Source organism: Lactuca serriola, chromosome 9, assembly GCF_051521515.1.
Source record: "Lactuca serriola cultivar US96UC23 chromosome 9, Lser_US96UC23_V15, whole genome shotgun sequence".
NCBI lineage: Eukaryota > Viridiplantae > Streptophyta > Magnoliopsida > Asterales > Asteraceae > Lactuca > Lactuca serriola.
The window spans coordinates 132,740,518-132,812,606 of NC_136416.1; the positions used below are offsets into that span (position 1 = coordinate 132,740,518).

General features: G+C 39.0%; 1 protein-coding gene across 2 annotated transcripts; it reads right to left on the reverse strand.

Moving 5' to 3' along the window:
- Positions 1 to 29,781: 29,781 nt before the first annotated feature.
- LOC145072069 (phosphoglycerate mutase-like protein 1) lies at positions 29,782 to 36,365 on the reverse strand. Of its 2 annotated transcripts, none has more exons than XM_079018430.1 (10): positions 36,208 to 36,365; positions 34,976 to 35,037; positions 34,758 to 34,865; positions 34,139 to 34,218; positions 33,783 to 33,942; positions 33,455 to 33,529; positions 31,203 to 31,291; positions 30,978 to 31,097; positions 30,221 to 30,265; positions 29,782 to 30,076 (listed from the first exon to the last, which is right to left on the reverse strand). In XM_079018430.1, the coding sequence occupies exons 2-10, from the start codon at positions 35,033 to 35,035 to the stop codon at positions 29,995 to 29,997; spliced, it is 819 nt and encodes a 272-aa protein (XP_078874556.1). In that variant the 5' UTR covers positions 35,036 to 35,037; positions 36,208 to 36,365; the 3' UTR covers positions 29,782 to 29,994. The 2 variants fall into 2 exon arrangements, with proteins under 2 accessions (XP_078874556.1, XP_078874557.1); XM_079018431.1 differs by having other exon boundaries at positions 31,203 to 31,287; positions 33,451 to 33,529.
- Positions 36,366 to 72,089: the final 35,724 nt, after the last annotated feature.

The window sequence follows — 72,089 nt, forward strand, 5'->3', positions numbered from 1 at the left end:
TTGCCTGTATACTTGTTATCTATGTTAGATGAACACTATTATACATGTTTTAAATGATTTAAACTGTATATGTATTTTATATCTACACATATGTTGGGGGTAAAACATGGGTAGATGAAATAGTTGGTTTGTGATGAAATAAAATTATGAGAGGCCTCGATGTTGTTGTTGATCCAGTCATCTAGCAAAGTATATATGATAACCACGGACTATTCTAGACAGTCAAGTGGAATGCTAGCAGGCTCGCAACCTGTAGGTGTTTGTGAACGATGTGTACACTGGTGTACTCTATCCCCCTCATGGTTGCCTTACAGACATTTATTATTGAGGAAACCCCTTAGCAGTAGTGTCCATCCCGATGATAATCCTTAGGCTAGATCCCTTACGATAGGTGTTTTAAGGACATAAAGTGAGGATAATGGGAATGGGTAATTAGTTTATTGTTGGTTGATGAAATTAATAAACTTATTTATTGCGGGTTGAAAACCCTATGTGCTCACCAGGCTCCCAAGCCTGACCCACTCAGTTTTCTCATATACAGGTAGTGGAAAGAGAGCACATGAGTGATGATCTTATGAGAGATCAATGGATTATAGGCTACTAGAATAAATAGATATTATAATGCCTATGTTGTTTATGTTTATGCTTTTGATCTGTATTAACAATGATATCCCAAAGTTTTTAATATAATACATTTCTACGGAAATGCTTTGATAAATTCTTTTTCATATTTTTTTGGGAACAAATTCCGCATTATATTTCTTTAAAAATATACTCTGATTTTCAAATAAAGCATAAACAAATCGGTCTTTTAAGGCCGTGAATTTGGGGATGTCACAGTTGGTATCAGAGCACTAGTTTAAGCGAACTAGGAAATTGTAGGATTTCTAGACTTAAAGTTAGAATGCTAAGTGATGATTGTGAGATGAGTGCCTGCTAAATTTTAGACACGAGCACTAGTTTATTTTAGGAAAGATGCCTAAAATGCTTTTATGTGCTAAATGCTTTGTGTTATAGCTATAACTATAAAGATGCCTTATATTCTATTATTTGTTCGGATCTATGGTCTGTTGCCGACCGAATCTAGAAAGTTTATGTGTTTAAGATTCTAAACGTTTGACTACGATATTAGAACTAGCATGTAAATGTTTTGGAGTAATAAGGAGGATTTAATACGTCTATCGTAGATAAAGTTTTCCTATCTTAATTCTCGTCACTACACACTGAACGTCTGATTTGGTGTATAGACCATCATGGCAAGAACCCGAAGTGGAGTCAAAAATGCCAATGTAAATGACAATCAACAACCTCAACCCCAAGTGATTGAACAAGTACCAGCTGTAGCAACTACACCTGAGCCAATGACGATGGCTGGGGTACAAGCTATGATCCAGATCATGTTGGATCGCCAGATGGAGGAGACAAGGTGTTTACTTCAACAAAATAGGGATGAACCTATGATACCTGTTGAACAGCCTGAGCTAAATGACGGACAATTAGGAGAAGCGAATTACAGTAGGATTGTTAGTCAAGCTGAACCGCCAGTAATTAGGAGGAACAACCAAGATGAAAGAGTCGAGAGGAATGGATGCAAGTATAAGGACCTCACAACTTGCAAGCCATCGACTTTCACTGGGAAAGAAGATCCAATTGGAGTTATGGATTGGATCTCGGAGATGGAGTTGGCTTTCATAACATGTGATTGCAAGGGAAAACTACAAACCACATATGCAGTACGTCGGTTTACAGGTGGCGTTGTTCACTGGTGGAACACTCTGGGGAAGACCATAAGCCCCAACGAGACACTACAACTGACATGGGCAGAGTTCTTAGTATACTTCAAATGCAAGTTCTGCTCGGCCCAAAATCTGCTAGAGTTGGAAAACCAATTCCTGACGTTAAAGAAGGACAACATGTCCATTGATGAATACACCAATGCCTTCACAGACAAAATGGAGTTTGCTTTGTGCATCATCCCAGATGAATTGACAAAAGTCGACAAGTACGCAAAGGGACTTCCATGGGAGTACGTTGTGCCAGTACGTCAGGCACCTACTCTGGAGGCAGTTATCTGGGCTGCTAAGTCTGTTGAGGAGATGATCAAGGGAAGAGCCGCCAACAAGGTTGAAGTTGGTGATAAAAGGAAGTTCGATGGATCTTTAGGGTCCAACAAGAAAAGCAAATTTTCGAAGTCTGATTCGAAGAAGTTTGGAGGAAGAGGAGGTGAAGCAAAATGGTGTGAGAAGTGCAAGAAGAAGCACTTAGGGAAATGTGACGGAGGAGTCACTTGTTTTAAGTGTGGAAAGCCTGGGCACTATGCCAATGAATGCACCCTCGACAAGAAAGTTTGTTATGGGTGTAATGAAGAAGGGCACATCTTGAAAGACTGTCCGAAGAAGAAGGAGGCAGCAAGGCCCAATGTCCCACTGAAACCGAAAGCCAGAGCTTTCCAGATGACACTGGAAGCAGCAAGAGATGAAGCAGATGTCGTTTCAGGTACCTTTCTTATAAATGGATTGCCTGCCAATATATTATTTGATTCAGGAGAAAACTACTCATTTATATCACATAATTTTGCTACAAGCCTAGCATTGCCTATAGATAAACTTAATAATACTATAGTTGTAGAAGTTGCCAGTGGCAAGTTCATACCTGTTAGTAATTGCATTAAAAATATCGTCATCGACTTGAACGGGAATAAATTCCACAAGGAATTACTGTCCATTGAGTTGAATGGTTTCGACATCGTGCTAGGAATGGATTGGCTTAGTACGTACGATGCTGAGATACTATGCAAGAAGAAGATGGTAAGAGTAAACCCATCTGGAAAAGAGTCATTTATGGTGTACGGGGACAAACACAGAGTAAATTCTGGAATCATTTCCTTGCTGAAAGCCAGAAAATGTTTGTCCAAAGGATTCACATCATACTTTGCATTTGCATTTGTGATTGATACTAAGAAGGAGAAGAAGGAGATACAAAGTATACCCGTGGTGTGTGACTATCTAGAAGTCTTTCCCGAAGATCTTTCTAGATTGCCCCCAGATAGACAAGTGGAGTTTCGAATAGACTTGTCGCCAGGATCAACACCAATAGCGAAAGCACCATACCGACTAGCACCGACGGAGATGAAGGATCTTATGACACAACTTCAGGAGTTATTGAACAAATGTTTTATTAGACCTAGTTCATCACCTTGGGAAGCTCCGGTGCTATTTGTAAAGAAGAAGGATGGAAGCATGAGGATGTGTATAGACTACCGAGAGCTGAACAAGGCAACAGTGAAGAACAAGTATCCATTGCCAAGGGTTGACGACCTATTCAACTAGTTGCAAGGTTCGAACTATTTCTCAAAGATCGATCTTAGGTCAGGATATCATTAGTTGAAGATGAGAGAGTCGGATATTGAGAAGACTGCATTCAGAACAAGATATGGACACTACGAGTTCTTAGTTATGTCATTTGGACTGACCAATGCTCCAGCAGCGTTTATGGATTTGATGAATAGGGTTTGTAAACCATTCCTCGATAAATCTGTAATAGTGTTCATAGATGACATTCTAATATACTCAAAGAGTCAGCAGGAGCATGGCAAGCACCTGAGAGAAGTATTAGAAGTTCTGAAGAAGGAGAAGTTGTATGCTAAGTTCTCCAAATGTGATTTCTGGATTCAAGATGTAACAGCCCGGAATTTCAGATATTGTTATAATCATGATTTTGGGTGTTTTAAGAGGGGACTCGGCGAGTTGGAGCCTAGACTCGCCGAGTAGGATCGCAGATCTGGTCGCGGGTTCGCGACTGGACTCGACGAGTCGGGATATGGACTCGGCGAGTCCATGCTGTTTAGTGAAACCCTAACCGTTCAGGTTTGGGACGTATAAAAGGGACTTATTGGCCGTCATTGTTCATTTTAGCCTTCTGAGAGGAACCCTAAATCGATTGTGTGCATCTAGAGCAAGGTTAAAGGCCATTGGTGACTTTGAAGGAGTTGTTGTGCAAGGAAGAGAAGGGCTTGGCTAAAGGAACAGCAAGGGAGTCACATTCTGAGGATTGGGGACACAGAGAGTACATCATCCAGGTAAGAATTCGAGTATACTCTGCTATGGTGATGTGTTTAGAGAATTAGGGTTTATGGAACCCTTTTGTGGCTAGATTGAATGTTACTCTAGTCCCCCAAACGATTGTAACCATGTATTGGGACCTTTGGAGGTCCAGAATGTCCCATGCCTGTGCATTTCGGGAATTGATGAAGGTTTTGGATTGGAATCCTTATGCCTTAGGTCAAAATGTAAATTATGAATCATGGGGTGTATTATGAGCACCGAAATGAGGACCTTACGTGATGAATCAGTTTAGGAAGGCCAGACCTATGAATGGTCGGAGCAGTTCTGACCTTAGAAGGCAGTTTGAGCGGTTGCATGGCATGGACTCGCCGAGTCCGATGAACAGACTCGGCGAGTAGCTTGAAGATTAACTGGGACTCGTCGATTTGTTCTTCAGACTCGGCGAGTTGAGTCGGGGTGGCCCCGCGATTCTTCCAGGAGGAACTCGTCGAGTCAAAAAGGGGATACTCGACGTGTAGAAAGGGAATCTTAAGGAATCGGTGAGCTAAGGGCGAGTGGACTCAGAGTGGTTGAACTCGGCGAGTCTTGGGGTGACTCGGCGAGTTAGGTCGCGGGTTGAGTGAAGTTCTGAGTATGGGGACTCGGCGAGTCATAGGGTTGACTCGGCGAGTAGGGTTAGTCAGGGGTTGATTTTGACCTTGTCTTTGACCAAGGATTGACCAGTGGTTCCAGGGGTATTTTGGTAATTGTTGTTTATTGTTTGAGTTCAGTGCATTGGTGACTGTCCAGAGGTGGAGATCGTATCAGTGATCGGAGCAGCTTGAGCTATCTGTTCAGTCTGCAGTTTCAAGGTGAGTTATCCTCACTATATCGCTAGGGTTTATGGCACCAAGGCCGACCCTTTTATCGGATGGAAATCCGGGTAGTTGTCATTGTTATGATATAGGTCGGAAGGCATTACATGTTATGGGCCGGAAGGCTTTGCTATGTGGACCGGAAGGTCATGGCCTGGAAAGGCGTATGTATGCATTTAGTATGTTGACTGATTCATAGGGTAATGTTATGATAGTGACCGGCTAGACCGGTATCTTGTTAGAGTAATGCTATGATATGTGATCTGTTGATCGATTGTTGTCCATGAACTGCTATATGATTAATTGTTATGTTATATATGCATTTTATGCTTATGGGCCGGAAGGCAATATGTTATGGGCCGGAAGGCAATATGTTGTGTGATGGACCGGAAGGTCGGCGTGGGTAGGACCGGAAGGTTTACCCAGCAGGGACGGAAGTCCCCTGAGACACATGGACCGGAAGGTCAGGGCCTGGAAAGGCGTATATGCGGATAGTATTTTGGGGGTATCTCACTAAGCTTTCGGGCTTACAGTTGTGGTTTTATGTTTCAGGTTCTCAAGAGTCTGTGGCAAGGCAAAGGCGTGATCGTACCGTTCCTCGCGTTGGTGTTTTATGATATGAACCTGGGAATTTACTCTGTTTAATAATGCATTGAAAACCTTTTTGTAACAACGTTAATAAAATGGGTGATTTTGAAAAGTTTTAATTGTTTTGAAATTTTGGATGTTACACAAGAAGTCCAATTTTGGGTCACGTGGTTAACCAAGAGGGAATAATGGTTGACCCAGCAAAGATAGAAGCTGTAATGAAGTGGGAACAACTAAAAAGTCCCACGGAGATTCGAAGCTTTCTGGGATTAGTTGGATATTACCGAAGATTTATCCAAGGCTTTTCTTCGATAGCTACTCCATTAACAGTTTTGACCCATAAAGGAGCCACATATGCATGGAATGAGAAACACGATGAGGCATTCAAGAAGCTAAAGAAGAAATTATGTGAAGCACCAATTCTTTCTCTACCCAATGGAGTTGAAGATTTCGCAGTGTATAGCGATGCGTTGGGAGTCGGGTTAGGATGTGTTCTAACTCAAAGAGAAAAGGTGATAGCATATGCATCTCAACAATTAAAGGAACATGAAAAGAACTACCCCACTCATGATCTAGAGTTGGCAGCGGTAGTTTTTACCTTAAAGATATGGAGGCATTACCTCTATGGCACAAAGTGCAAACTTTTCACTGATCATAAGAGTCTCCAGTATCTCTTTAATCAGAAGGAATTGAACATGAGACAACGAAGTTGGCTAGAGTTACTCAAAGATTTCGATTGTGAGATACTTTACCACCCTGGTAAAGCAAATGTTGTAGCTGATGCTTTAAGTCGAAAAGTAAACTTTGAAAGAAAAAGGCCAAGATCGTTACGAATTGAAGTTGTCTCGACGATTGTAGAAAGTATCAAGAAAACTCAGGAAGAAGCTTTGGAGAAAATGACAGAAAGGAAGAACGTTTAGGCAAAATGTTGGTATTCGGTACAAATAAACAAGGATTGAAGGTATTCCAAGATAGAATTTGGGTACCTAAGATGGGAGGAATAAGGGATCTTCTGATGGAAGAAGCTCACAAAACCATGTACTCGATTCATCCAGGTAGCACTAAAATGTATAGGGATTTGAAACCCTACTACTGGTGGCCGACGATGAAGCTCAATATTGAAAAGTATGTGGCTGAATGTGTAACATGTGCAAGGGTTAACGCACAACATCAGAAAACGTATAGGAGTTTAGAACCTTTACCTATACCCATGGGTAAATGGGAAGATATCACTATGGATTTTGTGACTAAACTGCCCAAAACGAAGAACGGTCACGACATGATTTGGGTAGTCATGGATCATTTCACAAAGAGTGCACACTTCATAGCAGCCAATGAGAAATGGTCTAGTGATAAGCTTGCAAATGCTTACGTGAAGGAAGTGGTAAGACTTCACGGTGTACCATTAACGATTGTATCAGATCGTGATAGTCGTTTCACGTCAAGGTTTTGGAAAAGTCTACAGGAAGAAATGGGTACAAAGTTGTGTTTAAGTACAACTTACCATCCACAGACTGATGGTCAGAGCGAAAAAATGATTCAAACACTGGAAGATATGCTGAGAGCATGTACCCTAGAATTCCAAGGTAACTAGGATGAGCACTTACCTCTGGTTGAGTTTTCCTACAACAACAGTTATCATTCGAGCATTAAGATGGCACCTTATGATGCGTTGTATGGACAGAAGTGTCGTAGGCCATCTTGTTGGCTTAAAGCTGGAGAAAAGCAGTTTATGGGCCCTGAGATAGTCCATCAGACTACTGAAAAGCTGAAAGTGATCAAGGATAGGATGTTAGCAGCTCAGGATCGTCAAAAGAGTTATGCTGACAAGAAAAGACGACCGCTGAAATTTAAAGTTGGAGATTTGGTTTTGCTCAAAGTCTTACCATAGAAGGGACTTATACAATTTGGAAAGAGAGGAAAGTTGAGTCCAAGGTTTATAAGACCATTCAAAATTCTTCAGAGGATTGGGAACCAAGCTTACAAGCTAAAGTTACCAGAAGAACTAGATGGTCTTCATAACAATTTCCATGTATGTTACTTGAGGAAGTTTATGGGTGAAATTCCCGATATAATTCCAATTACAGAGTTAAGGATGGATGAAAATAAGAGGCTAATTGAAGAGCCTGAGGCGATTTTTGACCGTAAGACTAAGAAGTTGCGCCGCAAGATGGTTGAATTAGTGTTTGTGCGCTGGAAACATACGAATGGGCCGAACCTCACCTGGGAAACAGAGAGTGACATGATGAGTCGCTACCCACATCTATTTACTGATGCATGATTCCGAGACGGAATCATCCTAAGGAGGAGAGAATTGTAATGCCCGTGTTTCTAGGCTAAGCATTAATTTAATAGTGTAATAGTTAGGGTCAACACTTATAACCTACTTTGAAATAATAAATAGGAATTATTTGAATATTATGTGATTTTATGTGCCTTATATTTAATTATAAGATATAATAAGTTAAGAATAAAAATAAGCATCAAAAATAAAATAATAGATAGGTCCAATATCTATGAAGAAAGTTGTAGTGGTCGGGACAAGGATTCCGGAGATATAAAGAACGCCGAAATCCGAGTTATAACGAAGAAGATATGACATGTCGAAGTTTCGCGTCAAAACCGGCACGACACTGGGAAACGTAAAAAGTTAGTTTATGATAAACTACTTTTTATCGTTAGGAGTCTAAATGAAAGTTGTAGAGTACGTCTCCACCTATGCATGAATATAAAGAATGTCAAAAACGGAGTTCGTATGCAAAAGTTATGACCCTCCGAAGATACAGTTGTCTAAGAGCATGACACTTGTCAGAAACCCTAAATTGAATGGAGTCACGACGTGAGCCTCTTTTCTCACAACATGAAGAGTCAAAAAGTCACATTTCGAAGCTAGAAGTCTACGAAAACGATAACTCAAAAGCTAACGACGTGAGTAATGAATTCTCACGACGTGAGGAGTCAAACAGACAATATTCAAGCCTAGAACGCAAATGTCGAAGCTACGAGGTGATTCATCCATGGCTCACGACGTGAGCAATGAATTCTCATGACGTGAATGGGCCGAAATCAGCCCATAAATAGCAAGTTCGACCTCATTCACTTCTTACACCAAATCCACCTTCTCTCTCTCTCATTTTCTAAAGTTGTTCCGCGTCCCGAGCCCGACGATCACGAGTCGTTGACCGTTTTTAGATTCTATCTACTCCCGCTACTAAAGTGAGTGCATATTTATTTTCATCTTACGCATAGATATGAAGTATTTTATATAAATTACATGCTATATGTGCATATTATATGTATACTTGTTATCTATGTTAGACGAACACTATTATACATGTTTTAAATGATTTAAATTGTATATGTATTTTATATCTACAAATATGTTAGGGGTAAAACATGGATAGATGAAATAGTTGGTGTGTGATGAAATAAAATTATGAGAGGCCTCGATGTTGTTGTTGATCCAGTCATCTAGCAGAGTATATATGATAACCACGGACTATTCTAGACAGTCAAGTGGAACGCTAGCAGGCCCGCAACCTGTAGGTGTTTGTGAATGATGTGTACATTGGTGTACTCTATCCCTCTCATGGTTGCCTTACAGACATTTATTGTTGAGGAAACCCCTTAGCAGTAGTGTCCATCCCGATGATAATCCTTAGGCTAGATCCCTTACAATAGGTGTTTTAAGGACATAAAGTGAGGATAATGGGAATGGGTAATCAGGTTATTGTTGGTTGATGAAATTAATAAACTTATTTATTGCGGGTTGAAAACCCTATGTGCTCACCAGGCTCCCAAGCCTGACCCACTCAGTTTTCTCATATACAGGTAGTGGAAAGAGAGCACATGAGTGATGATCTGATGAGAGATCAATGGATTATAGGCTACTAGAATAAATAGATATTATAATGCCTATGTTGTTTATGTTTATGCTTTTGATCTGTATTAACAATGATATCCCAAAGTTTTTAATATAATACATTTCTATGGAAATGCTTTGATAAGTTATTTTTCATACTTTTTTGGGAACAAATTCCGCATTATATTTCTTTAAAAATATACTCTGATTTTCAAATAAAGCATAAACAAATCGGTCTTTTCTGGCCGTGAATTTGGGATGTTACAGTTCGTAACCTTTTAAAATTTAAAATGAGTTAAGTGACCAAATGAGTACACAACGAAAAGTTAAGTGGACAAAAATTACATACACCCTATATTAGAACAAGGTGCTAGAACATTACAAAATACGCTTGGGAAAGGTAGTAGAGGGTGTTCTCCTATGTGATGGGTGTTCTCTTAATTTCGGTTCTCCTAATTTCCAAATATTAAAGCTATTTTTTTACACATATCTTGAAAATAATATGATGTGTGTTCTCTTGACTTTGGTTCTCTTGCGGTTCTCGTAGGATATTTCAGGCAATTGTAAGTTATTCTAAAGGCTAAAGTTCTTAAAGTTGTTCTCAACAAGTTGGTGAGGGTTGAGGTATCTTCTAAAACTTTTCTGATTCATCTTATGTTTTATTCAATTGATTTGAAATGTTTTGAACCTTTTAATCGAGAAGATAGATTTGATTTTGGTTGATATATGGTTGTTCAAAATATTTAAAGTCGATATTAATGAAACTCAGTTCAAAAATAAAAAAAAATATATCCTTGGATTAATATATAATGTTTAGTTTTTTGATTGATATGAAATTTGATCATTTTGCTTGTTCCCATAGTTGCTAGTAGTTGGTTTGCATTTGAAAAAAAAAAAAAAAACATCAAACATTTTCTATGGTATTTTCCAAGGTTCTAAAAATATCACCATGGTTTCGTTATGACTCTAAGGCTTGTACTTGATGCTACGTTTTAACAAAATATCACCATAAGTTATATATAAGTTATATATGTATATAAAAATGAAAAATAGTAGAAAATATATATATATATATATATATATATATATATATATATATATATATATATAATTATTAATTATATACAAAATTGACGCCTCAAATCATGTCTTACAAACGATATGGTTCACCACGGCTCGTAAAAGCTTGAAGTTTAATATTGTCGTCAAGTCATACCTAACGTTATTTAAAGCCTTGGTATTTTCAACGTATTTTCCAATAGAGATAATGACTTAAAAGGGTAACATCTTTTTAATTTGCAAGCATTTGGTCAATAAGTTTTTTTCGTCCACATTTACCCCTTCAACTTGTTTAAATATGCATATAAAGTTCTTATGACTGGCTATTATATATTTTTCTCTTTGTACACATTTAGTCTTTAATATATTATTTTGCACATTTAGTCCTTAATAAATTTTTTGTTGCAAAATAAATCCTTGTTTTTGTACACATTTAATACTTATGCCCGTTTTCTTTAGGCTTTTCTCACAACATCCTACGTGGGACAATCATTAACGAGGTGTTCAGAATTGTTGATGCTTACAGCCACCGCGCCCTTCGCTGCTTGGTTTCTTAGGTATTATGGTTTTGTTTAGGTCTTGTGTTCCGAACGTCATAACTTCTTCTTAACATAAAAAAAATTAAAAATTAAAAATAAAAATAAAAAATACGATTTTTATATCCACACATTCATATTTGAGTCTACTACAATTTTCATTTAGATTACTCCCGTTAAAAAATAATATATTTTTAATAACAATTTTATTAAAAAAACCTTCATACATACATTTATAAAGAACACATATATATAGATATCATAAATAAAAATATATTACTTTTTAACGGGAATAATCTAAACAAAAGTTGTTGTAGAATCAAATGAGCGCGTGGATATAAATCCAAAATCGTATGAAGAGGTTATGTTGTTCAGAACACAAAACCTAAGCAAAACCACAAGACCTAAGCAACCAAGCAGATGAGGACACGATGGTTATAAACAACAACATTCTCAACACATCATTAATGATTGTCCCACGTAGAATATCGTGAAAAAAACCAAAGAACCCGGTCATAAGTACCGAATATGTATAAAAACAACAAAAACTTATTTGGCAACAAATGAATATTAAGAACTAAATGTCGAAAAAATATATTAAGGACTATATGTGTACAAAATGAGAAATATATTACCCTTTTAAGTCATTTTTCTAACTTACCTGGAGTAGCGGGTCATAAGGACATAAGGACTGAATGTATAAAGTTGTGAACGGAAGAAAATCTCAGTGACCAAATGTGTACAAATCGAAAATTATATTACCCTTTAAAGTCATTATCCTTTCCAATAGTATAAATAAGGTCATCTCTAAATATTATTAAAAGAGAACATTTAATTCACCAATGAAGCAATCAGAGCCCTTGATTGTGTTTTAATCCCATGTTTTCCACCCTTAGATCAAATTGCTGACATCATCTTCCCCAAATAAAATTCAAACACAATTACATTTAATTATAGAATGTGTGATAATTATAAAATCTTTAAATTCAGTAATTATTTTATCAATTCAAACATATCATTCTATTTATATACATGATATCAGTTTCTCTAATTAATATTGTTCCTAACTTAACTCCCTTATTTATAGATTTTGATTTCCAAATTCAAACCCGTTTATATTTTATTTTTTATTTATTTTTAAAAACTTATTAGACAAACATATCAATAATTAAGTTATTAACCTATAAAATCTAATCTAATCCCATTAAATCAGCAAAATATTTAAGAGTTAAAATTATAGTCAATATTATTGATAACTTATCTCCCGGTATATCCCACATAAAATGAATCAATTTGAGATAATTATTTGGATTTTAAAACTGATTATATAAGAAAGTCAATTAATTTGAAGTTTTAAATTAATATAGTTGATATCTTTCATCTTTTTCCAGATGAATAGCCAAAAATCTCCAAGATGATATCTTAGGATCCCATTTTTTTTAGAAGATAATGATTTCCTTATTCAAAAACACCTTATATATACGATTACACTAAAGTGGTTATTCTTATGATTTTGGATTGAGTCCAAAGATTTACTGTGTTCTTCTTGAGCAATCTTCTTCTCTAATTCTTTTTTCCAAGCTCTTACTTTACTCTATTCTCCTTATTCTTCTTCAATTTCTTGCATTTACTATGTTCTTATTATTTGTTATTATTGTGTTCTTGTTGAGAGGTCATGAAAAAAATTAATCAATCTACTTTAAGCATATTAGTTCCATTCATTTAGTTACAGAAACAAAATTATACCCTTTATATCGATTTTTTAATGTATGACCTATGTTTGTCAAGAGAAAGCCATAAAAGTCGTTTTAATGCATGATGACAAAGCTAGTGAAACGGACCAAAAGGAAGATAAAGAAGTTTTTTATTGTTACTCTTCAACTTGCATGAACAAAGACGTATATGTTGTTTCAAGGTTTTCAATAACTCTTTTATACATATTATTATAATCTTCGATTAAATTTCTAATTTTATATTATTGAATTTGTTTATATCAATGGTTTTAGTTTCAAAATCATCATTATAGTACAAGACTTTACTGGCGTAGTGTCACTTACGTTATTTGATCGTGACACAAAGAAACTTCTAGAAAAAAGCACACAAGAGTTGGTTCAAAAGGTTAATCAGGTTATTGATATTAACTTCATTTACATAAAACTAATTTTTACTTTTTATCTGTCTATTTTTATAATCGTTAATTTTTTTCATTTTTAGGAGGGTAATATGAAGATTTATCCGTCTGCTTTGAAATTACTTTTGGATAAAAAGTTGGCATTCATAATTCAAATTTCTCATTATAATTTGAAGAAGAATGTTGATGGTTATGCAATCTCAAACTTCGATGTTGTAATAAAATCACTGTTGAATTGTAAAAAAAAAAAATTAACATCGAACATGTAACATTCTTTTACGAAACATACTACAAACACTACACTTATTAGATTCGTTTTTTATATTTTAGTTGATCAACTAACATATTTCTATGTACTACAAATATAGGCGTCGTAATCCGATTCGTTTAACATTTTATCAACGAAATTCGGATGTCAAGACACGTTAAATTTAAAGGTTTTAAATATAATATAAGTAAATCTAATATTTTAAATACTTAAAAATATTATTAACTTTTAGATTGACATATGAATTTTTTTCTATATTTAGGATGCAGTTTCGTTTACTGGTGATAACGTCACACCCGCTTCGAATTTTGATAAAAGGATTGCAACAAGTCCACTAACTAAGTGGAAATCCTTTAAAAAAGTGCCTATACATGAAAAATTAAAACACAACTTGGAAGATGTTTACGATGTTGATAATCTGGAAACAATGTCCTCAACCAAACGATCATTAACATCAATGACAGATCGTACTTCTGGAGAAGGCAAGCCAAAACTGTTAATTCCAAATAAAGAAAAATAATATATGATTTTCATGATTTTATATGACTAGTAGGGTGGGTGATTTGAGTACGGTTAATTTCATATTATATTTACATACTATTTGGTTTTTGGGTTTGGTTTTTGATTAGTTTGTTTCATCCTATTCGTTTTTTAGGTTAGAATTTTGATCATTTAAATACATTTTGGGTTTTATGAAATGTTGAATTATTCATCTATTTGTCTTTTTGGTTTAAACTCATATGAATTTAGAATTTTAATCATTTTTTACTCTATTATTCCGTTTGAATGTGAATTTGTCAGCATTGTTAAAATGTTATTCATTACAACTTCAATATAAATATTAGCAAACTACAACTTTTTATGAAATTATAAACTTTATAAATCTTTTAACCGTTCTAAAACAATTATTTATAGTTCCTTGTGAATTTATTGATAAATTTATTAGTAATATTTACCATTAAAATATTATTATTTTTTAGATATTAATGATATCCATAATTTTACTGATTTAAATAATAAAACTCATTACAATAACGCTACAGAGAGGCGAAGACTAAGACTTTCTTTTGGAAAGGGAACTTCCCTAACAAGGGCTTCCGGGCCAGCTTTCACGCACCGACTAATCCCCTGCTCCGAACAGGAGGCTATGACTCATGCCCTGAAGACACTACAGACGAACCTTCATGGCCTTAGAGGCTGAGTAGTACCAGGATTTGAACATAGGTCAATATGTTATACACCATATCTTCCACGTGTCTTACTAAGTCACCACAACCCAAGTGTAAGACATTACATATACAAAATAGAAGATTGAATTCTATGTCTAAAAGAGAAACTTTATTTTATCATCTAAAGCAACAAATATTTTTGATTGTGTTTCACTTATACCTTTTCCATCCTTAGATCAAATTGTTTACGTCATCTTGACCAATGTTTGGTCAAACACGTTGTCCATCAAAGTTTCCGCTCAAACCTTCACCAATTTCTGTTATCCCTAAATTAAAATTCAAATCCTCCCCAAATTTAAAGTCATAATTTATGCACTGACCATCCTATATGTTTGCAAATCAACATGATATATCTTATTAATTATTCTATTTCTTTCTCAGTTTACATCGATGGTACCAAAATTCATCAATGGCAAAACAATCACCTTATATTTAATTCTTATTAATATAGTAAATACTTCCAATTTTGAAGATAATAATCGGTTTCATACATGTCAAATTACAATTGCTCGATTTCCAACCATCTAACTTAGTAACTTTATGCAATTATTCTTAACCTTACCTTTTTCTATAACGTATTTGATTAGATTTGCTATAATTAAGTTTAAATTCCAGAGATTTTTACTTGAAAGTGATGAGCATTAGTTGATGTTTTTATTGAATCTTGAGGATGTTGCAAAACTCAAAATCCCTTAGTGGTAATATCCTACATACTTAATAATTGATTGTTTCGACAAAAATACTTTCCATTAACTTTGATAACAGTTTTTTGAATTAAGCGTATTTTTATGATTATAACTTTGTTTACTCTACTCACTTGTATTTATCACCCTGAAGATGAGAAAATAATAACCATGTCTAAATTGAAAAGTGTCAAAAAGATCTTATTGGTCATACCTTTCTGACATGATCTTCAAATGTTCTTTCTTTTTTATTCGTTTTTGTGTATTTGATTTGTTTCATCAAGAAATACAGTTGTCTATTAATTTTGATAACAAATTTTTTGAATTAAGCATACTTTTATGATTATAAATTTATCCATTTTCTATTGTTAAATCAAGTGTAAATGAATTCGAACAATCGTTAAATTTCATATTCTATAATGTAATTTATGCACTAATTAATCAAATAATAGTACATATCCAAGTGGTCGGATACCTCCAAGACAATAAGCAAGCATGTAAATTATATGCAATCTCACAATATTGTAATTTTTTTACCGGATTTAAATGAACATCTACTTCTTTCACTTGATTTAGATTCTTGATTACCATATAAGGTTGTAATAAAATAAAATTTTAATAAATTGAAAAAATTATTGAGCAAAACCTTAAAATTTTTAAATTTGTTGGAATTTTGGTTATATGCCAAGTTAGGCTTCTTTTTGTGTTGTCATGTTTGTTGATTTGGCTATGTAGGGTTCATTTGAAGTTTCATTTCTCTACAAGAATTTTAATGTTTACATGCAAGTGGAAACAATCAAAACTGGTAAGCATGCTAAATGATTTTTTCACTCACATTAATCAAAACTGTTATTTTAAGTGGTGTGTTATCATGGATGCCATACCGGTTGTCACTATATAGACCTTCTAGCGGCCTATAGAAGAATCCTAGTGGCTTTATAAAGAATTTTGCTACGTTTTCAATGACGTATCACTTTGTCAATATTCTTCTCTATAGTTCTTTATCTTATTTTCGATATAGATATGTGTCACAACAATAAAGCAGAAAGAGGTGTTAGTGACCATTAAAGATGAAAAAACCAACGAGAGCCTCAACTTCATGGAAGAACCTGTAGAGATTATGGACCGAGAGGTCAGATGAACGAAACAAAGCCGCATCCCAATTGTGAAGATTCGCTAGAATGCTAAACGGGGACCGGAGTTCACTTGGGAGCGCGAGGATTAAATGAAACTTCAATATCCTCATCTCTTTGCTTAGTTGTGTTGTAATAACTTAGTTGCTTGAATCCTAAATTTTGGGACAAAATTTCCTCTAACGGGCGGATCATGTGACAACCTGAAATTTATTCCGTCGCTGTAACCCATTTCCGTTAATAAAATTTATTTTATTGAAATTTTCCGTTAACTTTTGGGTTAGACAAATCAATTAATGTTTTTATTTTATTTTTATAAGTGTCGAAACGAAATAAATAAAAACACGTGAAACACCCTCGAATTCATTTGGAAATTTTTTTAGTTTACGACCATTTAATCGGGTACGACCATAAACTCCGTTTAACGTCGGTATTGGGTGGATCCCCACCTGGCCACAAAAACTCGAACCCTATATAAGGGTTGAGTGGCTTTCATTTGAGCCTTTTTCCCACTCCTAAAGCTTTCTCTCTCTACTTTCTCTCTCTCTCTCTCTCTCTCTCTCTACAAGTTGGATTTTGGTAAAGAAACACCTCATTCAAGCTCCAAAATCGTAAGTAATCCTCCCTAGCTTGTTGTTTAACTTGTATCCATGCAAATTCAGGGTTGAATCATCCCAAATACCTCAAAAACTTGAGTTCACGGTTGGGGAACACCTCCCAAAACCGTAAACACCCATAAGTGGGTTTTGAAGCCCCAAAACCCCTCCAAAACACTTCTAATGCTTATCTATGACTTAAAAACTTGCATACATGAAATTAGAACCCCAAAATCATGTCTTTATGGGAGTAAAAATGAGTTTACGGTCCATGAACATTCATGAACCGTAAACACCATAAAGGGTGTTTTGGTGTCCCTAACTCCTTCCTTAGCATGTTTAATGGACTAGAAACTTGTATAAATGAGCTTAGGACCACAAAACACGAAGGAGATGATGTGCTCAAGGGTTTACGGCCGTAAACCCTAGTGTTTACGACCGTAAACTCCCATGGAGTGGTCCAAGGACCGCAAACTCCAAGGGAGTACCCTTTTGAACCCTAATAACTTCTTGAGCCTTTGATTTGACCTTAGAATCCTTCCTAGTGATGCAAGAGACCTTTAAACACACAAAATCACTATTCCCATGAGTTTACGGCCATAAAATCATGGGGAAAGTGGTCTCTCAACCACAAACTCATGTTAGGGAGGTCATTTGAAGTGTAAACTCCATAATGAGGCCATACACTCGTTAGAAGCAACCCCTAGCACTCCTTGCACTTGTAGCAAAGTGTTTTCATGCACTAAATGGTCTTTACTTGCTAAATTGGTGATAAAATGACTAATTAGACACCATCATGTTCCACTACATGTTACATAGGATCCGTGGGCGTGTTCAAGTCCTCACTTGACACCTAGCATCCTACCCGACATTCCATCCACTCCACTCACTAAAGGTGAGTTCATACCCCTTAATTAACCTTTCAAATGTTTTAAATGCTTTTATGGGGGGAATACAAGTTGAATCCAACAAATTATAGTATCAATCACATGTGATTTGTAACTTGCAATCAAAAAGGATTTCCATACATCTAACCGTTTCGCCATCAAAACTGCTTTCAATGATTATCAAATTCATTTTCATGTTAAGTTGTTATAAAAACTATTTCCAAACTCTTTTAAACTTCTTATGTTCCTAAAATATATCTACACCAATATATTTATATAAGTAAGACTTGAAGGACTTAGGTCTGATAGCTCGCCTTATTACATGTTCTTGTTTGATTGGGGTCTTAGGGTATATTGTTATCTGTCCGACTGTCGTTGAATTCTTAGTTATATATTGTATGTATTTGTGTTGGATATGAATGTTTTCACTCCGTTCAATACTTGGGTGTATTCAACATAGACTACAACGTGCTATTTAACTATAATAGGTATAGTTAAGGTTTCCCGCTCTTACTACCATCACTATGACACTTACCATAGTTAGCTCTATTATGAGTCTCTACATGTTAAGTACTATACTAGGAGAATACTATATACTATAAAAAAGAACACTAAATACATAATACTGAGAAGCACACTATACACTAATACAAGAGAACATACTAAAACAAAATGTGATACACTATTCCTCTATACGGCACTTTACTGCGCCTTCGCCGTGTAATCATAGTCTCCTGGAGGGAGAGTGGGCTCTACGCGTATAGATCTATACAGGGCGGACACTACCACATTCCTACTGCTAGCTACAGTCCGAGCCGACTAGGCCCAGGGATGATAACATGTTACCACACTACATGTGACCTAGAGGGTAATTATGCATTCGATCGCCTATCCGCATGGTTACATATAGATTCACATTTGGATCCCTTAATTAAAAAATTAAGAATTAAAGGTAAAGTAGACTCCCCGAGGTGTTTTATATATACTTATCACTACCTAGAGTCTGCAGTTTATTTACCATTCAGTTAGCAGTAACACTGCTAGAATAATACATTATTTTCCCATTTACTTTGTTCAAATGAAGTCCAAACTATATTTTTTTTATAATTGAGAGTCTAATTAGGAAAACTTTTAGACACTCAAAGGATCAAACCTACAAGTAACCAAGTCTTGGCAGAAGACAACTTTTACTGGAAAATATAGGATCTTCTAGAGATTCACACTATTTTCAAACTCGATAACAACTTTCATGTTATACAATTGTAAACACTTTTATACAAGCAATGACACTAAATTCTTATGAACTCACCAGCTTTATGCTGATACTCGTTTTCAAAATAACTTGTATTCTCAGGTCGTCAGTAGACAGGTACAGATGCAGCTTTTGAGAAGACGGAGCACATACAAGACTCCTCTTTATTTTGATTATACTTTTTTTTGTGTCTAACAAACTGTACAGAACACGCTTGTATTACAATTACTATATTAATTCAATGGATGTTGTTGCTTGTTTTTACTATTATGCGTTGTTATGATACTATACATGACGTCCTCCGCCCCAGAACGTATTTCGCCGTTCTCGGTTTTTGGGTGTGACGAATTGGTATCAGAGCAATCTTTATAGTGAATCAAGTATATCAACCCATAAAAGATATACGAACTATAAACACATCGGGATTAAAACACTCTGACCAAGAATATATACTTTTAAATAATAAAATATTTAACTAAATATATATATATATATATATATATATATATATGCACCCATTAATACAAAGGATCAGTATCATACTAGAACAGAACAAAAGTATTAAGATTGTTGAACAGCACAATTAGGTTGTAGAGACATATAGTCAAGTCTGGGTGAATGTAGCCTGATCAACTACATTTTCCTAGGAGTGACTAGCATGTGCCTAAGAATGGTTGTGGTGTTACAACAAGTCTAAAAACTTACCAACACTACCATAAGAACATCTGAACAAGAATACTATAGGAGTATTCTGCATTCTATTAACTACATATGTGAGAACTAAAAGGGTCTTTACTAGTAGGGAAATAGTTGCTAAGTGGATACACCACGGTTACATGTGACTAAGGTGCTATAGACTTAGAATATGTGACCTTTGCTTCATTTCATGTTCTTGTTTGATTGTGGACTTAGAGTTAGGGTCACTTATCCGAAGGTCTATCCTGATTTGGTTACATGTAATTGGTATGCACTATGCAAGTATTGGGTCGGCTAATAACAATCATCTTATAAGTATCCTAGATTAGTACGTCTATTAACCTTTCTTTCCCCATTCTCGCGTAGTTAGCATGGCTGGCTTCCACCATCCCGACAATCCGTACTATCTAAATCAAGGCATTGGAGGATAGCTCGAGGAAGAGTCAAAAGATGATCACCCGATCCCTTTGGACGATCACCGTGCAGAAGGCTTTTCGGATAGCTCAAACTCTGAACCAGAAGTCAACAACCTACCCCCTGTAGCTCTAAACCCCAACCCCTGTCCAGCATTCCAAGGTCCCATTCCCATGTGGGCAACAACCTTGGACCGATGGAGCGATGAACAGGGTCAGCCCTTACCTTTCAACGGAGACCGAAGCTTTTACAACATAAGCGAGGGTGGCTCGGCTGATCGAGCCCTACCCTTCATGGTCCGGAGGATTGCTAGGAACGTCGAGCAAGGTCATGCAACTATCGGCAAAGTTGTAGAAATTGATGCCAACTCTAACCTTAACACTGTCCGTATCCGCCAGCTGGAAGAAGCCATGGATAGGACTAGGAGGACCAATGAGGCTCTACAGCAACAGCTAGCTGCATCTCGAGCCGAAGTTAGGGAACTCCGAGCGCGTCAGAGAAAACAGGAGCGACATCTTCAAGAAGTTGTGCGCCAACTGGCCGATCTTAGGGTTCGCCCAAGGGATACCCGTCGCCAGTAGAAGATGTCAACTTATCTCCCTCTTTTGTTTAAGGAATAACCTTTTCTTTTCTATGCTCGGTAGAGCACTTGTCTGTAAACATTTCTAACTCTGAAAGTACCTTACCTAGACTACTAGACTGCCAACATTTTTCCTTATGGTTTGATGTAAGACCTACTGTTAGGTTAATTTTCCCGAACTCATATTACATCATTAATACCAGTAATATTGGCAGTTACCTACTCTGTTGCTATGACTCTATCTGATGGTTAGACTATGTCGATTTAGTCCATGAAACACTCTCATCATGTTTGCAATTGATTCTTATTATTGTCATCATCTCTATTAAACTTTCTGTAAAATATGCCTCCCCGCAAGCACCCGAACAGAGGCAGACCTATGACTCAAACTCCACCTCCACCACCTCCTCCTCCGCAGTTCGATCCGGTGCTGTTTCAGACAGCTGTAACCGCAACTGTGACGACAGCTATGGCCCAAATGAATTCTGGCGATGCAAGTGGAGCCGGAATGGGCACCAACTCTAGGCATGGTGAAATCCACCCACGTGCACAGGGGTGCACCTATAAGGATTTCATGAGCTGCAAACCATCATTCTTTAATGGAACCGGAGGGATCATTGCACTATCCCAATGGATCGAAAGAACCGAAGCTGTTTTCGAAATGTGCTCGTGCCCCGAGGAAAGCAAAATCAAGTTCGTTGCTGCTACCTTCACTGAAAGGACCCTGACATAGTGGAATGGCCATGTCAATTCACTCTCTTTGGTGATAGCCAACGCCATGGGCTGGGACACACTGAAGGACCTTCTGAGAAGGGGGTATTGTCCTAGGGGTGAAGTCCAGAAGCTTGAGGAGGAGCTCTAGAACCTCAAAATGAAGGGGACCGACGTAGTGGCTTATACGGCCAGGTTCTGCGACCTGGTAGCTATGTGCCCTAACATGATCCCTTCTGAAAGCAATAAAATTGAATGATACATCTGGGGCTTTGTGCTCCTGTATCGAGGGAACGTTCTATCATCACACCCTACAACCTTTGACAACGCCAAGGAATTGGCCCACGGGTTGATTGATCATGAAGTTCCTCCCACTCCGTCAACAACAACAGCAGCTACCACCACACTGACCAAGACATCTGACAACAAGAGGAAGCAGTGGGACCGAAAGAAAGGCAAGTCAACTCAATCTTCCTCTAAGAACCAACAAACTGTGGCTGTCCATGCTGCCACTACTCCTGCTACCCCTGTACCAGCAAAATCCTATGTTGGAAACCTGCCCAAAGTGCCCCTTCCATCATAACGGCCCCTGCCATGAATTGCACTGCACTAATTGCGACCGGAAGGGCCATACTGCCCGATTTTGCAAATCTCAACCCAAACCCATTTCTCAGGTCCCCGGGTCGGGAGTAAGTCAAGCCTGTTATGGTTGTGGTGAGGTAGGGCATTTCAAGAAAAACTGCCCGAAATCTAGGAATGGAGACTACTTGCTATTGGCCACAATGAAGTAGTAGCAGACCCCACAGTAGTCACGGGTACGTTCCTTCTCGATGACTCTTATGCTTGTATCCTATTCAATAGTGGAGCAGCAAGAAGTTTCGTAAACAATAACTTTAAACACTTACTTAAACAAACCCCGCAACTATTAGGAGAAACCTTCGTCGTAGAAATGGCTAATGGAAAGACAGAGAATTCTAACGAAATTTACATAGGTTGTACCCTCACACTAGATAATCATTCATTCCCGATCGACCTTATACCAGTATCGATCAAGAGTTTTGATGTCATCGTGGGCATGGACTGGTTGAGTCTCCATCATGCTGACATCCAGTGTTTCGAAAAAGCAATTCGTTTAAACCTATCACATAATGAAACCTTGATGATCTACGGAGACAAACCTAGTACGAGCCTTCACATCATCTCAGGTATACAAGCCCAGAAGTACTTGCGTAAGGAATATCGTGCATTCCTTGCACACGTCGTCGATACAAGCCAGAAAGCAAAAGACCTAAAAGACTACCCTATAGTATGTGACTTCCCCGACGTCTTTCCAGAGGAACTACCAGGTTTACCTCCCCAACGTCAGGTCGAGTTCAGGATCGACCTAATTCTAGGAGCTACCCCCGTAGCCAAATCGCCCTATCGTCTAGCGCCTGCTGAGATGTAAGAACTGTCCGGTCAACTTAACGAGCTGCTCAGCAAGGGCTTCATAAGACCAAGCTTCTCACCTTGGGGAGCACCGGTCTTGTTCGTAAAGAAGAAAGACAGATCGTTCCGTATGTGCATCGATTATAGAGAACTCAACAAGCTGACGGTCAAAAATTGCTACCCTCTTCCTTGTATAGACGACCTATTCGACCAACTGCAAGGGGTGAGTTACTTTTCCAAGATTGATCTTAGGTCCGGGTATCACCAGTTACGAGTGCTTGAGGAGGATGTCCCGAAAACAGCCTTCCGAACTCGTTACGGACACTACGAGTTCGTCGTGATGCCGTTCGGACTGAGCAATGCACCCACAGTCTTCATGGACTTGATGAACAGAGTGTGTCATCCTTACTTGGATCAGTTCGTCATTGTCTTCATTGATGACATACTTGTCTACTCTCGAAGTAAGGAGGAACATAACGATCATCTACGACGAGTCCTGGAAACCTTACGATCGGAGAAGTTATATGTGAAGTTCTCTAAGTGCGAATTTTGGATCCGAAGAGTCGAATTCTTAGGACACGTGGTTAGCGAGGAAGGAATCCACGTGGACCCATCCAAGATTAAGGCTATTGAGAACTGGTCAGCACCAAAGACGCCTACAGAAATTCGTCAATTTCTAGGCCTCGCTGGCTACTACCGCAGCTTCATTCAGAACTTCTCTCGAATCGTGAAACCCCTTACAACATTGACCCAAAAAGGCGTGGCCTTTGACTAGGGAGAGAAACAGGAGAAGGCATTCCAGACCCTGAAACGAGCCTTATACACCACACCAATATTGTCCCTCCCCGAGGGCATAGAAGATTTTGTGGTATACTGCGATGCATCCAATCAGGGCCTCGGTTGTGTCCTGATGCAACGAGGTAACGTCATCGCCTATGCCTCAAGACAGCTGAAGACACACGAGGTCAACTACACCACACACGATCTCGAATTAGGGGCGGTTGTGTTCGCTTTAAATATTTGGAGACACTACCTGTACGGTACGAAGAGAACGATATACACCGACCACAAAAGCATCCAACACATACTCGACCAGAAGGAGCTTAATATGAGACAACAACGGTGGGTCGAGCTACTTAATGATTACGACTGCGAGATTCGTTATCACCTGGGGAAAGCCAATGTAGTAGCAGACGCCCTAAGTCGAAAGGAATATTCTGGTCGAAGAGTCAAGTCATTAACAATGACTATCCATTCGCATCTATCCGCACAGATTAAGGAGGCTCGGCTCGAAGCTTTGAAACCTGAGAATGTAGTGGGAGAATCCCTATGAGGAATGGATAAGAACCTAGAAGTTAAGGGTGACGGAGCATTATATCTCATGGACCGAATCTGGACACCACGACACGGTGGCTTCAGAGACTTGGTCATGAAGGAAGCACACAACACTCGATATTCCGTTCCCCCAGGTTCAGATAAGATGTATCTGGATCTCAAGAAATCATATTGGTGGCCTAACATGAAAGCAGAGATTGCTACCTTCGTGAGTAAATGCCTTACTTGCGCAAAGGTCAAGGTCAAATACCAGAAGCCATCAGGTCTACTATAGCAACCGGAGATACCTGAATGGAAGTGGGAGCGGATCACTATGGATTTCATAACCAAGCTACCCAAGACAACAGGTGGGCTTGATACCATATGGGTCATCGTCGACAGATTAACCAAGTCCGCGCACTTCCTACCCATCAAGGAAATAGATAAGATGGAGAAACTCACAAGAACATACATTAAGGAGATCGTACAAATGCATGGTGTTCCTATATCTATAATCTCCGATAGAAATAGTAGGTTCACTTTGAGATTTTGGCAATCACTACAAAACGCCTTAGGGACGAGGCTGGACATGAGTACAGCCTACCATCCGCAGACCGACGGACAGAGTGAGAGGACTATCCAAACCGTGGAGGATATGCTGCGAGCCTATGTGATCGACTTTCGTAAGGCGTGGGATACCCACTTACCCTTTGTCGAGCTTTCTTACAACAACAGTTATCACACGAGCATCAAGGCAGCTCCATTCGAAGCCCTCTACGGCCGAAAGTGCAGATCCCCTATGTGCTGGGTTGAGGTGGGTGACACTCAGTTAGCTAAAGGACGAGTTCCTGACAGCGCTATAACGGGTCCGAAAATCATTCGAGAAGCGACCGAGAAAATAGTGCAGATTCGTGAACGATTAAAAACCGCTAGAGATCGACAGAAAAGCTACGTAGACAAACGAAGAAAACCTTTGGAATTCCAGGTGGGAGACCAAGTTCTTTTGAAAGTCTCACGCTGGAAGGGCACGATACGCTTTGGAAAGCGTAGAAAGCTGAATCCAAGATACATAGGGCCTTTCGAGATTATCGCTAGAATCGGCCCCGTAGCTTACAAACTCAATCTACCCCGCGAACTTAGTAACATACACCCTACCTTCCACGTCTTGAACTTGAAAAAGTGCCTATCCGACGAGACTCTCGTTATCCCACTCGACGAGATCAAGATCAACGAGAGCCTCAACTTCATGGAAGAACCTGTAGAGATTATGGACCGAGAGGTCATATGAACGAAACAAAGCCGCATCCTAATTGTGAAAGTTCGCTGGAATGCTAAACGGGGACCGGAGTTCACTTGGGAGCGCGAGGATTAAATGAAACTTAAATATCCTCATCTCTTTGCTTAGTTGTGTTGTAATAACTTAGTTGCTTGAATCCTAAATTTTGGGACAAAATTTCCTCTAGCGGAGGGATGATGTGACAACCTGAAATTTATTCCGTCGCTGTAACCCATTTCCGTTAATAAAATTTATTTTATTGAAATTTTCCGTTAACTTTTGGGTTAGACAAATCAATTAATGTTTTTATTTTATTTTTATAAGTGTCGAACGAAATAAATAAAAACACGTGAAACACCCTCGAATTCATTTGGAAAAGTTTTTAGTTTACGACCATTTAATCGGGTACGACCATAAACTCCGTTTAACGTCGGTATTGGGTGGATCCCCACCTGGCCACAAAAACTCGAACCCTATATAAGGGTTGAGTGGCTTTCATTTGTGCCTTTTTCCCACTCCTAAAGCTTTCTCTCTCTACTCTCTCTCTCTCTCTCTAGAAGTTGGATTTGGTCAAGAAACACCTCATTCAAGCTCCAAAATCGTAAGTAATCCTCCCTAGCTTGTTGTTTAACTTGTATCCATGCAAATTCGGGGTTGAATCATCCCAAATACCTCAAAAACTTGAGTTTACGGTTGGGGAACACCTCCCAAAACCGTAAACACCCATAAGTGGGTTTTGAAGCCCCAAAACCCTTCTAATGCTTATCTATGACTTACAAACTTGCACACATGAAATTAGAACCCCAAAATCATGTCTTTATAGGAGTAAACATGAGTTTACGGTCCATGAACATTCATGAACCATAAACACCAAAACCATAAACACCATAAAGGGTGTTTTGGTGTCCCTAACTCCTTCCTTAGCATGTTTAATGGACTAGAAACTTGTATAAATGAGCTTAGGACCACAAAACACGAAGGAGAGGATGTACTCAAGGGTTTACGGCCGTAAACCCTAGTGTTTACGACCGTAAACTCCCAAGCAGTGGTCCAAGGACCGCAAACTCCAAGGGGGTACCCTTTTGAACCCTAATCACTTCTTGAGCCTTTGATTTGACCTTAGAATCCTTCCTAGTGATGCAAGAGACCTTTAGACACACAAACTCACTATTCCCATGAGTTTACGGCCATAAAATCATGGGGGAAGTGGTCTCTCAACCACAAACTCATGTTAGGGTGGTCATTTGAAGTGTAAACTCCATAGTGAGGCCATACACTCGTTAGAAGCAACCCCTAGCACTCCTTGCACTTGTAGCAAAGTGTTTTCATGCACTAAAGGGTCTTTACTTGCTAAATTGGTGATAAAATGACTAATTAGACACCATCATGTTCCACTACATGTTACATAGGATCCGTGGGCGTGTTCAAGTCCTCACTTGACACCTAGAATCCTACCCGTCATTCCATCCACTCCACTCACTAAAGGTGAGTTCATACCCCTTAATTAACCTTTCAAATGTTTTAAATGCTTTTATGGGGGGGAATACAAGTTGAATCCAACAAATTATAGTATCAATCACATGTGATTTGTAACTTGCAATCAAAAAGGATTTCTATACATCTAACCGTTTTGCCATCAAAACTGCTTTCAATGATTATCAAACTCATTTTCATGTTAAATTGTTATAAAAACTATTTCCAAACTCTTTTAAACTTCTTATGTTCCTAAAATATATCTACACCAATATATTTATATAAGTAAGACTTGAAGGACTTAGGACTGATAGCTCGCCTTATTACATGTTCTTGTTTGATTGGGGTCTTAGGGTATATTGTTATCTGTCCGACTGTCGTTGAATTCTTAGTTATATATTGTATGTATTTGTTTTGGATATGAATGTTTTCACTCCGTTCAATACTTGGGTGTATTCAAGATAGACTACAACGTGCTATTTAACTATAATAGGTATAGTTAAGGTTTCCCGCTCTTACTACCATCACTATGACACTTACCATAGTTAGCTCTATTATGAGTCTCTACATGTTAAGTACTATACTAGGAGAATACTATGTACTATACAAAAGAACACTAAATACATAATACCGAGAAGCACACTATACACTAATACAAGAGAACATACTAAAACAAAATGTGATACACTATTCCTCTATACGACACTTCACTACGCCTTCGCCGTGTAACCATAGTCTCCTGGAAGGAGAGTGGGCTCTACGCGTATAGATCTATACAGGGCGGACACTACCACATCCCGACTGCTAGCTACAGTCCGAGCCGACTAGGCCCAGGGATGATAACATGTTGCCACACTACGTGTGACCTGGAGGGTAATTATGCATTCGATCGCCTATCTGCATGGTTACATATAGATTCACATTCGGATCCCTAAATTAATAAATTAAGAATTAAAGGTAAAGTAGACTCCCCGAGGTGTTTTATATATACTTATCACTACCTAGACTTTACAGTTTATTTACCATTCAGTCAACAGTAACATTGCTGGAATAATACATTATTTTCCCATTTACTTTGTTCAATGAAGTCCAAACTATATTTTTTTATAATTGAGAGTCTAATTGGGAAAACTTTTACACAGTCAAAGGATCAAACCTACAAGTAACCAAGTCTTGGCAGAAGACAACTTTTACTGGAAAATATAGGATCTTCTAGAGATTCACACTATTTTCAAACTCGATAACAACTTTCATGTTATACAATTGTAAACACTTTTATACAAGCAATGACACTAAATTCTTATGAACTCACCAGCTTTATGCTGATACTCGTTTTCAAAATAACTTGTATTCTCAAGTCGTCAGTAGACAGGTACAGATGCAACTTTTGAGAAGACGGAGCACATACAAGACTCCTCTTTATTTTGATTATACTTTTTTTGGTGTCTAACAAACTGTACAGAACACGCTTGTATTACAATTACTATATTAATGCAATGGATGTTGTTGCTTGTTTTTACTATTATGCATTGTTATGATTCTGTACATGACGTCCTCCACCCCAGAACGTATTCCGCCGTTCTCAGTTTTGGGGTGTGACACTCATATCTCAGTAGGTCTTCACAGTTCTCAAAATTTAGCTAGAAGAAGTCATGAATGCACTTCTTGAATCAATCCTCTAAGCCGAATTTCATTTGTTAGTTGGATGTAGTGACCAAAATGCAAGATTTGTGAAAGTTCATTATTATTAATAGTGTTAACCTGTAGCAATTTATGAAATTAATATTATATTTTTGTTCATAACATTGTTTTTGTAATAATTTATTTTATCGGAAGATATGTATATGTGATTGGGTGTAGCCTGAAAAATCATATTTTAATTTTTATAAGGAAAAAATACTTTGAAATCGACCAAATTAAAATGTCTAAATTTGATGTTTATGATTATGACAATTCACTTTATTTGTAATGTTATCGAATTTCTTTATTGAATTTAATGTTGTTGGTACTAACAACTTATTGTTGCTTTTGGTTTTAAATGGCTAATATGAAAAGAACCATATGATCCTCCATAGGGGTTGACATACCTAACAAAATCAATTCATAAAGCTACTACACAACATGTTTTAATCAAGAAATCGCATTATGTTGTGATAAAACAAATATCACATAGATCATTTACTGTATTAAAAACCAAATTGCTCTAATATAAATATTAAATATTTTTATCTAATAAGTTTGGTTCAAAAACTCCAAAAATGAATCTAACATTTTTTTTATTAAAATTCAACCTAAGACATGTATTTAATTTATGTTCCCCGCGTTTAACGTGGGTCATAATCTAGTTTTAATATAACATGTAGTGTTTTTATGTATGCAAGTAAAGTTAGTGGGATGTCTAATAGAATTGAATAGCTTCCTAGATATATTCTGGAATCTTCATTTCCCTCGTTTTCTAAATGGATTGGCAATGATATAACTGGATAGCATTTTGCATAACTGCAAAAAGTTATAGCATCTCATGCTTTATCAGTCTAGTAATAAAAACTACAACTTTTTCTTCTTCAACAAAAGTGGTCATCTAATGAGGGCATTCATGTATTATGCAACCTGTCATGCCTTGTAGCAGGTGGAGGTAAAAAGAATAAATCTTTTCCATCAAAAAAAAAAAAAAAAAAAAAAAAAACTAATTTTCCTAATATATTCTTGAAATTGCCTTTGTGTTGCAATCATAATGAACTAAAACAGAACCATAATCAAGCATTTTATCAAATACAAAACATTGTTCAAGTCTAACATGATACCGAGTATATAGACATAGAGGATAATAGTAACAACTTCACTAGACATCAATCGTATATCTCTTTTGATTTTTCTGTAATCCTTCCTGCCTAGCATCTAATTTTTTTAATTTGCATAAAAAAAATGAAATACCAAATGCAGCCAAGGGGACGGTACTACTAAACAACATCACTAGGGACATCAGTACCGCTAGGAATTTTGCCAGGAAAGTCTGTTTTTGAAGCGTTTGATCCTAACATGCTGCAGAATAGATGGATGATGATCAGTAACACGGTTTCTCAAGATTCAATCATTCTCAACTCAAAAACCTTGTCCAGGATATATATATATATATATATATATATATATATATATATATATATATATATATGCATGCTTGCTTACCTTCTATCAATGATGACCATAGAACGAAGCTCACAGTTGTTGAAGCTGAGTACATCAGAATCACAAACAGACTTGGTTAACCTCTTCAAAACATGTATGATATATCAATCGAGTTACATAAGTTATGGATGGGTGTGGTTGAGACGAATCTAAAAGCTTGTGCTTATTATAAACATATATATGTTTTATCAAGGAAAAGTACTCCCTCACAGGACATAAGTTTTATTATAGATTATTGGTAAAAAGGAAGTTTTTTTTATTCTAGGAACATACTTTCAAAATCAACGTTTAAAAGCGCATATATATATATATATATATATATATATATATATATATATATATATATATATATATATCCTACAAGTTTATTAGCAAATAAGAGGCCTCAATTTCTATTTTTGTAAATTTGTTCCCTAAAAGATATACAAGAAACAGCAACATACTATTATTTATTTGTTTATTACAGAGTGTATCCTACTTTCATTTTTCTCTATTCCAAGATTGTATTTTTTTGTTAGGGCATTTTATTTACCCAATTATAACATTGTACTTTGAAAAAAAAACTTTTTAAAGCAGTAAGTATACTTTGAAAAATCCAGCTACTTGCTTTGTATATTCTTAGTGCAATGGAAGAAATGAAAGTTGGATACTATAATAAACATATGGATGAAAGTATATTCTTGCCTCTAACCTAAAAGAAAAAGAGGTGAATAAAAAATTGTAATTCAAATGGATAGAAGAATAAAGAAGGACTTACTGTTTAGACATTTCCTTCTTCAACGTGGGATGGCAATCATCTCCATATGCAGCAAGTGTATGAAACAAGAAACCACTATGGGTCACTACTGCAATCTCCTTCTCTTCCCGAGTCAACAACCTGCATAAAATATAAAAATATATACATTTGATGTCAAAACATTAAGTTGTGTTTCTTTCTTTTGACTTTATTTTGAAAAAAAAAAGTGTATGATAAAGAAATGACCATTTCATAAACTTCACCCCCCTGGCTGCAACATCCTCATTCTTTTCTCTTGTATCAGGCGTCCACAAAACATCCCCCTCATTTTCTATCTGAATAAAACATCAACATGGATGTAATAAATACTCTGCTACTTTTAGCAAGAAACTGCATAACTAGTTCAGAAAGGATGAGATTGTATGCAAAAAAGACAAACCATTTCTGATTGGAGTAATTTTTATTGCTGTATTTCTTTTATATAGCATCTCACTGTCGTGCCTATTAAAAGTTAAACTTATTATTATTTTGAAAAATCTACCCAATCAGCATTGTACTTTTAAAAATATTTCTTATTAGGACACAAACATTTTTCAAAGTATAATGTTGTGACTGCTATTTTTTGCATTTAACACAAACATTGTACTTTAACATTTTTCAAAGTATAATGTTGTGACTGCTATTTTTTGCATTTAACCCAAACTTTAAGGGCTAAATGCAAGAAAGACAAAACTGCAAATTTGGTCCTTGTGGTTTGCAAAAACCTTTGGATGAGGTCCAAAAAGTTTTCAGCTTGCACCGAAGGTCCAAAATCAAAGTTTTTCATTGTTTTTGGTCCAAAAAAACTTGAAAAGTCGGTTTTACCCTTTTTCATTTCATTTTTCTATTTTCTTTATTTATTTTGGTATTTAAATAATTAAAGAAAATAAAAAAATAAAATCTCTCTCTCTCTCTCTCTCTCTCTCTCTCTCTCTCTCTCTCTCTCTCTCTCTCTCTCTCTCTCTCTCTCTCCTATTACCCTTATTTGTCAGACACTATTGTTCTTTACCTTCTTCATTTTACCGTCACTACCCTTCCTCCAAGAGAAACACCGAATTTCACCATAGTCTTATACCATCAGCATCCTGCAAGCAAATATCGGTCTTCTTACTGTTGTTCTTCACCTTCTTAGAATCATTAGTTCTTAGATCGGATTTAACGGTTTAGGGTTTTATGCTCCCTTAATTTGGTCACTGAGATTGATGAAGCATGAATGATACATGTGTGGATCGCTGGTTACAATAGAAGAGGGATATGAAGGTTCAGGTCAACAATTGAAGTTCATAGGAGTCACCACCAATGCCCTCTAAAATTGTGTTCATCTTTTATCCTCACAATAAAATCGGAGCAAAAATCGTTCCACAGCCCCATTCACCGACCTTCACCACCACTCATTGATTCCGCCATTGTAATCGATGATATTACAACGTTTTTTGAAAGCAGATTGTCACATGGATTGGTAATAGAAGAAGGGTTTTAGAACGAGAAAGAAGGAGAGAGGAGGAAATATTTTGGGATGAATGGGTTTTTATTTATTCTTTGGTTCTTGTCGTTGGTATGTATAGTTTATATGCGATTTCATCCACAACTTTGAACCCTGCAATCTTGTTCCTCAGACTTCTTTGAATTGATGATTGCAGTTACTTCTTCAGGAGAAAAAGCTTGGGGTGGGGATGCACAAGAAATCGATACAGATATATATGTTTTCTGGACTTAATCCTATTGATGAGATTGTTTCCAATAATCGATGTGGGTGCTTTGCGTTGGAATGTGAATATGTGTGTTAGTGTGTTTGGCTTTCAATTTCTTTCTATGGCTTGATTTTGGCTTTTGTTCATCAATTTGGGGATATCTTAAGAAGATGAAGTTCATGAGATTTAAGAAGACGAACAGAGAGAGAGAGAGAGAGAGGGATACTTTTTTTCTTTTTTCTTTATTTTTTATTAAAATAGTATTAGAATAATTATAAAAAATACAAAAAAGAAAATAAAAGGGCATAATCGTCTGTTCAAAAAATTTTGGACCAAAATCGCATAAATGTTTTGATTTTGGACCTTCCATGCAAGCTCGAAACTTTTTGGACTCTATCCAAAGATTTTTGAATACCACGGGAACCAAATTTGTAGTTTTGTCTGCAAGAAATAACAACCTACTTTCCTTTATTTGTGTATCATCCTAATTCCAAACAATTTTATTGCATGTACTTTCCAAAATAAATAAATAATAATCTTTACTTATTTATTAGGGCACTGTAGTTTAAAAGATGTACCAAATCATATTATTGTAGTTTAAATTTTTATTTTTTGTATTGGGGCTTTATACATGGAAAAATCTACCCAATGATTGCAGTGACAATAATGACATTGCTATAATTGGGTAGAACAATGAACAATGTTTAAGTAAGATTCCATAATAAGCAAATCAATGGAAGAAGTTTAAAAGTGGAGGAAGCTACTTGCCAAAGAAAAATCAATTGCTGGGAACATGGGCTTGTATTCACTTATACTTCTCCTCCTGTCACATGGATGAACACCCTGCAGAAAATAATACATTGAAATGAGTTTGTCAATCAAGCCTTCTCATATTTCTAATTTGCTATCATGTAAATGTAAGACATTATAATTCTGGACTTAATAAGAAGATGTTCAAAGTGTTTTTCTCTTTACATTAATTAATGCAGAAAAAGCCACTTAATAGAAGAAAATAGGTCGTTTGAGTAGAGTTTTACATACACATACACATACACATACATGGGTGGTGAAATTTGTGAAAGAATTATTGACATACCAAATGCTCTCGACAAAGCTCAACAGCAATGAATGGAGGAGAATTTAGACTTGAAATTGCAGGCCGGTTGCTTTTGCCTGTATTTTGTGCCATTAGTGGATTCCCATCACCTGAACCTGAACCTTCACCCCCAAAAGCACCAACTGCTGTTTGCATTGTCCTACAACCAGAAAAATCAATCATGGAAATTAGCAGACAGCATTTCTGGTTTACCAATGAAAAATCTATCCAAATTGTTATTTGTTAGAACATTCTACTTTGAAAAATATACTCAGATATAGCTTTGCATTTGGATTTTCCCAACTACAATCAAAGTACAAACTCATACCAATTTGAAAATGACTGGGAAAATGTACCTCAGCAAAGGTGAAACCACAACCAATTCAATACGTTTAGAAAGACCAGATGCATGAACATGCTTCCGAAGATTATCCACCTGTTGTTTCATTTCACATATATATATATATATATATATATATATATATATATGTATGTATATATATATATATATATATATATATATATATATATATGTATGTATGTATGTATGAAAGTTTGAACATGATAGACATTGTGATTTAATCACCTCTTGTTTCACATATATGACTGACTGACATTTCTTGTTTGTTTATTTTTACTTGGGAAAATTGCAAATTATAAGCGTGTTGCTATTATTGGTGCAGTGGAGTTAAAAATACAATTAACCCATATCTGTAAAAAGACAAAAAAAAAAGGGGGGGGGGGGGGGGGGGGGGGGGGGGGGGGGGGAGATCCACCTTCTGACTTGATTAAAAGCCATAAACGATTCAACCCTCGTATAACTGATCATTTTAGCAGGTTTCATCTTTCTTTCAAGTGGATTTGCTTTTGGAAAAGCCAAATTTGTTTTGATAATTACTATAATATTCGAAGAAAATAGGTCCTTTGGAAATAGATGTCAATAAATAAGATTATAAAAAGAAAAAAGTAGTAAACCTGTTGCCAACCAAGAGGGGTAAGCTGTGCATCAAACAGTTGTTCAGATAGGTATGCACTGTGGTCCTTCTCTCCTGCCACATTGTGGATACCCTGAGCATGCCTCACCTAGTAATTACATTAAAACCACAAAAAAGATGAATAGAAATAAAACATATCAGATAAACAACACATAGACCAAGGAGGAGTGGAGGTTAATAAATAGAAATAAAACATACCAGATGAATGGTTTTAGACCTATGCAGAGGATATAGACCTTCACTTGCACAAGACGCCATTTCTGCAATACAATAAAATTACTAGCATAACTTTCTTTCACTTTCACATACTGAAAACTCCTTCTATTATTGACACTATAACATAAAGTAGAGATGGAGCATTTTAAAAAGTTTACATATAGCATGCAAAACAACATTGCATAGATCTGCCCTACACAAATTGATAACAGGGAAATCAGGGTAGGGGTAAATGAACAATGTCTCTTAGTAAGATATGGTTCTATGTAGTGGGAAGAATATTACTGAAATTTTTTACCTGATGTTAGTGACACTCTCAAACTCACTGGAAAAGGGATATAATATTTCCCATGCATAATCAAACTAAACCAATTCTTGTGATTACATGATTTTGAGCATCAAATCAAATAGTTACAGACCTCAAGTTAAAACCCTAAGACCTTAAGACATGCCTGATTACTTTTATACTTCTATCATCCAAGCTTTTTCTGACTCCTTCAGGGAACATTCCCAAAAGGTAGAGTTGCAGTTAACAACTATTCTTTTATTCACAAATCTCCCCACAATCAACAGCAACACCTATCTCTTTCCAAATTCCAATTCAATGGTATGGATATTCTTTATAGCACCTCCCAGAAAAATGGAGTTGCAATTGCAAAGTAGTTATTCATTCTACTGATAAAACTCCACATGACAGAGCACAAAATAGCATTTTAACCAACCAGTCATTAATCAGATCAAACACACAATTTTCAGGTAGAATATACCCACCATATTAAGCATCCATCCAGTTAATTTATATTTTAGACCATTAGGAACAATCATAACACAAAGCATCTACTAGACTACTAGTACTACGATCAAAAACCGAAACTTAACAAATCCACCATTGCAATTCAAGAGTCTAGTTACGACCAAAAAGTATTCAAAGAACGAAAATTTACAAATAACAAAAACATACGTACATAGTGAGATCGCAGATTCAAACTGAAACCAATATTTGAATGTGCGCATTTGTCACGGTAAATATACGTAAAAGCATGACAGACCAATAAAAGCAATCAAAATGAAAAACGAGCAAATTTCAAAAATATTCAGATCAAAAGTTTATACATAACAATCAACATCAACAACAAAATCTTCAAAAATATACGCACGCATACATTTGGAAGCTAATATTGAAAACAATTTATTTACATAAGAGAAGAGTTTACCAGAAAACAGAGAGGATGAAGAACAGAAAAAGAAGAAGAAAGGAACGACGCCGAATTGAGGGTGGTACTGGTGGTGGTGAGAGAAGCACGATACCGAGATTGAAGGGAAGAGGCTGTCGCCGTTTGCGATTTAAATATATAGATTTTACCAATTTTAATTTAAAATTAAAAATTAAAACTATAATTAAATAACAAACACAGGAGATGAGGAGGTGGGCGTTATAAAAGACGGCATTTGGTTCTGCTAGTTGCTGTCGTGCGCCGTGTGCGGACCCGATGAATGGTAACGATGGTAGTACAAGTAAATCAGCGTAACGTCCACCTCTATATTTCTTTTAGGTGGTCGACATAGCGTACGCCATTGGTTTGTCACGTGCACCCAGTCCCTAAAAAAATAAAAGTAGCGTAACGTACAATCAAAATCAACGTGAACCGTCGATTTTAAAATCTGGTAAATGTCGTGTTGCTTATCAAACACGTCTGTCACAAACAAATCACTGCCCGCCAACTCATATGACGTCGTTTGTAACAGGTATATTCTGTTTTTGTCCAATATACCAAATTTCGAGTTCGGTACATTCGGCGTCATGTCCACTGTTAATTCCACTTTTGCTTTTGCTTCTACTCTGCTCTTGCGTGTAAGGGAAAATGACTTGTACACGTAATATTTTTTTTTCATAGTTAAGTAATTTTTTTTATAAGATTTAAACATAATTACGAATTTAGAACCAAAATGGTTGCTTTTATATATATATATATATATATATATATATATATATATATATATATATATATATATATATATATATATATATATATATATATATATAGGGTAAAGTGAATATACCTAACAACCTTATATAAGTTTAGGTACCTAACCACATTATACTACATTGTTTTGTATTATATTTCCATTGCAATCGTCTAAGGTTGTTAAACTTCAACCCTTAATTTGATTTACTTCCAAGATTTTCAAACATTTACCATTATATTCCTCCTACACCATTTGATTTGTAACGGTAGTATATGAAGCCCACTAGGGGTCTCCGATAGAAAGACGTCATTGAAGGAAAATAATAGTGAAAGTCCAAAGATTTTGGAAGCAATCAAGTTATGAGGTTGAATTTTAAGAACTTTGGGTGATTACAATGCAAATACGATAAAAAATTACGTAGTATGATGTAGTTAGGTACCTAAGCTTATATAAGGTTGTTAGGTATATTCATTTTACCCATATATATATATATATATATATATATATATATATATATATATATATAATAAATAAAGATCTTTTGGGCACATGTCACATTCTCATTCATTTTGTCACATGTAATTTTGTGGTAATTTTAAATTAATTTTTATTCCACATGTCATTTTATTGTTTTTCCATTTTATTAAATTCCACATAATATTAAATGTAATAATAAATGCATATCAATTTCATTTATAAACTTTCCTTCTAATTTCAAAATTACCAAGTTAAAGTTTTATTAATTTCTTTTAATTATTTATCTAAATTATTTCTATAAATTTAAAAGAGAAAAAAAACACTTGAATTTTTATAATTCAATATATTTTTTTTAATTTTTCTTATAGATTCAAACTTCTTAAATGTTTAGAATTTTATATTTAATTTTTATTTTAAATAAACTCATGTAATACATGGGTCTCACACCTAGTATATATATATATATATATATATATATATATATATATATATATATATATAGCTAGGTTCAAATGTTTCTAGCAACTATTGTGTGCATCAATGCACCAATAAGAAATTAGGAAAAAATAAATCATTAAATAAATCACTAGGTATAAGACTCATGTATTACATGGGTTCATTTTAAAAAAAATTAAATATGACAATTCTAAACATTTCAATTTTGAAAAAGTTCGAATTTATAAGAAAAATAAAAAAAATATTGAATTATTAAAATTAATTTTTTTCTCTTTTAAATTTGAACAAATAATTTAGGTAAATAAACAAGGGAAACTAATAAAGTTTTAATTTAAAAATGTTGAAATTAGAAGGAAAGTCAATTATTAAAATTGATATGTATTTATTATTATATTTATTGCAATTATTATATTTAAATATTATATGGAGTTTAATTAAATGGAAAAAACCACAAAATGCCATGTGGAAAAATATTAATTGAAAATAACCACAAAATGACATGTGGCCAAATGAATGAGAGTATGACATGTGGCAAAATGATTTTCATTTATTAGAGTAGATTTAAGGATATTATAGTAATCTTTGCATAGTTAATTATGGTAGATCAACAACAATTCCTTATATCACGGAAGAAGCAAAGATAAATATAAAACATTAGCCCTAAATCGATTTCACCGCTTCCCACCACCCCTGTAGATCGATTAAAAACAACGTCGGAGAGGACACCTTCAAAGGACGGTAATACCATTTTTTTTCTTCTTCTCTCTTCCACAACTGCCACTTCCAGATTTGATAAAATAATCAATTGAAGATTAATTGTTTGATTGAAGATTCATATTTTCGCTCAGCCAGAAACCAAAAGACTCGGGTGAAGATCTCTGTCTCGTATTCAACAAGCAGCCATGGCGACTAAAGTTCGGAGGATAATGACCCAACTTATCGTACATATTCTTTCCTTCTCCAAAACCAACTTAGGGGCTGTTTGATAGTTGCTGATTGAGTCAGGTCTGACTGAGTTAGAGGTCTGATTGGGTCTGAAGTCTGACTGAATCTACATCTGATTGAAACAATATTGTTTGATTATGTGTCTGACTGGCTATGCTGAATGATGAAAATTGTCACACCCCCAAACCTGAACGGCGGAAACGTTCGGGGGCGGATGACTTCATGTGGTAACGTAACAAATGAATACATAGTAAAGAAAGCAATACAACCATCATATATATAATTGAAAGTTTACATTTGTCAAAAGTTACATGTTCAAAACCAATTACAATATGATGTCAAAATACGAGATTAAACTGGCGCCGTAGCATCCCTTCATCAAAAGCAAAATGAATACCTGAAATTTACTGATTTCCTGGGACATACAAGTAATTTTGAAAGAGTAGATCAGCATTTAAGCTGGTGAGTTTCATAAGTATTTAAATGACAATGTTTGAATGAAATGAAATGTTTTGTCCTTGTTTGTTTGTGTTTAGAAAATCCTATATTTTCTACTAGTATAATAGTAGCCTTCACTCAAGACCAATGTTTGTTTCTAAAATGTATGTAAGTGTAAAATAACCAATGAGTTTGAAAACCTTGTAAATCAATGCATTTTTAATACCCCTTGTGAGTTTTATAACCATACTATCGACTCGGAATGCCTATACACAACGTTCTTCAGGCGTTGGAATGTTATGACGTTTGTCACCCCAAACGGTGGACTGCAGCTAACAGTCAGGGCGCGGGTTGTCAAGCCCGTATAGATCTATACACAAACACCACGCTCCCCCTCCAAGGGATTCTGGTATATAATACAGGACTTGAAATGTGTACTCGAACGTACATGAAGTTAGTGTCTCACAAAACCATGGTATAAAAACAGATCTACTTGTTAAAATGTTACGTTTGTTCTTGTATACGAAAGTAAACTTCTTGAAATTCATGTTTCTAGTACATAAGAGTTAGAAATTTGTTCGTAAAACCATACCTATTATAGTTTTCTAAAAGTGTGTCTTATTTGTTTAGAAATACCTAGAAAAAGAATCACTTGTTTATGAAAGCATAGATTTTTGGTGTAGAGTCCAAGATAGACAAGAATAATCTAAGAAAAGTTTAGTTTATACATGCATTACAACAAATTTATATTTCAAAAGATAGAATGCCATTTTAACATATGTTATATATACGAAAGTTCCTTAAAGGTTTATAAATCGCATGTGATTTGGATATATAACAGCATATAAAAGAGTTTCTTTATGTAACACACGATAATACTCGTGTGTTTTACTTGTAATCCCCCCCTTGAAAGCATATAAAAGAATTTATAAAATATTTAAAAGGTAAATTAAGGGGTATGAACTCACTTGAAAGTTTGAAGATAGCGAGATGGAAAACCGGGCAGAGTTTCGTCTCGGGAAACGGATTTTCCTCGGGATTCTCGGGAATCTCGGGAGTAAAATCGACCCTCGGGACTTGAGCAAAAAGACCAGAGCTTCGGGTTTGAACGGGCACGGAAAACGAGGCAAGATTGTGAGAGAGAGGAGAGAAATGAGCCCTTTTCTCGGAAGCCCTCGCATCCTATTTATAGGAAGGCTGAACTGCCTCGGTACGCGGGGCGTACGCTCGTACGCAGCGCGTACGCGTACGTCATGCATGACCGAAGCCTCGACTGCCTCGGCTTCGGATGGGACGGGTTGCTGGGGAGGCGGGTCGGATGGGACGGCGGGTCGGACGGGTCGGACGCCTCGGATAGGGCGACGTGGACGATCAGAGGCCAAGTCTCTCGGGTACGCAGGGCGTACAGGGGTACGCAGCGCGTACCTCGGATGAGGACGCTGACTCCTCTTCGGATAAGGTCCGATTTTTGAATTAAATAAATATATAATTTATTTAATAAACTTCAAAAATTCATATCTTCTTCATACGAACTCCGTTTTCGATGGTCTTTATATCCACGCGTAGGTGAGACTACGCTCTACAACTTTCGTTTAGACTCCGTCGGCAAATTCCGAAATTATTTTTTTATTATTTATTTTAAACTCATCGTTTTTAAGGAATTTCTTTGAAAATTCATAACTTCTTTATCTGATGTCGGTTTTTGCCAGACTTTTTACCGTTGGAATACCATTGTCGAGACCTTCGATTCTCGTTTAGGTCATTCTGGCCAAAAGTCACTCGATCTCCGATTCGAGTTTTTAGATGTCTGTTGCTAAGCCGAACTTGGAAAAATCATAACTTCGCTATATGAAGTCGGATTTGGGCGTTCTTTTCACGTACGATCATGGTTCAAAGACATTTAAACATAGAAGGTAATTAAATAGGACTATTTGTACATTTTATTATGAAAGTAAATTTTATTACTCAAAAGTGGTTACAATACTTGACCCTTTTTGGTCATTACAAAGAGTTGAAATATCGGGTTGTCACATCATCCCCCCGTTAGAGAGAATTTCGTCCCGAAATTTAAAGTAGTAAAGATACTAGTGAACATGAAAGAGATGAGGGTACTTTTGTTTCATCTGATCTTCGCATTCCCATGTGAATTCAGGTCCCCGCTTGGCGTTCCAGCGAACCTTCACGATGGGTATGCGACTTTGTTTTGTTTGTTTGACCTCTCGGTCCATGATTTCTACTGGTTCTTCCATAAAGTTGAGGCTCTCGTTGATCTCGATCTCGTCGAGTAGAATAACAAGAGTCTCGTCGGACAGACACTTTTTCAAGTTTGAGACGTGGAAGGTTGGATGGATGTTACTAAGTTCGCGCGGTAGGTTAAGTTTGTAAGCCACAGGGCCGATTCTGGCAAGGATCTCGAAAGGCCCTATGTATCTTGGATTTAGTTTCCCACGCTTTCCAAATCGTATTAAACCCTTCCACGGTGAGACCTTTAATAAGACGTGGTCTCCTACCTGGAATTCCAAAGGTTTCCTCCTTTGGTCAGCGTAGCTTTTCTGTCGGTCTCTAGAGGCTTTCAATCGTTCACGAATCTGAACGATCTTCTCTGTCGTTTCTCGTATGATTTCCGGACCGGTGAGAGTGCTTTCAGGAACTCTTCCTCTAGCTAACTGGGTATCGCCAACTTCAGTCCAGCACAGAGGGGATCTGCACTTTCGACCATAGAGGGCTTCAAACGGAGCAGCCTTTATGCTTGTATGATAACTATTGTTGTATGAAAATTCGACAAGGGGTAAATGAATATCCCATGCCTTTCCAAAGTCAATCACACAGGCTCTCAGCATATCTTCTAAAGTTTGTATTGTTCTCTCACTTTGTCCGTCTGTTTGTGGGTGGTAGGCTGTACTCATGTCTAGCCTAGTTCCCAGGGAACTTTGTAGTGACTGACAGAATCTTGAAGTGAATCTACTATCTCGATCGGAGATAATGGATATCGGAACACCATGCAGTCGCACTACTTCCCTTAAGTAAGTTCTTGTAAGCTTCTCCATTTTGTCAGTCTCCTTGATGGGTAGGAAATGCGCGGATTTGGTCAATCTGTCGACAATGACCCATATGGTATCGAGTCCACTTGTCGTCTTGGGTAACTTGGTTATTAAGTCCATAGTAATCCGCTCCCATTTCCATTCTGGTATCTCTGGTTGTTGTAGTAATCCTGACGGTTTCTGATACTCGACCTTAACCTTAGCGCAAGTAAGACATTTACTCACGAAGGTAGCAATTTCTGCTTTCATGTTAGGCCACCAATACAACTTCTTAAGATCCAGATACATTTTATCTGAACCCGGGTGAACGGAATATCTTGAGTTGTGAGCCTCGGTCATGACTACGTTTCTGAAACCACCATGTTTCGGGGTCCAGATTCGGTCCATGAGATAGTAGGCTCCGCCACCATTGACTTCTAGATTCTTCTCCATTCCTCGCAGGGATTCACCTGCCACATTTTCAGGTTGCAAAGCTTCCATTTGTGCCTCCTTAATTTGTGTGGATAAGTGGGAATGGATAGTCATGGTCAGAGATTTGACCCTCCGACCAGTGTATTCCTTTCGACTGAGGGCGTCAGCTACTACGTTGGCCTTGCCAGGATGATAACGAATTTCGCATTCGTAGTCATTCAGTAACTCAACCCATCGTCGTTGTCGCATGTTGAGTTCCTTTTGATCGAAAATGTGTTGAAGGCTCTTGTGATCGGTGAAAATAGTACTTTTTGTCCCGTATAAGTAGTGCCTCCAGATCTTCAGAGCAAATACCACTGCTCCTAACTCGAGATCGTGTGTCGTATAGTTCACTTCGTGTGTCTTAAGCTGTCGGGAGGCATAAGCGATAACCTTCCCTCTCTGCATAAGAACACAACCAAGTCCTTGATTTGACGCATCGCAATACACTACGAAGTCTTCTATCCCTTCGGGGAGGGATAGTATCAGTGCGGTGCACAAGGCCTGCTTTAGTGTCTGGAATGCCTTCTCTTGTTTCGCTTCCCAGTAAAAGGCCACACCTTTCTGGGTTAATGTAGTAAGAGGTTTCGCAATGCTCGAAAAGTTCTTTATGAATCTGCGATAGTAGCCAGCTAGACCTAGAAATTGACGAATTTCTGTAGGTGTCTTTGGTGCCGACCAGTTCTCAATAGCCTTAATTTTGGAGGGGTCCACGTGTATACCTTTCTCACTAACAACGTGGCCTAAAAATTCGACTCTTCGAATCCAAAATTCGCATTTAGAGAACTTCGCATAGAGTTTCTCCGTTCGCAGTGTTTCTAGGACTTTTCGTAGGTGCTGACTATGCTCTTCCTCACTTCGAGAGTAGATAAGTATATCATCGATAAAGACGATGGCGAACTAATCCAAGTAAGGGCGGCATACCCTATTCATTAGGTCCATAAATACCGCTGGTGCATTGGTTAATCCGAACGGCATCACTACAAATTCGTAGTGTCCATAACGAGTTCGGAAAGCTGTCTTTGGAATGTCCCCCTCTAGAACTCGTAATTGGTGATATCCGGATCGTAGGTCTATCTTTGAGAAGTAGTTCGCTCCTTGAAGTTGATCGAATAGGTCGTCAATGCGGGGTAGAGGATAGCGGTTCTTGACAGTAAGTTTGTTCAGCTCTCTGTAGTCGATGCACATACGGAACGATCCGTCTTTCTTCTTTACAAACAAGACCGGTGCTCCCCAAGGTGAGAAAATTGGTCCTATGAATCCTTTTTGAAGGAGTTCATTAAGTTGACTGGAAAGTTCCTGCATCTCCGCTGGTGCTAGACGGTAAGGCGACTTCGCTACTGGGGTAGCTCCTAGAACTAAGTCGATTCTGAACTCGACTTGGCGTTGCGGTGGTAATCCTGGTAGTTCTTCTGGAAAGATATCGGGGAAGTCGCGTACTACCGAGATGCTCTTGATGTCCTTCAGTTCTTGACTTGTATCAACGATGTGCGCTAGGAATGCTCGACAATCCTTCCGCAAGCACTTTCGAGCTTGGATGCACGAAATGATGCGAAGGTTTGTACTAGATTTGTCGCCGTAGATAACTAAGGTTTCGTTGTTAGGGAGATTAAGACGGACTGCTTTCTCAAAGCACATGATGTCGGCGCGAAGAAGACTCAACCAATCCATGCCGACTATGACGTCGAAACTTTTAATTTGGACCGGCATGAGATTGATTGAGAAAGAATGGCCGTCTAAAGTTAACGTACAGCCCATGTATATGCAATTAGTGTTTTCGGTTTTTCCATTGGCCATCTCTACAGTGAATGATTTTTCTAACTTGCTAGGTTTAGGTTTAAGTAAATGAATAAAGTTTTGACTCACGAAGCTTCTGTCCGCTCCACTATCGAATAATATGCATGCGTATGAATTATCGAGAAGGAACGTACCAGCAACTATAGTTGGGTCAGCTACAGCTTCGTCGTGGCCTATTGCCAAAACTCGTCCCACACCTCTGGTGCCTGCTGCCTTAGGACAGTTCCTCTTGTAGTGGCCCACCTCGCCACAACCGTAGCAAGTCTGCCCTACACCCGCACCGGGAACTTGAGTGATAGGTTTTGCAGGGTCTTTGCAGAAACGGGCTGTGTGTCCCTTCCTGTTGCAGTTGGTGCACTGCATTTTCCGACAAGGTCCATGGTGGTGGTAATTGCATTTGGTACACTTTGGGAGGTTACCTACATAAGGCTTTGTTGGGTAGGTATTTGTAGGAGCTGCAGCAGGTACAGTGGCAGCATTCACTGAAACCAGTTGTTTCTTTGCGGATTCTTGGGAAGACCCACCCTTCCCTTTATTCCACACTCTCTTTCTGCCATTGTTGTTGTTGTTGTTGTTGTTGTTTCCTTTCTGTGGTGCTGGTGCAGAAGTGGTTGAGTTCTGATGACCTCCGTAGTCAATCAGAGATTGTGCCAGTTCTTTAGCACTTTCAAAGGTGTCAGGTTTAGAAGCTAACACGCTTGATCGCATTTGGGGCGTCAGTCCCCAGATGTACCTTTCTATTTTCTTGCTCTCGGGAGCAATCATATCTGGACAAAGGATTGCCAGCTCGCAGAATCTGTTGGTATAAGTAGCGATGTCGGTACCAACCATTCCGAGAGTCCATAGCTCGTGTTCAAGCTTTTGAATCTCTACCCGTGGGCAGTATTCTCTCATCATCATGGCCTTCAGGCTCTCCCAGCTTATGGAGTTTGCCACGATTAGGGTAAGTACTTTAACGTGGCCATTCCACCAAGTTAAAGCTTTATCAAGAAGGGTGAAAGTTGCAAATTTGACTTTGCTGTGCTCGGGACAGGAGCAGATTTCAAAGACTGCCTCCGTCCTTTCAATCCACTGCCTCAGGGCCATTACACCACCAGTTCCATAAAACATCCGGGGCTTGGCATTAGTGAAGTCCTTATAGGTGCATTCTCGAGGTGGTCCATGACTCTCGCCATGGTTGGATAGGTGTGTGCCAGATCCCGAGCCATTAGTACTCGAGTTATTGATCTGTGACATGGCAGCTGCCACCGCTGCGGTGACTGCTGCTTGAAACATAACAGCATCAAATTGAGGTGGTGGAGGTGGTGGTGGTACAGGTGCTTCCTCACCGTTGTTTCGCCTTGGATTCCTACATGGAGGCATCCTTCAACTATAGGTTGAAAAGACAAGGATAAGAATTTCATAGAATAGAAAATGTATGTGTCTCATGAACTAAATCGCTATAGATCAACAACAGATGATAGTATGAGTCTTAAAATAGAAGAATGAAAGTTATTTGTAAGACTGAAGGTATGAAACAAGTATTTGGCTTCCCAAAGACCATTCAAGGTTTGAACGAAATACTTAACATAGTAGTAATAGTGTCACTTATATTAATATAAAAGTTGTTACAACGATCATGAAAATTTGACCCCTATAAGGGTCTCCGGTTACAAAGTTCGAGAAATTTAAAGACTTTTAGCCGAGGTCCTAAACTATAACAAAATTTGAGTCCTTGACAAGCACTACTTGCGTCGTAGGTTGCGCTTGGAGCTTGACTCCGCATCTGATTGCTTCGACTCCATTAGACGCCTATCAAAAGCGGCTTGTTGTTCCCTCAGTTCAGCGAGGGCTGCAATCATTTGCGCTTGAAATGCTTCGGTTTGGAGTTGAGCATTGTCTTGTATCTTGTCCAGCCTACGGATGTCAGAAGTGTGAACCTGCACTTCCACGTTGACATCCCAGAGTCGACTAGCTTGAACTCCAGACTGATAGGACTGATTGGCTAACTTACCCACCATTACCGGGAGTGCTTGATCAGCTGAACCTCCGCCTCGGACATCGTAGAAGTCCCGGCACATGCCGTAGGGAGGGCGTAGGTTTTGCTGTTGGCTCCAATGGTGGAGGTGACTTCCCCAGACGGGAGTCGGTCCTTGAAAGTTCCTTACGAAGACGGGAGGTTGAATGGGTGGTGGATCGATAACTTCCGGCTCTGAGTCGGTACCGAAGTCATCACCCACTTCTATGGGTTCCTCGTCCTCTTCGGGATCATCTTCGATCCATCCTCCGTTGCCTTGGTTGGGAAAGTAGGGGTCGCCAGGGTGGTGAAATCCAGCCATTTGACCGTACGAGAAATAGGGTTATAAGAATGGAATAAAGTTGAAACGTGCAAAACATGTAAGTTAAACTAGTTTAGATAGCAAATACTCCTATAGTATTTAAATTCTTGTGTTTGATTCTAGTAATGGTTTGGTAAGGTTTGACTTGTTGCTTACTACGATCATTCCTCGATATACGTTGGTCCAATCTCGGGCAAATATAGTTGATCACGGTATATTTGTCCAAAATCTGATTACATATATCGAGTCTCAATCGTAGTGTCAACTTGTCTATATACTTGTATAGTTGTATAACATGAAAATAATTTGTGGTATGCATGTAATTGTACTTAAATGAACTATCAATTTAAGTTGAACGCAAAGCTGCTTACGCGTAAAAAGAAAATTTGTTTTGTCAGAGAGTATTAGTCCCTTAAGCATTTATAGTTCGTATATCTTATGTGGTTCGATATACTTAGTTCACTATAAACATTGCTCTGATACCAATCTGTCACACCCCCAAACCTGAACGGCGGAAACGTTCGGGGGCGGATGACTTCATGTGGTAACGTAACAAATGAATACATAGTAAAGAAAGCAATACAACCATCATATATATAATTGAAAGTTTACATTTGTCAAAAGTTACATGTTCAAAACCAATTACAATATGATGTCAAAATACGAGATTAAACTGGCGCCGCAGCATCCCTTCATCAAAAACAAAATGAATACCTGGAATTTACTGATTTCCTGGGACATACAAGTAATTTTGAAAGAGTAGATCAACATTTAAGCTGGTGAGTTTCATAAGTATTTAAATGACAATGTTTGAATGAAATGAAATGTTTTGTCCTTGTTTGTTTGTGTTTAGAAAATCCTATATTTTCTACTAGTATAATAGTAGCCTTCACTCAAGACCAATGTTTGTTTCTAAAATGTATGTAAGTGTAAAATAACCCATGAGTTTGAAAACCTTGTAAATCAATGCATTTTTAATACCCCTTGTGAGTTTTATAACCATACTATCGACTCGGAATGCCTATACACAACGTTCTTCAGGCGTTGGAATGTTATGACGTTTGTCACCCCAAACGGTGGACTGCAGCTAACAGTCAGGGCGCGGGTTGTCAAGCCCGTATAGATCTATACACAAACACCACGCTCCCCCTCCAAGGGATTCTGGTATATAATACAGGACTTGAAAATGTGTACTCGAACGTACATGAAGTTAGTGTCTCACAAAACCATGGTATAAAAACAGATCTACTTGTTAAAATGTTACGTTTGTTCTTGTATACGAAAGTAAACTTCTTGAAATTCATGTTTCTAGTACATAAGAGTTAGAAATTTGTTCGTGAAACCATACCTATTATAGTTTTCTAAAAGTGTGTCTTATTTGTTTAGAAATACCTAGAAAAAGAATCACTTGTTTATGAAAGCATAGATTTTTGGTGTAGAGTCCAAGATAGACAAGAATAATCTAAGAAAAGTTTAGTTTATACATGCATTACAACAAATTTATATTTCAAAAGATAGAATGCCATTTTAACATATGTTATATATACGAAAGTTCCTTAAAGGTTTATAAATCGCATGTGATTTGGATATATAACAGCATATAAAAGAGTTTCTTTATGTAACACACGATAATACTCGTGTGTTTTACTTGTAATCCCCCCCTTGAAAGCATATAAAAGAATTTATAAAATATTTAAAAGGTAAATTAAGGGGTATGAACTCACTTGAAAGTTTGAAGATAGCGAGATGGAAAACCGGGCAGAGTTTCGTCTCGGGAAACGGATTTTCCTCGGGATTCTCGGGAATCTCGGGAGTAAAATCGACCCTCGGGACTTGAGCAAAAAGACCAGAGCTTCGGGTTTGAACGGGCACGGAAAACGAGGCAAGATTGTGAGAGAGAGAAGAGAAATGAGCCCTTTTCTCGGAAGCCCTCGCATCCTATTTATAGGAAGGCTGAACTGCCTCGGTACGCGGGGCGTACGCTCGTACGCAGCGCGTACGCGTACGTCATGCATGACCGAAGCCTCGACTGCCTCGGCTTCGGATGGGACGGGTTGCTGGGGAGGCGGGTCGGATGGGACGGCGGGTCGGACGGGACAGCGGGTCGGACGGGTCGGACGGGTCGGACGCCTCGGATAGGGCGACGTGGACGATCAGAGGCCAAGTCTCTCGGGTACGCAGGGCGTACAGGGGTACGCAGCGCGTACCTCGAATGAGGACGCTGACTCCTCTTCGGATAAGGTCCGATTTTTGAATTAAATAAATATATAATTTATTTAATAAACTTCAAAAATTCATATCTTCTTCATACGAACTCCGTTTTCGATGGTCTTTATATCCACACGTAGGTGAGACTACGCTCTACAACTTTCGTTTAGACTCCGTCGGCAAATTCCGAAATTATTTTTTTATTATTTATTTTAAACTCATCGTTTTTAAGGAATTTCTTTGAAAATTCATAACTTCTTTATCTGATGTCGGTTTTTGCCAGACTTTTTACCGTTGGAATACCATTGTCGAGACCTTCGATTCTCGTTTAGGTCATTCTGGCCAAAAGTCACTCGATCTCCGATTCGAGTTTTTAGATGTCTGTTGCTAAGCCGAACTTGGAAAAATCATAACTTCGCTATATGAAGTCGGATTTGGGCGTTCTTTTCACGTACGATCATGGTTCAAAGACATTTAAACATAGAAGGTAATTAAATAGGACTATTTGTACATTTTATTATGAAAGTAAATTTTATTACTCAAAAGTGGTTACAATACTTGACCCTTTTTGGTCATTACAAAGAGTTGAAATATCGGGTTGTCACATCATCCCCCCGTTAGAGAGAATTTCGTCCCGAAATTTAAAGTAGTAAAGATACTAGTGAACATGAAAGAGATGAGGGTACTTTTGTTTCATCTGATCTTCGCATTCCCATGTGAATTCAGGTCCCCGCTTGGCGTTCCAGCGAACCTTCACGATGGGTATGCGACTTTGTTTTGTTTGTTTGACCTCTCGGTCCATGATTTCTACTGGTTCTTCCATAAAGTTGAGGCTCTCGTTGATCTCGATCTCGTCGAGTAGAATAACAAGAGTCTCGTCGGACAGACACTTTTTCAAGTTTGAGACGTGGAAGGTTGGATGGATGTTACTAAGTTCGCGCGGTAGGTTAAGTTTGTAAGCCACAGGGCCGATTCTGGCAAGGATCTCGAAAGGCCCTATGTATCTTGGATTTAGTTTCCCACGCTTTCCAAATCGTATTAAACCCTTCCACGGTGAGACCTTTAATAAGACGTGGTCTCCTACCTGGAATTCCAAAGGTTTCCTCCTTTGGTCAGCGTAGCTTTTCTGTCGGTCTCTAGAGGCTTTCAATCGTTCACGAATCTGAACGATCTTCTCTGTCGTTTCTCGTATGATTTCCGGACCGGTGAGAGTGCTTTCAGGAACTCTTCCTCTAGCTAACTGGGTATCGCCAACTTCAGTCCAGCACAGAGGGGATCTGCACTTTCGACCATAGAGGGCTTCAAACGGAGCAGCCTTTATGCTTGTATGATAACTATTGTTGTATGAAAATTCGACAAGGGGTAAATGAATATCCCATGCCTTTCCAAAGTCAATCACACAGGCTCTCAGCATATCTTCTAAAGTTTGTATTGTTCTCTCACTTTGTCCGTCTGTTTGTGGGTGGTAGGCTGTACTCATGTCTAGCCTAGTTCCCAGGGAACTTTGTAGTGACTGACAGAATCTTGAAGTGAATCTACTATCTCGATCGGAGATAATGGATATCGGAACACCATGCAGTCGCACTACTTCCCTTAAGTAAGTTCTTGTAAGCTTCTCCATTTTGTCAGTCTCCTTGATGGGTAGGAAATGCGCGGATTTGGTCAATCTGTCGACAATGACCCATATGGTATCGAGTCCACTTGTCGTCTTGGGTAACTTGGTTATTAAGTCCATAGTAATCCGCTCCCATTTCCATTCTGGTATCTCTGGTTGTTGTAGTAATCCTGACGGTTTCTGATACTCGACCTTAACCTTAGCGCAAGTAAGACATTTACTCACGAAGGTAGCAATTTCTGCTTTCATGTTAGGCCACCAGTACAACTTCTTAAGATCCAGATACATTTTATCTGAACCCGGGTGAACGGAATATCTTGAGTTGTGAGCCTCGGTCATGACTACGTTTCTGAAACCACCATGTTTCGGGGTCCAGATTCGGTCCATGAGATAGTAGGCTCCGCCACCATTGACTTCTAGATTCTTCTCCATTCCTCGCAGGGATTCACCTGCCACATTTTCAGGTTGCAAAGCTTCCATTTGTGCCTCCTTAATTTGTGTGGATAAGTGGGAATGGATAGTCATGGTCAGAGATTTGACCCTCCGACCAGTGTATTCCTTTCGACTGAGGGCGTCAGCTACTACGTTGGCCTTGCCAGGATGATAACGAATTTCGCATTCGTAGTCATTCAGTAACTCAACCCATCGTCGTTGTCGCATGTTGAGTTCCTTTTGATCGAAAATGTGTTGAAGGCTCTTGTGATCGGTGAAAATAGTACTTTTTGTCCCGTATAAGTAGTGCCTCCAGATCTTCAGAGCAAATACCACTGCTCCTAACTCGAGATCGTGTGTCGTATAGTTCACTTCGTGTGTCTTAAGCTGTCGGGAGGCATAAGCGATAACCTTCCCTCTCTGCATAAGAACACAACCAAGTCCTTGATTTGACGCATCGCAATACACTACGAAGTCTTCTATCCCTTCGGGGAGGGATAGTATCAGTGCGGTGCACAAGGCCTGCTTTAGTGTCTGGAATGCCTTCTCTTGTTTCGCTTCCCAGTAAAAGGCCACACCTTTCTGGGTTAATGTAGTAAGAGGTTTCGCAATGCTCGAAAAGTTCTTTATGAATCTGCGATAGTAGCCAGCTAGACCTAGAAATTGACGAATTTCTGTAGGTGTCTTTGGTGCCGACCAGTTCTCAATAGCCTTAATTTTGGAGGGGTCCACGTGTATACCTTTCTCGCTAACAACGTGGCCTAAAAATTCGACTCTTCGAATCCAAAATTCGCATTTAGAGAACTTCGCATAGAGTTTCTCCGTTCGCAGTGTTTCTAGGACTTTTCGTAGGTGCTGACTATGCTCTTCCTCACTTCGAGAGTAGATAAGTATATCATCGATAAAGACGATGACGAACTGATCCAAGTAAGGGCGGCATACCCTATTCATTAGGTCCATAAATACCGCTGGTGCATTGGTTAATCCGAACGGCATCACTACAAATTCGTAGTGTCCATAACGAGTTCGGAAAGCTGTCTTTGGAATGTCCCCCTCTAGAACTCGTAATTGGTGATATCCGGATCGTAGGTCTATCTTTGAGAAGTAGTTCGCTCCTTGAAGTTGATCGAATAGGTCGTCAATGCGGGGTAGAGGATAGCGGTTCTTGACAGTAAGTTTGTTCAGCTCTCTGTAGTCGATGCACATACGGAACGATCCGTCTTTCTTCTTTACAAACAAGACCGGTGCTCCCCAAGGTGAGAAAATTGGTCCTATGAATCCTTTTTGAAGGAGTTCATTAAGTTGACTGGAAAGTTCCTGCATCTCCGCTGGTGCTAGACGGTAAGGCGACTTCGCTACTGGGGTAGCTCCTAGAACTAAGTCGATTCTGAACTCGACTTGGCGTTGCGGTGGTAATCCTGGTAGTTCTTCTGGAAAGATATCGGGGAAGTCGCGTACTACCGAGATGCTCTTGATGTCCTTCAGTTCTTGACTTGTATCAACGATGTGCGCTAGGAATGCTCGACAATCCTTCCGCAAGCACTTTCGAGCTTGGATGCACGAAATGATGCGAAGGTTTGTACTAGATTTGTCGCCGTAGATAACTAAGGTTTCGTTGTTAGGGAGATTAAGACGGACTGCTTTCTCAAAGCACATGATGTCGGCGCGAAGAAGACTCAACCAATCCATGCCGACTATGACGTCGAAACTTTTAATTTGGACCGGCATGAGATTGATTGAGAAAGAATGGCCGTCTAAAGTTAACGTACAGCCCATGTATATGCAATTAGTGTTTTCGGTTTTTCCATTGGCCATCTCTACAGTGAATGATTTTTCTAACTTGCTAGGTTTAGGTTTAAGTAAATGAATAAAGTTTTGACTCACGAAGCTTCTGTCCGCTCCACTATCGAATAATATGCATGCGTATGAATTATCGAGAAGGAACGTACCAGCAACTATAGTTGGGTCAGCTACAGCTTCGTCGTGGCCTATTGCCAAAACTCGTCCCACACCTCTGGTGCCTGCTGCCTTAGGACAGTTCCTCTTGTAGTGGCCCACCTCGCCACAACCGTAGCAAGTCTGCCCTACACCCGCACCGGGAACTTGAGTGATAGGTTTTGCAGGGTCTTTGCAGAAACGGGCTGTGTGTCCCTTCCTGTTGCAGTTGGTGCACTGCATTTTCCGACAAGGTCCATGGTGGTGGTAATTGCATTTGGTACACTTTGGGAGGTTACCTACATAAGGCTTTGTTGGGTAGGTATTTGTAGGAGCTGCAGCAGGTACAGTGGCAGCATTCACTGAAACCAGTTGTTTCTTTGCGGATTCTTGGGAAGACCCACCCTTCCCTTTATTCCACACTCTCTTTCTGCCATTGTTGTTGTTGTTGTTGTTGTTGTTTCCTTTCTGTGGTGCTGGTGCAGAAGTGGTTGAGTTCTGATGACCTCCGTAGTCAATCAGAGATTGTGCCAGTTCTTTAGCACTTTCAAAGGTGTCAGGTTTAGAAGCTAACACGCTTGATCGCATTTGGGGCGTCAGTCCCCAGATGTACCTTTCTATTTTCTTGCTCTCGGGAGCAATCATATCTGGACAAAGGATTGCCAGCTCGCAGAATCTGTTGGTATAAGTAGCGATGTCGGTACCAACCATTCCGAGAGTCCATAGCTCGTGTTCAAGCTTTTGAATCTCTACCCGTGGGCAGTATTCTCTCATCATCATGGCCTTCAGGCTCTCCCAGCTTATGGAGTTTGCCACGATTAGGGTAAGTACTTTAACGTGGCCATTCCACCAAGTTAAAGCTTTATCAAGAAGGGTGAAAGTTGCAAATTTGACTTTGCTGTGCTCGGGACAGGAGCAGATTTCAAAGACTGCCTCCGTCCTTTCAATCCACTGCCTCAGGGCCATTACACCACCAGTTCCATAAAACATCCGGGGCTTGGCATTAGTGAAGTCCTTATAGGTGCATTCTCGAGGTGGTCCATGACTCTCGCCATGGTTGGATAGGTGTGTGCCAGATCCCGAGCCATTAGTACTCGAGTTATTGATCTGTGACATGGCAGCTGCCACCGCTGCGGTGACTGCTGCTTGAAACATAACAGCATCAAATTGAGGTGGTGGAGGTGGTGGTGGTACAGGTGCTTCCTCACCGTTGTTTCGCCTTGGATTCCTACATGGAGGCATCCTTCAACTATAGGTTGAAAAGACAAGGATAAGAATTTCATAGAATAGAAAATGTATGTGTCTCATGAACTAAATCGCTATAGATCAACAACAGATGATAGTATGAGTCTTAAAATAGAAGAATGAAAGTTATTTGTAAGACTGAAGGTATGAAACAAGTATTTGGCTTCCCAAAGACCATTCAAGGTTTGAACGAAATACTTAACATAGTAGTAATAGTGTCACTTATATTAATATAAAAGTTGTTACAACGATCATGAAAATTTGACCCCTATAAGGGTCTCCGGTTACAAAGTTCGAGAAATTTAAAGACTTTTAGCCGAGGTCCTAAACTATAACAAAATTTGAGTCCTTGACAAGCACTACTTGCGTCGTAGGTTGCGCTTGGAGCTTGACTCCGCATCTGATTGCTTCGACTCCATTAGACGCCTATCAAAAGCGGCTTGTTGTTCCCTCAGTTCAGCGAGGGCTGCAATCATTTGCGCTTGAAATGCTTCGGTTTGGAGTTGAGCATTGTCTTGTATCTTGTCCAGCCTACGGATGTCAGAAGTGTGAACCTGCACTTCCACGTTGACATCCCAGAGTCGACTAGCTTGAACTCCAGACTGATAGGACTGATTGGCTAACTTACCCACCATTACCGGGAGTGCTTGATCAGCTGAACCTCCGCCTCGGACATCGTAGAAGTCCCGGCACATGCCGTAGGGAGGGCGTAGGTTTTGCTGTTGGCTCCAATGGTGGAGGTGACTTCCCCAGACGGGAGTCGGTCCTTGAAAGTTCCTTACGAAGACGGGAGGTTGAATGGGTGGTGGATCGATAACTTCCGGCTCTGAGTCGGTACCGAAGTCATCACCCACTTCTATGGGTTCCTCGTCCTCTTCGGGATCATCTTCGATCCATCCTCCGTTGCCTTGGTTGGGAAAGTAGGGGTCGCCAGGGTGGTGAAATCCAGCCATTTGACCGTACGAGAAATAGGGTTATAAGAATGGAATAAAGTTGAAACGTGCAAAACATGTAAGTTAAACTAGTTTAGATAGCAAATACTCCTATAGTATTTAAATTCTTGTGTTTGATTCTAGTAATGGTTTGGTAAGGTTTGACTTGTTGCTTACTACGATCATTCCTCGATATACGTTGGTCCAATCTCGGGCAAATATAGTTGATCACGGTATATTTGTCCAAAATCTGATTACATATATCGAGTCTCAATCGTAGTGTCAACTTGTCTATATACTTGTATAGTTGTATAACATGAAAATAATTTGTGGTATGCATGTAATTGTACTTAAATGAACTATCAATTTAAGTTGAACGCAAAGCTGCTTACGCGTAAAAAGAAAATTTGTTTTGTCAGAGAGTATTAGTCCCTTAAGCATTTATAGTTCGTATATCTTATGTGGTTCGATATACTTAGTTCACTATAAACATTGCTCTGATACCAATCTGTCACACCCCCAAACCTGAACGGCGGAAACGTTCGGGGGCGGATGACTTCATGTGGTAACGTAACAAATGAATACATAGTAAAGAAAGCAATACAACCATCATATATATAATTGAAAGTTTACATTTGTCAAAAGTTACATGTTCAAAACCAATTACAATATGATGTCAAAATACGAGATTAAACTGGCGCCGCAGCATCCCTTCATCAAAAACAAAATGAATACCTGGAATTTACTGATTTCCTGGGACATACAAGTAATTTTGAAAGAGTAGATCAACATTTAAGCTGGTGAGTTTCATAAGTATTTAAATGACAATGTTTGAATGAAATGAAATGTTTTGTCCTTGTTTGTTTGTGTTTAGAAAATCCTATATTTTCTACTAGTATAATAGTAGCCTTCACTCAAGACCAATGTTTGTTTCTAAAATGTATGTAAGTGTAAAATAACCCATGAGTTTGAAAACCTTGTAAATCAATGCATTTTTAATACCCCTTGTGAGTTTTATAACCATACTATCGACTCGGAATGCCTATACACAACGTTCTTCAGGCGTTGGAATGTTATGACGTTTGTCACCCCAAACGGTGGACTGCAGCTAACAGTCAGGGCGCGGGTTGTCAAGCCCGTATAGATCTATACACAAACACCACGCTCCCCCTCCAAGGGATTCTGGTATATAATACAGGACTTGAAAATGTGTACTCGAACGTACATGAAGTTAGTGTCTCACAAAACCATGGTATAAAAACAGATCTACTTGTTAAAATGTTACGTTTGTTCTTGTATACGAAAGTAAACTTCTTGAAATTCATGTTTCTAGTACATAAGAGTTAGAAATTTGTTCGTGAAACCATACCTATTATAGTTTTCTAAAAGTGTGTCTTATTTGTTTAGAAATACCTAGAAAAAGAATCACTTGTTTATGAAAGCATAGATTTTTGGTGTAGAGTCCAAGATAGACAAGAATAATCTAAGAAAAGTTTAGTTTATACATGCATTACAACAAATTTATATTTCAAAAGATAGAATGCCATTTTAACATATGTTATATATACGAAAGTTCCTTAAAGGTTTATAAATCGCATGTGATTTGGATATATAACAGCATATAAAAGAGTTTCTTTATGTAACACACGATAATACTCGTGTGTTTTACTTGTAATCCCCCCCTTGAAAGCATATAAAAGAATTTATAAAATATTTAAAAGGTAAATTAAGGGGTATGAACTCACTTGAAAGTTTGAAGATAGCGAGATGGAAAACCGGGCAGAGTTTCGTCTCGGGAAACGGATTTTCCTCGGGATTCTCGGGAATCTCGGGAGTAAAATCGACCCTCGGGACTTGAGCAAAAAGACCAGAGCTTCGGGTTTGAACGGGCACGGAAAACGAGGCAAGATTGTGAGAGAGAGAAGAGAAATGAGCCCTTTTCTCGGAAGCCCTCGCATCCTATTTATAGGAAGGCTGAACTGCCTCGGTACGCGGGGCGTACGCTCGTACGCAGCGCGTACGCGTACGTCATGCATGACCGAAGCCTCGACTGCCTCGGCTTCGGATGGGACGGGTTGCTGGGGAGGCGGGTCGGATGGGACGGCGGGTCGGACGGGACAGCGGGTCGGACGGGTCGGACGGGTCGGACGCCTCGGATAGGGCGACGTGGACGATCAGAGGCCAAGTCTCTCGGGTACGCAGGGCGTACAGGGGTACGCAGCGCGTACCTCGAATGAGGACGCTGACTCCTCTTCGGATAAGGTCCGATTTTTGAATTAAATAAATATATAATTTATTTAATAAACTTCAAAAATTCATATCTTCTTCATACGAACTCCGTTTTCGATGGTCTTTATATCCACACGTAGGTGAGACTACGCTCTACAACTTTCGTTTAGACTCCGTCGGCAAATTCCGAAATTATTTTTTTATTATTTATTTTAAACTCATCGTTTTTAAGGAATTTCTTTGAAAATTCATAACTTCTTTATCTGATGTCGGTTTTTGCCAGACTTTTTACCGTTGGAATACCATTGTCGAGACCTTCGATTCTCGTTTAGGTCATTCTGGCCAAAAGTCACTCGATCTCCGATTCGAGTTTTTAGATGTCTGTTGCTAAGCCGAACTTGGAAAAATCATAACTTCGCTATATGAAGTCGGATTTGGGCGTTCTTTTCACGTACGATCATGGTTCAAAGACATTTAAACATAGAAGGTAATTAAATAGGACTATTTGTACATTTTATTATGAAAGTAAATTTTATTACTCAAAAGTGGTTACAATACTTGACCCTTTTTGGTCATTACAAAGAGTTGAAATATCGGGTTGTCACATCATCCCCCCGTTAGAGAGAATTTCGTCCCGAAATTTAAAGTAGTAAAGATACTAGTGAACATGAAAGAGATGAGGGTACTTTTGTTTCATCTGATCTTCGCATTCCCATGTGAATTCAGGTCCCCGCTTGGCGTTCCAGCGAACCTTCACGATGGGTATGCGACTTTGTTTTGTTTGTTTGACCTCTCGGTCCATGATTTCTACTGGTTCTTCCATAAAGTTGAGGCTCTCGTTGATCTCGATCTCGTCGAGTGGAATAACAAGGGTCTCGTCGGACAGACACTTTTTCAAGTTTGAGACGTGGAAGGTTGGATGGATGTTACTAAGTTCGCGCGGTAGGTTAAGTTTGTAAGCCACAGGGCCGATTCTGGCAAGGATCTCGAAAGGCCCTATGTATCTTGGATTTAGTTTCCCACGCTTTCCAAATCGTATTAAACCCTTCCACGGTGAGACCTTTAATAAGACGTGGTCTCCTACCTGGAATTCCAAAGGTTTCCTCCTTTGGTCAGCGTAGCTTTTCTGTCGGTCTCTAGAGGCTTTCAATCGTTCACGAATCTGAACGATCTTCTCTGTCGTTTCTCGTATGATTTCCGGACCGGTGAGAGTGCTTTCAGGAACTCTTCCTCTAGCTAACTGGGTATCGCCAACTTCAGTCCAGCACAGAGGGGATCTGCACTTTCGACCATAGAGGGCTTCAAACGGAGCAGCCTTTATGCTTGTATGATAACTATTGTTGTATGAAAATTCGACAAGGGGTAAATGAATATCCCATGCCTTTCCAAAGTCAATCACACAGGCTCTCAGCATATCTTCTAAAGTTTGTATTGTTCTCTCACTTTGTCCGTCTGTTTGTGGGTGGTAGGCTGTACTCATGTCTAGCCTAGTTCCCAGGGAACTTTGTAGTGACTGCCAGAATCTTGAAGTGAATCTACTATCTCGATCGGAGATAATGGATATCGGAACACCATGCAGTCGCACTACTTCCCTTAAGTAAGTTCTTGTAAGCTTCTCCATTTTGTCAGTCTCCTTGATGGGTAGGAAATGCGCGGATTTGGTCAATCTGTCGACAATGACCCATATGGTATCGAGTCCACTTGTCGTCTTGGGTAACTTGGTTATTAAGTCCATAGTAATCCGCTCCCATTTCCATTCTGGTATCTCTGGTTGTTGTAGTAATCCTGACGGTTTCTGATACTCGACCTTAACCTTAGCGCAAGTAAGACATTTACTCACGAAGGTAGCAATTTCTGCTTTCATGTTAGGCCACCAGTACAACTTCTTAAGATCCAGATACATTTTATCTGAACCCGGGTGAACGGAATATCTTGAGTTGTGAGCCTCGGTCATGACTACGTTTCTGAAACCACCATGTTTCGGGGTCCAGATTCGGTCCATGAGATAGTAGGCTCCGCCACCATTGACTTCTAGATTCTTCTCCATTCCTCGCAGGGATTCACCTGCCACATTTTCAGGTTGCAAAGCTTCCATTTGTGCCTCCTTAATTTGTGTGGATAAGTGGGAATGGATAGTCATGGTCAGAGATTTGACCCTCCGACCAGTGTATTCCTTTCGACTGAGGGCGTCAGCTACTACGTTGGCCTTGCCAGGATGATAACGAATTTCGCATTCGTAGTCATTCAGTAACTCAACCCATCGTCGTTGTCGCATGTTGAGTTCCTTTTGATCGAAAATGTGTTGAAGGCTCTTGTGATCGGTGAAAATAGTACTTTTTGTCCCGTATAAGTAGTGCCTCCAGATCTTCAGAGCAAATACCACTGCTCCTAACTCGAGATCGTGTGTCGTATAGTTCACTTCGTGTGTCTTAAGCTGTCGGGAGGCATAAGCGATAACCTTCCCTCTCTGCATAAGAACACAACCAAGTCCTTGATTTGACGCATCGCAATACACTACGAAGTCTTCTATCCCTTCGGGGAGGGATAGTATCAGTGCGGTGCACAAGGCCTGCTTTAGTGTCTGGAATGCCTTCTCTTGTTTCGCTTCCCAGTAAAAGGCCACACCTTTCTGGGTTAATGTAGTAAGAGGTTTCGCAATGCTCGAAAAGTTCTTTATGAATCTGCGATAGTAGCCAGCTAGACCTAGAAATTGACGAATTTCTGTAGGTGTCTTTGGTGCCGACCAGTTCTCAATAGCCTTAATTTTGGAGGGGTCCACGTGTATACCTTTCTCACTAACAACGTGGCCTAAAAATTCGACTCTTCGAATCCAAAATTCGCATTTAGAGAACTTCGCATAGAGTTTCTCCGTTCGCAGTGTTTCTAGGACTTTTCGTAGGTGCTGACTATGCTCTTCCTCACTTCGAGAGTAGATAAGTATATCATCGATAAAGACGATGGCGAACTAATCCAAGTAAGGGCGGCATACCCTATTCATTAGGTCCATAAATACCGCTGGTGCATTGGTTAATCCGAACGGCATCACTACAAATTCGTAGTGTCCATAACGAGTTCGGAAAGCTGTCTTTGGAATGTCCCCCTCTAGAACTCGTAATTGGTGATATCCGGATCGTAGGTCTATCTTTGAGAAGTAGTTCGCTCCTTGAAGTTGATCGAATAGGTCGTCAATGCGGGGTAGAGGATAGCGGTTCTTGACAGTAAGTTTGTTCAGCTCTCTGTAGTCGATGCACATACGGAACGATCCGTCTTTCTTCTTTACAAACAAGACCGGTGCTCCCCAAGGTGCATTTTGATCGTCAATGTCAAAAATGAAACTTTTCAATTGGGAAATAGTCAAATAGTGTTTGATTTATAGTTATTACTATGAAAAGAGTTACACTTTGTTTCTTGATATCTTATATGTATAGCTCTGAAAGATCTATAACTTTTTCTTTTACATTGCATAACAGAGAATCACCATGCTATGTGTAGCAACCAAACTCACAAGAAGTGCACTATCTTCAGCTGAATATCATTCATCATTCTTCAGAAAACAGTCATTCTTCACCAATTATGTGGGAAGAGAGTCTAGAATAAAGCATTCCATTCCAGGGGACTTTCACAAATGGGTTTCAATTCCCACCCACAACTTTTCAAGCTTTGCTTATGGCTTCACTCCATTGAAGCACAAGCCATTAGAATCCCTCATTAATGTTGAGAGAGAAAAGCTTCAAACTCCAGAGGATCTGGCTTCAATTTGGGATGATGTATGTTTCTTTCACTTGGTGATCTCTTTCAATTTGAATCCCATTAGTTTTCGTGAATTATCTTTTTTCTTAATTTTAATTTCCAATTATGTGTTACTTGGATTGGTTCATATTAGAATGCAAACACATGTTCATTCTATGAGAATATAAATATTACATAAAACATGTGCTGCTAGTAATTTTGACAGAATACATTTGTACATGCTTTAGAATGTTTATGCATATAGAAAAAAATAATATGATTTAAGTGCATTCTGTTATATATTCTGTTAGAATTTATATATACATATATATATATATATATATATATGCATTATGTTAGAATGTCTTCTGAGAATGTTTTTTAACAAGTATTTTTGTTTAACTGGTAATACTAACGTAAAACTAACGAGTAATGTATCTTATTCTTTCAGAATTGCATGGAGAATAAATTCAATATTGATCATACAAAGAGAAATATTTGGAATCGAGTTCAACAACAAGTATATATGCGAAAATCAAGTGGATTATATGAACCACTGAATTCAAAAATGGATTCAAGAATGCTATTTTTTAAGAATTTTATTCATTTTTGATGATATTCTGTTAGAATATGTCACACCCCAAAACCAAGAACGGCGGAAACGTTCTGGGGCGGAGGACGTCATGTAAGGTAATCACAACACAGTAAATGTAAATAGGCAAACAACATCATCCATTTCATTGACTATATAAATTTAATACATGTGTGTTCTGTAAAATTTTAGACACCAAAAATATAACGTAAATCAAAATAACAAAATGATGAGTCTTGAGTACGCTCCATTATCTCAAAAGCTGGCATCGGTACCTGTCTACTGATGACCTGAGAATACAAGTTATTTTGAAAGAGTTTATCAGCATTAAGCTGGTGAGTTCATAAGTATTTTAGTGTCAATGTTCATTGTCAAAAACGTTTGAACTTGTCCCAATGTATAAGTTTGTAAAAATGTAAATAAATGTTTAAAAGTATTTGCAAAAGTTTGAATCTCTCAGAAAATCCTATATTTTCTATAATAGTAACCTTCTACCAAGGCTTAACTGTTTTGTAAACTCGTCTGTTGTAAAAGTGTGTGATTACCCAAGTATAACTATTATTTGATAAAATATAGTTTGTACATTAATGCTTAAGTGAGATTATCACCAAAATATGTAATGGGTAAATCATTGTAGTACTGTAGTTTTGTATAATAAGAACTACTGTTGTACTGATTACTACTACCTTAAACCGGATTTATATTAAGGTATAATGTGATAATTGCACCATACTATCGACTGATAACAACGACATAAAGAACGGTCGTAATAACGGAATGACGTTTGGCACCCGCAGACCTGCAGGTCCGGCTGTAGCTAGCAACAAGGTGTAGGATAGTCAATCCAGTATAGATCTATACGCAAACTCAACGCTCTCCCTCCAAGAGAATTCTGGCTACAACTCGGGCCATGACATTTAAGGCATGCTCCGATACAGTGGATCACATTTGTTATCGTATTCTTGCATGTGTGATGAAATGTTTCTTGTTCTAGTATAGTTGTATATGTTCTCGTAGTATAGTTGTATATATTCTCGTAGTATAGTTGTATATATTCTCTTCCTAGTATAGACTCATGAATGAACTGACTCATTGATCTAGCAGTTGTAATAGTATGATTCTGTGTTACCCCGATGGTAACTTGTTAACAGTGCGTTTAGTACATATGATTATGGAAGTACTTTCATGTCTATATATGTATATTTGATATATAATTAATATGGAAACGACCTTCGGATGGTCACCCAAAATCCTATCAGACCACATCCAAATCGAGGAAAAGGAAACAAGGTGGATAGCCTTCCTAAGTCCTTTAAACATTATTTATACGTCTATACATATATGGGCATGCAATTTGTAATATAAAAGCATAAATAAGTATTTATAAGGCATTTGAAACATAAGTATTATTTTTAAAGAAAGATTGACTTGATGTCAATCTATAAAACCATTTGAAGGTGTAGATTTGATTAAAACAGTTTAAGTATAAGGAACATTTGCTTAAATCACAGTTGTAGTGTAAATTCGAAAAGTAAATGGGTTTGGAAAACATTTAGAAGTAAAACAGTTTGATAGATAGTTTGAATAGTGGTAAAATCACTGGTTTCCCTAGTTATTAATCACATGTGATTAGAGCAATCATATGTGATTGAAACAATAACTATAAGTATTTAACTTGTATTCCCCCCTTTTGAAAGCATATAAAAGCATTTAGAATATTTAACAGGTTGATTAAGGGGTATGAAACTCACTTGATTGATTGAAGAAAGCGAGATGGAAAACCGGGCAGAGTTTCGTCTCGGAAAACGGATTTTTCTCGGGATTCTCGGGAATCTCGGGAGTAAAATCGACCCTCGGGACTTGAGCAAAAAGACCAGAGCTTCGGGTTATAACGGGCACGGAAAACGAGACAAAGTTGTGAGAGAGAGGAGAGAAATGAGCAACATTTTCGGAAAGCCTCGCATCCTATTTATAGGAAGGCTGAATCGCCTCCGAACGCGGGGCGTACGCTCGTACGCAGCGCGTACGCGTACGTCATGCATGACCGAAGCCTCGACTGCCTCGGTTCGGATGGGACGGGTTGCTGGGTACGCGGGTCGGATGGGACGGCGGGTCGGACGGGACAGCGGGTCGGACGGGTCGGAGCTTCGGACGGGTCGGACGGGTTAGAACTCTTCGGATAGTGCGACGTGGACGATCCGAGACCCTCGATCTCAGTACGCGGGGCGTACGAAGGTACGCGGGGCGTACTTCGGTCCAATCCGATGACTCCCCTTCGGATATTACCGGGAATTTATAATTAAATTTATATTTATTATAAATAAACTTCAAAAATTCATATCTCCCTCATACGAACTCCGTTTTTGACGTTCTTTATATCCTCGCGAAGGTGAGACCATGATCTACGACTTTCGTTTAGATTCCGTTGGCTAATTCCGAAATTATTTTTATTATTTATTTATTAAAATGACGTGATTAAGGAATTTCTTCAAAATTTCATAACTTCCTCATCCGGAGTCAGATTTGGACGTTCTTTTTATGTACGCAAACCTTGATATGATTCCTATTACTTTATTTAATCCGAATAAGATTTTAGGAAGGTTACATTTTGACCTAAATTTGATCGGTTTTACATTACATTGACCCGAAATATCGGGTTGTCACATCATCCCCCCGTTAGAAGGAATTTCGTCCCGAAATTAGAATTTTAAGCAAGTTAGAAATTACGAATAACTAAGCAAAAAGGTGAGGGTATTTCAGTTTCATCTGATCCTCACGTTCCCAAGTGAATTCCGGTCCTCGCTTGGCATTCCAGCGAACCTTCACGATAGGGATACGACTTTGCTTTGTCTGCTTGACCTCACGGTCCATGATCTCTATAGGTTCTTCCACGAAGTTGAGGCTCTCGTTGATTTCGATCTCGTCGAGTGGGATTACAAGAGTCTCGTCGGATAGACACTTTTTCAAGTTAGATACGTGGAATGTAGAATGTACGTTACGAAGTGCGTCTGGTAGTTCGAGTTTGTAAGCTACGGGGCCGACTCTTGCAAGAATCTCGAAAGGCCCTATGTACCTCGGATTAAGCTTCCCACGCTTGCCGAAGCGTATCAAGCCCTTCCAGGGTGAGACTTTGAGGAGGACTCGGTCTCCCACCTGAAATTCCAAAGGTTTCCTTCGCTTATCAGCGTAGCTCTTCTGTCGGTCTCTAGAGGCTTTCAATCGTTCACGGATCTGAACGATTTTCTCTGTTGTTTCCCGAATGATCTCCGGACCGGTGAGAGTACTGTCGGAAGTTTGCCCCCTGGTTAATTGGGTATCACCCACCTCAGCCCAGCACAGAGGGGATCTGCACTTACGGCCGTAGAGAGCTTCAAATGGAGCAGCCTTGATGCTCGTGTGATAACTGTTATTATAGGAAAACTCGACAAGGGGTAAATGAGTATCCCATGCCTTCCCAAAGTCAATCACGCAGGCTCGCAACATATCTTCCAGAGTTTGGATGGTCCTCTCACTTTGTCCGTCGGTCTGAGGATGGTAGGTTGTGCTCATGTCCAGCCTCGTTCCTAGGGAATGTTGTAGTGATTGCCAAAATCTTGAGGTGAACCTACTATCTCTATCGGAGATAATGGACATAGGTACACCATGTAGCCGTACGATTTCCCTAATGTATGTTCTCGTAAGCTTCTCCATCTTGTCGGTTTCTTTGATAGGCAGGAAGTGTGCAGACTTGGTCAATCTATCAACGATGACCCATATGGTGTCAAGTCCACCCGTTGTCTTGGGCAACTTGGTTATGAAATCCATAGTGATCCGCTCCCACTTCCATTCCGGGATCTCTGGTTGCTGCAATAAACCAGAGGGCTTCTGGTACTCGACCTTAACCTTTGCGCAAGTAAGGCATTTACTTACGAAGGTAGCAATCTCTGCTTTCATATTAGGCCACCAGTATAGCTTCTTAAGATCCAGATACATCTTATCTGAACCTGGGTGGACGGAATACCGAGTGTTGTGCGCCTCGGTCATGACCAAGTCTCGGAAGCCACCATGTTTCGGTGTCCAGATCCGGTTCATGAAATATAAAGCTCCGTCACCCTTGGCTTCTAAATTCTTGTCCATTCCTCTAAGGGATTCTCTTGACACATTTTCAGATTTCATGGCCTCAAGTTGAGCCGCCTGAATTTGCTTAGTCAGGTGTGAATGGATGGTTATCGATAATGACTTGACTTTGCGACCAGAATATTCCTTCCGACTTAGGGCGTCTGCTACTACGTTGGCTTTACCCGGATGATAACGAATATCGCATTCGTAATCACTGAGTAGCTCGACCCATCGTCGTTGTCTCATGTTGAGCTCCTTCTGATCGAAAATGTGTTGTAAACTCTTGTGGTCGGTAAAGATAGTGCTCTTCGTTCCATACAAGTAATGTCTCCAGATCTTCAGAGCAAACACTACTGCTCCTAGCTCAAGATCGTGGGTCGTGTAGTTAACCTCGTGTGTCTTCAATTGTCTTGAGGCGTAGGCGATGACCTTTCCTCGCTGCATCAGAACACATCCGAGTCCTTGGTTTGATGCATCGCAATAAACTACGAAGTCTTCTATTCCTTCGGGAAGGGATAGTATTGGTGCGGTGCACAAGGCTCGTTTGAGCGTTTGGAACGCTCTTTCTTGTTTCTCTTCCCAGTCAAAGGCCACACCTTTCTGGGTTAGGGTTGTAAGAGGCTTCGCTATTCGTGAGAAGTTCTGAATGAACCTGCGGTAGTAGCCAGCGAGACCTAGAAATTGACGAATTTCTGTAGGAGTCTTCGGTGCTGACCAGTTCTCAATGGCCTTAATTTTGGATGGGTCCACGTGGATTCCCTCTTCGCTTACCACGTGTCCTAAGAATTCGACTCTTCGGATCCAAAATTCACATTTCGAGAACTTCGCATAAAGTTTCTCTTTTCGTAATGTCCCTAGAACTTGTCGCAGATGATCGCCATGTTCTTTCTTACTTCGGGAGTAGATTAGGATGTCGTCAATGAAAACGATGACGAACTGATCCAAGTAGGGTCGGCATACTCTATTCATCAAATCCATGAATACTGCGGGCGCATTGGTCAATCCGAATGGCATCACCACGAACTCGTAATGTCCGTAACGAGTTCGGAAGGCGGTCTTCGACACATCCTCCTCTAGCACTCGTAACTGGTGATACCCGGATCTCAGATCAATCTTAGAAAAATAGTTCGCCCCTTGCAGTTGGTCGAATAGATCATCTATGCGTGGTAGAGGATAACGATTCTTGACCGTCAGTTTGTTGAGTTCTCTGTAGTCAATACACATACGGAAGGATCCGTCCTTCTTCTTAACAAACAAGACCGGTGCTCCCCAAGGTGAGAAACTTGGCCTTATAAATCCCTTGCTGAGCAGTTCGTTAAGTTGACCAGAGAGTTCTTGCATCTCGGCTGGTGCTAAACGGTAGGGCGACTTGGCTACTGGGGTAGCTCCTGGGACTAAGTCGATTTTGAACTCGACTTGTCGTTGCGGAGGTAATCCGGGTAGTTCTTCTGGGAAAACGTCGGGGAAGTCGCTCACTACTGGGAGGTTCTTTAGTTCTTTCGTTTCTAGGTTCGTGTCGACGACGTGAGCAAGGAATGCGTGGTATTCCTTACGCAGGTATTTCTGTGCTTGAATACTTGATATGATGCGAAGACTTGCACCGGGTTTGTCGCCATAGACTATAAGAGTTTCGTTAGACGGAAGGTTTAGACGGACTGCTTTCTCGAAGCACATGATGTCGGCACGATGAAGGCTTAACCAGTCCATGCCAATGATGACGTCGAAACTTTTTATTGAGACTGGCATGAGGTCGATTGGAAATGAATGGTTGTCTAGGGTTAGGGTACAACCTAAGTATATGCTACTCGTATTTTCAGTTTTTCCATTAGCCATTTCTACTGTAAATAGTTCTTTGAGTGCGTGCGGTGGTTGATTAAGCATGCGAGCAAATTTATGGTTTATGAAGCTTCGCTCCGCTCCACTATCGAATAGAATGCATGCATAGGAGTTATCGAGGAGGAACGTACCGGTCACCACTGTCGGGTCAGCAACTGCTTCCCCGTGGCCAATAGCTAGTACCCTCCCTGCTCCTCCCGCATTCCTCGCTTTGGGGCAGTCCCTCTTAAAGTGGCCTGCTTCACCACATCCATAGCAGGTTGGGCTCGCGCCAGAGCCAGGGACTTGGTTGATAGGTTGTGCCGGGAACTTACAGAATCGGACGGTGTGTCCTTTCCTGTTGCAGTTAGAGCACTGCAATTCACGGCAGGGGCCGTTGTGGTGGTAGCTGCATTTGTTGCACTTGGGCGAACTTCCAGCATACCGACTAACCGGGGCAGTAGTAGTAGTAGGGGTTACTGCGGCATGAATTGCCACAAGTTGCTGCTTTTTGGCAGCCTGCTGCTTCTTCCTTTCATCCCAGAATTTCCGCTTAGTATTGGCGGGTTTGGAGGGTTCCGGGATGGCTAGGGTGGTTGTGGTTGCAGGGGTTTTGACTCCATGGTCAATGAGTCGTTGTGCCAATCGTTTGGCACTGTCGAAGGTAGCGGGGTTTGACGCTAGCACATTCCCCTGATACGGAGGCACTAGTCCCCATATGTACCTCTCGATCTTCTTCCCCTCGGTGGGAACCATATTGGGGCAGAGGGCCACCAGCTCGCTGAATCGGGCAGTATAAGCGACCACATTGGTGCCCTTCATTGACAGGTTCCAGAGTTCCTGCTCCAGTTTCTGGATCTCGCCCCTCGGGCAGTATTCCTCAGTCATGAGGTCTTTCATTGTTTCCCAGCCCATGTCGTTAGCTACGACGAGAGTTAGGGCTTTGACGTGGCCGTTCCACCACGTTAGGGCTTTACCCTCAAAGGTGCATGCGGCGTATTTCACCTTGCACGCAGCAGGGCATGAACAAATTTCGAAGACTGATTCAGTCTTCTCGAACCATTGTGAGAGAGCAATGACTCCGCCGGTGCCATAGAAAGGCTTCGGCTTGCAGTTTGTAAAATCCTTGTAAGAGCACTCCCTTGAGCGCACAGGGATTTCGACCGGAATAGATTCCACAGGGGTTCCACCTCTGCTGGCATCAGAAGAGTGATACTGAGCCATGGCAGTTGCCACTGCTGCAGCTACAACAGCATTCAGGGCTACAGTATCGATGACCGGAGGCGGAGGAGGTGGTGGAGGTGCAGGATTATTCCTATTCCTAGGAGACTTGCGAGGAGGCATCCTTTAGCTGAAAGTTTAAAAAGATAAGAAAGATGGTAAGAATCAATTTGTAAGCAACGCGAGAGTGACCCATGGACTAACTAAACATAGTCCAACAGTTGAAAGGGTGCTTGAAACCACAACAAGCATTATTAGTAGGAAAGCACAAGTGTATAGATTTTTCCCAGATAGATAGATCTCAAAAATCCTGGTATTACCGATGTAATAAGTTCAGTGAAAATTGACCTAACAGTAGGTCATACATCATACTATATAGAAAAGTTTGACAGTCCTTAGATTTCAAATTTGAGTACGGAAAGTTAGAAATATTTTACACATAAGTGCTACTTGGAGCACAGATGTTAAAGGCTATCCTTTAATTAAAAGACGGAGCTGTACTAGACATCAACCAACGGCGATGGGAAAATCCCGGGCGAGTACTGCGGTCGGATACTTGACGAAACACCTCTTGAATGGGTCGATCCTGAGTCCTCTGACAAGCTCGAAGTTCCAATATTTCAGCTCGTGAGGCAGCCAACTGCTACAGCAGGGTTTTATTTGTCCTCCGGGTCCCTTCCATGTCTTCTTCAAGACGGCGGATGCTGACTGTGTTGACACCTGAGTCGGCATCAATCTCTATGACCCGGTCGACGGCTGCTCCACCTTGCTCGACAATACGAGCTATTCTGCGGATAATGACAGGCAGAGCTCGGTCAGTAGAGCCACCATCGCTGACGTTGTAAAAGGTTCGGTCCCCAAAGTATGGTAAGGGTTGTCCCTGATCATTTCTCCAGCGGTTCAGGTTGTTTGCCCATATGGGTGTAGGGCCTGGAAACGCTGGTCGAGGGTTGTTGTTCGGGGCTTGACCTACAATCGGTAGGTTGTTGACTTCAGGCTCGGAGTCGGACCCATCTGAAAAGCCTTCTGCGAGGTGATCATCCAAAGGGATTGGATGATCAACTTCGGGCTCTTCATCGATCCACCCGGCATTGCCTTCATTGGGAAAGTACGGGTCGCCATGATGGATATCTAGCCATCAAGATCTATGCGAGAATAGAGGTATAAGAATATAGTATACGTGTAACTAGTAGCGCAAAATACTCCTATAGTATTTTAAGTTTAAATTCTATTGATCTTCTTGTGGTATTGTTGGTAAGTTTTTAGACTTGTTAACCTATCACAACCATTCTAAGGCATGTGCTAATCACTCCTAGGATCAACATAGTTGATCAGGCTATGCCATTCCCAGGACTGACCATACATCCCCGAGCTCACTTGTGATATTTAACAATCGTAACACTTTTGTTCTTGTCATTGTGAAACTTATTTTAGTATGAATGCAGACTAGTATACTTAGTTAAATATTTTATTATTTTAAGTATAGACTCTTGGTCAGAGTTTAATCCCCAATGGGTTTATAGTTTAGTATATCTTTTTATGGGTTGATATACTCAATTCACTATAAACAATGCTCTGATACCAATCTGTCACACCCCAAAACCAAGAACGGCGGAAACGTTCTGGGGCGGAGGACGTCATGTAAGGTAATCACAACACAGTAAATGTAAATAGGCAAACAACATCATCCATTTCATTGACTATATAAATTTAATACATGTGTGTTCTGTAAAATTTTAGACACCAAAAATATAACGTAAATCAAAATAACAAAATGATGAGTCTTGAGTACGCTCCATTATCTCAAAAGCTGGCATCGGTACCTGTCTACTGATGACCTGAGAATACAAGTTATTTTGAAAGAGTTTATCAGCATTAAGCTGGTGAGTTCATAAGTATTTTAGTGTCAATGTTCATTGTCAAAAACGTTTGAACTTGTCCCAATGTATAAGTTTGTAAAAATGTAAATAAATGTTTAAAAGTATTTGCAAAAGTTTGAATCTCTCAGAAAATCCTATATTTTCTATAATAGTAACCTTCTACCAAGGCTTAACTGTTTTGTAAACTCGTCTGTTGTAAAAGTGTGTGATTACCCAAGTATAACTATTATTTGATAAAATATAGTTTGTACATTAATGCTTAAGTGAGATTATCACCAAAATATGTAATGGGTAAATCATTGTAGTACTGTAGTTTTGTATAATAAGAACTACTGTTGTACTGATTACTACTACCTTAAACCGGATTTATATTAAGGTATAATGTGATAATTGCACCATACTATCGACTGATAACAACGACATAAAGAACGGTCGTAATAACGGAATGACGTTTGGCACCCGCAGACCTGCAGGTCCGGCTGTAGCTAGCAACAAGGTGTAGGATAGTCAATCCAGTATAGATCTATACGCAAACTCAACGCTCTCCCTCCAAGAGAATTCTGGCTACAACTCGGGCCATGACATTTAAGGCATGCTCCGATACAGTGGATCACATTTGTTATCGTATTCTTGCATGTGTGATGAAATGTTTCTTGTTCTAGTATAGTTGTATATGTTCTCGTAGTATAGTTGTATATATTCTCGTAGTATAGTTGTATATATTCTCTTCCTAGTATAGACTCATGAATGAACTGACTCATTGATCTAGCAGTTGTAATAGTATGATTCTGTGTTACCCCGATGGTAACTTGTTAACAGTGCGTTTAGTACATATGATTATGGAAGTACTTTCATGTCTATATATGTATATTTGATATATAATTAATATGGAAACGACCTTCGGATGGTCACCCAAAATCCTATCAGACCACATCCAAATCGAGGAAAAGGAAACAAGGTGGATAGCCTTCCTAAGTCCTTTAAACATTATTTATACGTCTATACATATATGGGCATGCAATTTGTAATATAAAAGCATAAATAAGTATTTATAAGGCATTTGAAACATAAGTATTATTTTTAAAGAAAGATTGACTTGATGTCAATCTATAAAACCATTTGAAGGTGTAGATTTGATTAAAACAGTTTAAGTATAAGGAACATTTGCTTAAATCACAGTTGTAGTGTAAATTCGAAAAGTAAATGGGTTTGGAAAACATTTAGAAGTAAAACAGTTTGATAGATAGTTTGAATAGTGGTAAAATCACTGGTTTC

Coding starts and splice junctions, on each gene's coding strand:
- LOC145072069 (XM_079018430.1), bottom strand. CDS start 35,035: ATGGCGTCTTGTGCAAGTGAAGGTCTATATCCTCTGCATAGGTCTAAA. Junction 33,530..33,782: donor AGCTTTGTCGAGAGCATTTG/GTATGTCAATAA, acceptor TATTTTCTGCAG/GGTGTTCATCCATGTGACAG. Junction 30,077..30,220: donor ATGGTCATCATTGATAGAAG/GTAAGCAAGCAT, acceptor TCTATTCTGCAG/CATGTTAGGATCAAACGCTT.